Below are 69,016 nucleotides of genomic sequence, written 5' to 3'. Positions count from 1 at the left end.
ACCTGCGATACAGTTTATTTCTTGTATTCTGTAATATGAAGTTATACAGTCAACAAGTTAATCATCACTTGTTTTGGGGTCCAAACTGATGAACCACTAAAAACAGAGAGAGACGGAAGCAGAGCGAGTCTTTGTTGTGAGAAACTGTTGAAATGTTTGGGAAAATGAGCCTGGATGCAACAACAACAACGACACACACACACACACACACACACACACACACACACACACACACACACACACACACACACACACACACACACACACACACACACACACGGATAGAACAGTAGAATGAGGTTTGTGTGTCGGCATTGCCTGGTGAATAATTGCCTCTCTTTTGAAGCAACACAATCACAAACAGACCAGAGTCCTCTTCTATTCTAAAATCACTCCGTTTAAAGAGAGAAACTCACTCTCTCTCTGCATACTAATGCAAACTGTGGAGCAAATTTGCGTTATTGCATTAAATTTGACAGCGCTAATATCTATAAATCTATATTTATATCTATACATCTATCTATATATAAATATATACAGTATATCCATATATATTAAAACAATTAATATATAAATAAATAAATATAAATATATATAAATAAATAATAAATAAATATAAATAAAAATAAATAAATATAAATTCAAATAAAAATAAATAAATAAAAATAAATGAATAAATAGATAAATAAAAATATAAATAAAAACTTTATTTGGAAACTCCATTCTCCATATAAGTGGATTTGTCTTATGCATTTTATATATTTTTGTCTCCATTTTACAAATAACTACTGACTAACTAACTAACTAAAGACTCAAGGAGGAAAGCTTCAACATTTTGATCTCGTTCTGTTTTTCTGTCAAACGTTTCACTTTAACATTAAAATACATCTCAAGTATTTTAAGATTACTGCTAAAGAAAGACAGAAAAGTAAAGTGAAAACTACTGTGTAGAGAGGAAGGAGAAAAAACAAACTGTGAGTTTGTGGAAAGTACCTGAAATCTGAAGACCAGGAAGAAGATTTAACACACATGAAACCGGTAAAAGCTTTAATCAGTTAATCATCTTAGTTTATTATAGGAAGTTGGTCTCGTTTAGTTTGTTTAACAAATAACTTATAGCCATATTTGTGCTTTCAATAGATTTATTTGGCAGTTACATACAAACATTTCCAACAAGATTAAAACAGTTTAAGTATATTTTGGTCCTTTTTTGACTTTTATAATTAAAATAAAACCCTTTAACCCTTTATTTTTGGTCTGTTTGAAATGGACTGCAGACTGATTCAGGGTCAGCGAGCCACTTCTGAGAGGATTTCTTCACATGTTTGTTACGAGCATGAGATCAGTCTGTTGGAGGAAAGTCAGGGGACAAACCAACACTGAATCTGCTGCTGGAAGAATCCCAAAACATTCATTCCCTCACTGGAAAAACCCAAACTCTTCCTCAACAGTTAACTGTAGTTTTGAGGAAGATTGGAGTTAAACTCATTAAACTGGATCATTTCCAATCCGAACGCAGGTGATGTGATGACATTAAAAACATTACAGGTAAATAATGATCTTTTACTTTTTGTCTTACAGTGGTAGAAAAATAAACATTAAAGGGAAAGTGCACGCAATTTAAAAACGCATCATAATGTTTGCTGTGATGTAGAATATGAAATAAAACATTTACAGGAGGAATGCACAGTATATGTGATTATTTCTCTTTTTGTTTTCTAGTAATCACAAAATAATCATTCTTAGCTCAAACCAAACAACTTTTTTCCCAGGGCTTTCAAACACATCTCCTGGTTTTCCTCAACAGATGGAGTTTCCGGAGTGTACACTTAAATATCTAAGAAACCATCCAAGAATCTACCCACAAAGAACCAATATAACTATCTAAGAAAACATCCAGGAATCTACCTTGAAATGAACAAAACTATTCAAGAATCTACCCAGAAACTAAGAAGAAATATCTAAGAAACAAATCAGGAATCTTCCCAGAAATTACCAATAAATATCTAAGAAACCATCCAAGAATCTGCCCAAGAATTACCAATAAATATCTAAAAAAACATCCCAAAATCTTCCCAAAAATTACCAATAAATATCCAACAAACCATCCCAGAAATTATCAATAAATATCTAAGAAACCATCCAAGAATCTGCCCAATAACTATAGAAAACCATCCAAGAATCTACTCACATAGAGCCTGGATCTTGACTTCCATCAATTTATTGGCTTTTTACTTTATTGAGAAAACTTGATCCATTGAGGAAGACGCAGTTGAAAGCTCTGGAAAAAAAAAGCTAGTTGAGATTTCAGTTCAAAATTTAACTTTCTAATTCAAAATCATCATAATGACCTCAAACAATCATCAAAAAAGTTTGTTACAGTATTGTTGTAATCACAAAAAACTTTTTTTTTATCGTCTAAAAATAAAAAATTTAAAACCTAAATGTTGCCAGTTTCCTTTCTAAACAACTGTATAGTCTACAACTAAACCCTGTTGTGTTTACTCTTGATTTAACAACACTGTAAGTTTGAGCTGTTTTCGTCCTCTAACACATCACAGGGACAGTTTTTCATTAGTAAATTGAGTGGAATTTCCCTTTAAGGCGTTACTTAATTCACGTGGGACAGTTCAGTTTTTAGAAGACGAGGAAACAAAGTCATTAGCTGTGTACATATCATTTTTAAGGCAAGGTTTTTGAGGCATTATTGCACAAAAAGTAATTGCATAGTTGTTGTCAGGCCTGAAGTACAGTGACACAAAGAAAAACACATTCATACATGTTAACAAAAGTATCACAGAAATATTTAAGGCAGATTATGCTTCGGATGGAGTGCAAAGAGTGCGATACAATTCGGCAGGTGGACAAAATAACAGCAACATTTTACATTAGAATGCAATTTAATTCAACACCGCCTCAAAATTCGATATAAATTGAAGGTGTTTCTGTTATTTTGTCCACTGAATGTTTATCAGGATGAACAGGAGAGCCTGCAACGTTTTGGTCTCAATCAGAAGATAAAAAACATACAAAGGCAGCACATTGATTCAGTCCTTCCAACTAAACTGAATATAACTGTTACAATCTAGTATTTTAGGGCTAAAATGCTAACATTCGACACAGTTGCATAGTGTATAAAAGGAGTATATTGGTTTTAAACTTTAATGATGGCTAATAATTAGGCTGCTGATGAAGGATGTCGAAGCCTTTTCTCACCAAAAAATAAGAAAATAACGGAATGAGTAATAAGTTGTAGAAATGAAGACACTAGACTGGCCACTTAACTGGTTTATCACTGTGAATCTGTCTGATAAAATAGTTAAAATGAATATTAGCTGTCTATAAACTGGAGTGTAACTGGAGCACATTGGGAAGTACCAACCACTGTGGGCGGTGGACGCAAGTTTAGTTGGAGTGAATCAAAAATGTAATGGAAGTTTTGATTGAGGTTTAAACTTAAATAGTGGCTTAACGACTAATGATATCACAATGTTAGATCAGACAGACAGTAAATATACACGGAAACTTTGGTTACTGATGAAACGTTGCCTGAAAGATTAACTACAACCAACCTGTTTTTAACTAAGAACAAGGCATCATCATCGGCATATAGCAACATTTTTTGGTCCGTCCAAATCTTCACGGTATACACAAGAAATAAACACTAAAACTTTGGTTATGGATGAAACGTTGCCTGAATGATTGGCTACAACCAACCTGTCTTTAACTATGAACAAGGCAACATCATTGACGTATAACAACATCTTTTGGTTTGTAGCAAATTATTACTTACTTAACAGGCAGCTGCGCTTTTTGTCATGTAAACTGGAGGAGGAAATAACCAGCAGCCAACCAGACCAGTGGTGATGAAACTTGATTTGTGGCTGGTAATTTAAGTTAACAGATGGCGATCGATCAACTGTTCAAATCTTCATGGGACAAACGGTAAATAAACACTAAAAATTTGGTTTACGGATGTAACGTTGCCAGAAAGATTGACCACAACCAACCTTTCTACACCAACGGGCAAGGTAACATCGTCGATGTATAGCAACATTTTTTGGTTTGTCGCAACATATTGGTTTCAACAAGCTGCTGAACTTCTTGCGGAGTAAACCAGAGGAGGATCAAATTTGAGTCCTTTATCAAATTAATTTGGGTTCAGGTGATGAGATGTGTACTTTTTGGTGGCTCGAGAAGGCACAGACAAGTAATCTTTGGCCAAGAACAAACACCGGCTTGCAGAGAAGACATTAACCAGAAAACAGAACAAGCTTTTAGCAAACAACGTCTGGCATTAACGTTAATTAGCTACAGCTACATATGATCTGCAAAGTTTGTCTTTTCAACCAGTAAAAGATGGTAAGAACGAGAAAAGACAAAAGATTCAATAAGTGTCCAGATATTTAGGTTATAGGAAGCCAGCTGGTGCAGAGTTGTGGATCATACCAGCCCCTGTGGAAAAGAGAAGCTGTTTTCCAGCAGTGGTGTTGAGGCACTTTTAGTCGCTGTGAGTTTCTGACTGCAGTGGCTGAGGATTTTTAAAGTTCAAAGAAAGGCTTAGTGCCTCACAGAGGATTATGGATTTACTCCCCAACACACTGAGAAAGAGGAAAGAAAACTAGGAGGGCTGTATATGTGTTTGTCTCTGTTAAACAGGTCAGAAGTCACAAGTACTATACGTCTGTGAATCTATGTGTAGTATAGAAAGAGAGAGAATTCTTGTCCTAAATATAATTTCAGACCTAGAAAGTGATGAAATTCCACCTTTTCTAAGCCTTTGCAGACCTGCAGGAGCCCATTCAACATCTAAAATAATTCATTTCCCTCTCAACTATCCAACTCGCTCTGTTTTCCAGAGCTTTCCATCCTAAACCCACAACTTTAATTCTACTCTGGTATAAATAAACTACCCACCTAACTCCCAAAATTCACATTCATCTGAGAATTTCTAGTCCATTAACCCCTAAACATCCTTCCAAACCGAACATCCGTCCACCTGCCGTGTTGTGTCAACTCTCCTCCAGCCAGGAGGGGGCGTCCATGTTGGGGTTGCTGAGGTGTTCGGCGGCCTGACGGATGTTTTGCTCCAGGAAGCTTTGACACGATAAACTGTGAGCAGCGACGGCGCTGTGGAGCAGCCACAACTGGTTATGAAGGACTTTGACCTGCAGACGGAAAGCAAGAAATGAAGGATTTGTCAAGTCCAAACCGTATTTTCATGGATATTAAGTATCAACCCCATTCTGTCATGTGCAATATCGGATTGTTTCAGTCATCTTTCAAGCTAAAAATATCAAATATTATCTGGTTCAAGCTTCTTAAATGTGATAAGTTAAGTTTTTCTTTGTCATATGTGACAGTAAATTGAATATCTTAAAGTTATGGACTGTTAATCGGACAAAAAAATCCTTTTTAATTGTGATTTTAAGTCAAAAACTATCTGATCAAAGAAAAAGTAAAGATTACAGATCAGAGGATCAATACTAGCTATGAAGACATTATGGTATTGATGTGACTCAGGCGTGTAGTATAGCCATACTTTCGACGTTTTCTCCATCAAATACACCGCACTCGACTTCACCTCACCACAGACTGTATGGGTTGTAGCTGCTGCGGTAGTGAGCCAATCACATGGTGCATTAAATTGAAAGCTTTTGGTGTTTGGCTGTGAGCAAAACCAAACAAATATGTAATTTTTTTTCTAGATCTGGGTACAAAAAGGATAAAAACGCAGGAATCGTTTGACTGGAGAAGTTTCGATACTACTTGGTACTGGGTTATTTCGGATACCTTAAAAGGTATCGAGTATCGATACCCAGCCCTAATTGGAACTAGTATTTTTTTTTTTGAAATCCAGCTGTTTATCAGACAACATATTTCCTGTTTGACAGGTTTCAATGCATCTGCTTTTATGCAAATCGTCAATTAGCACACGAGAAAGTGGAAGTGGAAGGAAAAGTGAGATACATACCACATGTAAGGTGCCAGCCACCCAACCACCTCTCTCTCTCTAATCATTTCCTGTCACCTCTCGGCTGTCTACTCTCTAATAATAAAACATATGGAAATATGGATCATAGTCACACCATAACTCACCTTGTTCTCCTGCAGAAGCTTGACTTTGACGGACAGGTCGTGTCTGGTCTTATGGTATCGCTCCTTCTGGCTCTGGAAGTCCTTCTGGGCCAGCTCCAGTTTGGGCAGAGTGATGGCATCCCGGGGTCCCAGGTTCAGCTCTTCCAGGTCCACTCGGTACGCATCGTACTCGATCCTGGAAGGTGGAGAAGATTACATGGTCATCTAGTCTTGTGGTCTGGTAGCAACGGGGTATTTACCAAACAAATAGCCTAAAAAGCTTAATATTTATGATCCAGCTTATATGGGTTTCATGTGGCCTAGCTGCAGATGTTCAGTGTCTCTTTACTGGTCCAACACCCAATGTTTGGGAACCATAGATCCACAGGTAACAACAAATTTAAAGTTCAAGACAGTTTCCTACATTTCCCAGAATGCCTTGCAATGTCATCCCTCATCCTGCATGTCTTCAAGTCATATGGGACAAATGATGGAAATGGGAAACATTCCCATGTTTATGTCGACTTCTACTTCAGCGTGTGATTGGAAACAGGAAGTGTGTTTCGCACCCACCTGGAGGCCTCGTACTTCTTGGCGTTGAGCATGGTGTCCTCGATGGTTTTGTTGACTAGAGTGTTCATGTCGGTTGTGAAGGTGTTAATGGCCGCCGTCAGCGTCTCGCCGCTCTTTGACAGGAACTTCTGAGCCTCTGCGTTCACACCAAACTCCACCTGGCAGAAAGAGGGACGGAAAATATAATCGGACGGACCTCGATTTCAGCGGATTTCCGTCTGCGGAAATATACGTTTGACCGATGAAATCCTTCATTCCAACTGATCGCCGTTATTCTGCATTTCAGAATGACGACTATCCGATACCTCAAGTAGCATTAGCTTCCTTAAATCTCTTGTTTTTTGGTTTTGGAAAGGCTAAAAAAAGAAAGACAATATCCAAACTCTTTATATGTCGTCCCCTAGTTACAGTTGCTAAGCTATGATTGGACATCGCTTATCGGGGGAGGGGTTTAGCGAACAGCAGCGGTACTAGTGAGTAATAGTAATACTTAGTACCGACTGCAGACTCACATGCAGTGTCGGTGTCTTGAGGCTGAGCTCGGCGAAGGCGTCCCCCAGGCTCTTCTGGGTAACCGTGAGCTGAGCGAGCTGATTGGCCAGCGTCTGAGCCAGCTTGGTCACATTGTCGTAGCGTTGGCGGTCGTCTTTGAGCAGCTCGAGGCGCGGCTCCAGATCCAGGTCCACCGTACGAGATCCACGACCGAGCTTCTCTGACAGAGCCTGGCGGGTGCACTGCAGGGGAAAGAGCGATGTTATTAATCAGCAATTTATTGATTATAAATTTTACCAATCAGTTCGATGTCTTTAACTAAGAACAAGGCATCATCATCAGCATATTGTACAATTTTTTGGTTTGTCCAAATCTTACCGGTATAGACAAGAAATAAACACTAAAACTTTGGTTATGGATGAAACGTTGCCTGAAAGATTGGCTTCAACCAACCTGTCTTTAACTACGAACAAGGCATCATCATCGGCATATAGCAACATTTTTTGGTTCGTAGCAAATTATTGGTCTCTACACGTTGTTGAGCATCTTGCCATGTAAACTGGAGGAGGAAATGATTGTTGTCAGAAAGATTGGCTATAACCGACCTTTCTTCTCTAAAGAACAAAGCAACATCATCGACGTATAGCGGCATTTTTTGGTTTGATTATATATATTTTACCAATCAGTTCGATCCCTCTCACCTTGTAGGTGGTGATGCTCCACTTGCGGACTTTTTCCAGCTTCTCAGTGGCTGGGTTCTTGTTGTTGCCTTGAACAACCACAGGTCCTAGTTTCTGTTGTGTCACTGGGAGGTCTGGGGGTCAAAGGTCAACAGAGAGTTACCATGACGACAAAGAGTTTTGATCATTAGCGATTGGTTAGCGGTGGTAATAATTAAAGTATGATCAGACTGAAGCCACAACTCTACTTTCCTTCTACTCCTTTACCTTTGTTCTGCCCCGTTTCCATGGCAACCTCTGGCGTGGCATCAGCTGGACAGGAAGTGACACTGTTGTCGGCGTGGTTGCAGTTACTGTTTGCGTCCTGTAAAAAAAACAAAACATGAAGAATCCTTTGGTACCAACATATGTCATACTAGCTTGTCGTGAAGGAGGTTAAATAACGCTCCAAACTTATGCTAAATTTTGGCGAGGAAAAACTGTCATGGCCATTTTCAAAGGGGTCCCTTGATCTGACCTCCAGATATGTGAATGTAAATGGGTTCTATGGGTACCCACGAGTCTCCCCTTTACAGACATGCCCACTTTATGATAATCACATGCAGTTTGGGTTAAGTCATAGTCAAGTCAGCACACTGACACACTGACAGCTGTTGTTGCCAACATTCAAGCAAACGAGGAGAAAGTTGAGCTGCATTTTAAATGTCCAACTGTATTTGAACGCAGCCTCAGTCCCCTAGAACGGGAGCATCACCAGTAACCGACAGCAGAGAGGTCAAAGGTCGGGAAAAATCAAAGCACCATGACAGCAACTCGGAAGGATCACCGTGGGAACCCGGAGCTTCTCGGGAGGCCAATCAGAACCCAGATCAAAAGGTTGTGAGGTTGCCACGGAGATGATGGCTCCCTGCCGTGACCGGCGGCAGGCAAAGAGGTCAGAGGTCACCGGAACACTCAAGAGTCAGGAAATGGTCACCTGACGCAGATGAGAGGTAATGACACACGCACGCACGCACGCACGCACGCACGCACGCACGCACGCACGCACGCACGCACGCACGCACACACACACACACACACACACACACACGGCGTATACGGCTGTCGTCTACGATTAACAGATTACAAGAAGAGATGTCAACAATGGAAGTCGTCCTCCGTGTTTTCATCTTTTTGTGATGTTGTGCAGGTTTTTAGGAACCACACTTATTGAGAAACACACACTCACACACGCCTGTGGAGGGCTCACCAGGCCGGAGGAATTTGGCTCAAAGTTGTTGTCGCATTGAAGAGACAGCGAGGCATGCAGTGACGCAAAACAAGTCTCACACTCACACAGTTACACACATCTTCTGCTCTTTCTAAAGGTTAGAGAAGCTGCTGTGTGACAGGGAGGCTGCTGGTTTCTTCAATGAGCTCTTAAAGGAACAATCCGCTTTAAAAACACTCAGTTATTTGGCATTAATCAGTCCACGTTCAGTGGATATTTTGAACTCTGCTGCTTCAGATGAAAATCCTAATTTGGGCGTAGGGTTGGGAATCAAGAACCGGTTCCAAATGGTCTGATCCATTGTAATTGTATGCCTCCGAGGTTATCAATTCCTTTTATCGTTGCCGGCATGTTTTTCTGCTTCATGACACAGAGTGTTTACAGACATTACATGTAGCACTGTTGTGATCTTTCTTTGTGAAATGAAGCCACGCTTTGGAGACGGACAAAAACCAAGATGGTGACGGCTAAAAAGAAAGATGGTGACGGCCAAAAACCAAGATGGTGACGACCAAAAACCAAGATGGTGACGGCTAAAAACCAAGATGGTGACGGCCAAAAACCAAGATGGTGACGGCCAAAAACCAAGATGGTGACGGCTAAAAACCAAGATGGTGACGGCCAAAAACCAAGATGGTGACGGCTAAAAACCAAGATTGCGATGGCTAAAAACCAAGATGGTGACGGCTAAAAACCAAGATTGCGATGGCCAAAAACCAAGATGGTGACGGCTAAAAACCAAGATGGTGACGGCCAAAAACCAAGATGGTGACGACTAAAAACCAAGATTGTGATGGCTAAAAACCAAGATGGTGACGGTCAAAAAACCAAGATGGTGACAGCCAAAAACCAAGATGGTGACGGCCAAAAACCAAGATGGTGACAGCCAAAAACCAAGATGGTGACGGCCAAAAACCAAGATGGTGACAGCCAAAAACCAAGAAGGTGACGGCCAAAAACCAAGATTGCGAAGGCTAAAAACCAAGATGGTGACGGCTAAAAACCAAGATTGCGAAGGCTAAAAACCAAGATGGTGATGGCTAAAAACCAAGATGGTGATGGCTAAAAACCAAGATGGTGACGGCTAAAAACCAAGATGGTGACGGCTAAAAACCAAGATTGCGATGGCTAAAAACCAAGATGGTGATGGCTAAAAACCAAGATGATGACGGCTAAAAACCAAGATGGTGACGGCTAAAAACCAAGATTGCGATGGCTAAAAACCAAGATTGCGATGGCTAAAAACCAAGATGGTGATGGCCAAAAACCAAGATGGTGATGGCTAAAAACCAAGATGGTGACGGCTAAAAACCAAGATTGCGATGGCTAAAAACCAAGATGGTGACGGCCAAAAACCAAGATGGCGACGGCCAAAAACCAAGATGGCGACGGCTAAAAACCAAGATGGCGACGCCCAAAAACCAAGATGACGACGCCCAAAAACCAAGATGACGACGGCCAAAAAAACCAAGATGACGATGGCTAAAAAAAACAAGATGACGATGGCTAAAAACCAAGACGGCCGTTAGCGGAACTTGAAAGTTATTTCTTTGTTCAAAAAATACTCAACAAACTGCTCGTAAGAATCTCAACTGATTAACATATAACTCCTCTCTAATGCTGCTCTGCACGCAGGTGAGTCACCTGCTGACATCACAGCAGCAGCTGACTCACCTGTTACCTGCCGTCCCTCCATCTCTATTAACCACAAATGGTCGTCTAATCGGACACACGAACACTCACTGTCATTGTTTATCACGCCGCTGTGCTTTCGTTGTCGTGACAACTCGCTGATAACATTGTGGAAGGTGTTCGCCGGCGCCTGCACGCTGTTCCCCTTTTCCTTTATTTAGCCGGTCGCATAACGTGTGAAGAACATCCGTAAAGAACAAATACATCAACCACATGTCTGTTTTATATTTGTGTAATACGCTGATAACATCAGTCAATGGGAGGAATAATGAGCTTGTAATGTTGACAACCAACAGCTACACTGTGTGAGTACACACTGCTGCATGGATATATACGTACTCCATTACAAGTACAAGTCATTCATTAAATCTTACTGAGGAAAAGTACTTAAGTATTACTGTCAAAATGTACTTAAAAGTATCAAAAGTACTTATGTGAACGCGTCTTTTTTAAAATTAAAAGCCTATTTATTTATTCTTTTATATATTTATTGCCTCATTTATTTATTTCATAGCCATATTTATTTTGGTTGTTTATTTAATAAAGCTTTCCATAGTTTTCCTGCATTTTGCAGATTAAAATAATGGATTAAAATCACCATCTTTATTCTTAAAACACGTCAAATGTGTTGATTTAGTTGGTTTTCCTGCCGTCTCACCGTCGGTGGCGTCTCCTCCTCCTCTGTGACGCCGCCGGACGCCATGTTTACGCCTCCTCTCTGCTCCATCTTCTCACTCCTCCCACTTCTCTTCTTCTACTTCCTCCTGTAGACGATACAGAAAAAAAACATCAATCGCAACGTTGTTTTTTTTCTGAGATAATAGAAAATTTAAATATTTTAAAATGTGCTTCTTTTTTTATTTATCTGTGTATTAGTTCCCTTATTTATTTACTCTTCTGTTTAATTTTCCCTTTTATTTTTTTTAAATGTATTTATTTATTTATTTATGTATTTATTTTTTTATTATCTTTTTAAATGTATTTATTTTTTTGCATTATTTATTTATTTTTGCATTTATTTTCTATTTATTTTTAAATGTATGTATTTATTTATTTATTTATTTATTTCAGCACGATTTTCCCTTTGCCTTTCACCCTCTATTTATTTCCCCAAACTTATTTATTTCTGTATTCTTTTCAAAGGGAAAATAGTGCAGAAATAAAAAATAAAAAGCATAAATACATACATTTAAAAAATAAATAGAAAACAAATGCAAAAATAAATACATTTAAAAATTAATAAAAATAAATACATGAATAAATAAAAGGGGAAATCAAACAGAACAGTAAATGAATAAGGGCAGTCTGACGGCAAGATAAAGTAATACAAATATTACCCACAATATTATCACTGCTGTATATTCTTCAGCTGAGTTTAGTGGGAGTTTAACCCTCAACCCTGTCAGCGTTAGTGCCTTGTCAAGTATTGTGTTAATACACAGAGATTAACTTTAATCTCTTTGTTAAATACATTACAAGTTTAACCAGTTTAGAGGAGTACATTCACTGGACTGGATTTATAATGTCAGTGTGGTTAAAGAGCAACACGGAGTGGTGAAAACACAGAAGCACATCAATCTGACAACACACCAGACAGCAGAAGGTCATCTCATATTAATACTCCTCTAACACCATCTAGTGATCATAAACTGCTTGTTCCTGCAGCACAGATCAACAAAATAAAAGTCCTCACATGCTGCGCTGAATGATTTCATCTCATGTTTTTAGTCTGAATCTGTGAGATAACCACACCCCAACAATAGATGTAGTCCTTAGAAAAGCATCCTTTTCTAAAAAACTAAAAAACTATTTATTTATTTATTGAACTATATTAACTCATTTATATATGTAAATATTTATTGCTTCATTTATTTATTTCAGGATTAATGTCATAGCCATATTTATTTATTTCATAACTGTAATTATTTACTTCATAGTCATATTTATTTATTTATTCATTCATTAATTCATTGAACTATATTGACTCATTTATATATTTACATTTATTTATATATTTATTGCTTCATTTATTTATTTATTAGCCATATTTATTCATTTATTTGTTTGTTTATTTATTTATTCATTCATTTATTTAACTACATTGACTCATTTATATATTTATATTTAAATTTATTTTATATATTTATTGCTTCATTTATTTATTTCAGGATTCATTTCATAGCCATATTTTTTATTTCATAGCTGAAATTATTTATTTCATAGTCATATTTATTTATTTATTTATTTATTCATTCATTCATTCATTTATTGAACTATATTGACTCATTTATATAATTATATTGCTTTATTTATTTCAGGATTAATTTCAAAGCTATATCTATTTATTTGATATCGGTATTTATTTATTTCATACATATATTAATTTATTTATTTAAATTAATATCGACTTTAGAAGAAGGAAACTAAAAGAGGAAAAACAACTTTAACAACATTTATAAGCAACATGAATCACTTCAGAGTCCAAAGCAACGAGACTCGGCCTGCTTTCATGTCGCTTCAGAGTTTTATAGACTTTAAGTTTTTACTGTTGAAATCTCTACAACTTTACCACCTTCCTGTCAAGAGCAATAAAGTAATACAACTTTATTTACAGTGAGTGCAAAGTACAATAACGCCCTCAAAAGTGTATAAAGGGTAATACAGTATAAAAGGGTGAACTTTGACCTCTTACAGTAAATGATACTGATGTCCTGAAAGATCTAAACTAAAAACTAGTTTGATAAAAATGGTAAAAGTTTGATTCCAGGATAAAGAAAAGTTCATTTCTGTACATGACAACATGACAAAACTACTATTACTAAATATTAAAATGTGGTTTTCTCTCTACTGAACTTCTGCTTATCAAGAGGAAGATAAATGTCACTTCCTCACAGAACAAAGTGAGTAAACTGTTAGAACATATTAAAGTACTTAAAGCTACACCTGAACTCTCTCTACCTGCAGGAGAACTTTCAGAGAATTAAAATAATTAGTAATTAAAGTTTTAGTTTCAGGAATGTAATAATACACAACAGAAGAGTCAACTGTTACAATCATCAGCTTTCACTGTTTTACATTAGATTCCACACATATACATACTGTATATATATATCATTAAATTATATATGTATACACATATATATACACACACATATATATCATTAAATTATATATATATATAATTTAATGATATATATACACCTACACATATATCATCAAAAAATTTATACATGTATATATACATAGTATATATATATATATATATATACTATAAATATATACACACACATATATATATATATATATATATATATATACACATATATACATACACATATATATATATACACACACATATATATATACACATATATATGTATATATATACATATATATGTGTATATATATACACATATAAATATACATATATATGTATATATATACATATATATGTGTATATATATACACATATAAATATACACATATATATGTATATATATATACATACACACACACACACACACATATATGTATATATATATATACATACATATATACACACATATATATATATACATATATATATACACATACATATATATACATATATATATATACATATATATATATATATATATATATGTATATATATGTGTGTGTGTGTGTATGTATATATATATATATGTATATGTATATATGTATGTATATATATATAAATGTGTGTATATATATACACACACACATATATATATATATATATATATATACATATATATATATATATATATATGTATATATATATAAATATATGTATGTATATATATATAGTTTTTATGACACTTTTAAAATGTATAACAAAGTATTAGTATCTAATTCTGTCAGATAATAAGTAGTAAAAAGTACAATATATATTTATATAAAAGTAAAGTACAGTACCCCTGTGTATGTGTAAATCCTTCCACTCCTTCAACCTGCAGCCTCTAAATGAGCATAAAGAGCATCATGTCTGGTTGAGTGTTTAATAAACAGTAAACTTTAGAGTGTGTTGTTTAATCTGAAGACATGATGTTCTCTCATCAACCAGGTGAACTCTAACACTAGTTAAACTACTTACACTCATTATACAGTGATTCTACAGGAATAAATCACCACTTTCAGCTCGTTAAAGTCTAAATAAAGTGTGATTAATCACCTTTAATGAGGTGAAACAACAAACAAACAAACAGGTTTTTACCTTCACGGTGTTAAAAACAAACTTCTGCTTCTTTCTTTCTTCTATCCGTCACTTTGTCTTCTTCTCTGTTAAATCCTCATGTTATAACGTGACAAACTGAACCAGACTCAGTTCATAAAGTTACTAGTTAAAGCCTTAAAGAAGGATAAAGCAGGTTAAAGTGAGACAAAGTGAGATAAAGTGAGATAAAGAGAGGAAGAAGAGTCAAACACACCCGGAAGTGTTTTCTAGCCGTTTCTTTCATGGGGGTGTTCGATTTGTGGTCCGATAGCGAGCCGGAGGGGCGGTGATAGATAGATAGATAGATAGATAGATAGATAGATAGATAGTAACTTTATTGATAAAGTTGATTTATTGTACAAAAAGCCTGTATATGCCTGTATATATATACATATATATACACACACATATATATGTAATATATATATATACATATATATATTACATATATATTTATTACATATATATATATATTTTTTGTACATTGTGCTTTGCACTACTAACTTTTTTACTAACATGTTTAGCTTCATTTTATCAATATTTAGGCTACTGTTTGGGTTTTTAAGGTTGTTAGAGAACATTTTTTTTATTTTTTATATTTTTTTTAATGCAGAATGGCTCCTTTCAGAGTGTTACATTAATATAGTATATTATGTTATTCGACACATAAGAGTATTTTAATGCAGTAGTGAATATATTTTTCAAAATATATTTTTAATATTTTAATATATATTATATTCTGTTATGTAAAGCAATTAAAGCTGTCAATCGATGATCGATGATTAAATATTAAAGTATAATAAAAGTATTTAAGAAAACACAGTATTTAGCACTACAAAATATACACACACAGAAAAAATCTTTAATTATTCAATTAATTAAAATCTGTTTTGCAGTGAGAAAAAAAATCACAGAAAAAAAACACATATTTAAAAAGTGATTTGTTTCGTCTCTAAGAATATAATGAGGTGCACTGAACATTAACGCCTCCAGAAGGCGCCAGTGGGACGTCAGACTGTGTTCTTGTTACTTGAATAACTTACATGCATGTTTTCCTCATGCAAGCCTCTATTTTCCTTACTGTCAAGGAATCATTTTATTGGTTTTGAACTATTAAATAACTATTATTATTATTAATATTATAATTATTATTATTATTATTATTATTATTATTATTATTAACAAAAAGCTTTCAAAACGTTTTATCTGTGACTGTGACCTTTGACCTCTTTACTGTTGTTGCTGCTTGAGATGATTCTGATTCTACGTTTTAATGACAAATTATATATGTAATTTTGTAAGTTTTGATTTAATATTAGAAGATAGTATGCAGGAGTTAATTGACATCTTTAAATCTACATATTTCTGTCACCTTTCTCAGTGTGTCCAGGTTAAACGCTGTTAGAATCAGGATGTTGAACGCAGCATGTGTCAACAGTTTACAGACTCACTTCACCACCTAAATGCAGTATAATAGTTCACACATATACGTCCGTTACATAACATGAACAGAGAAGCAGGAACAAAGCAACACCTCAATCTTTGTTCGCCTTCATACAGCAGCTTGAAGTTTCACTGTGAGTTTCCTTCCTGTTAGATGTGAAACGGCGTTTAGCAGAAAACCTGCTGCTCTTTTTACCAGCATGAGAGATAAGATCTCTCTGTGGGGGATGTTTGTTTCCATATAATAATGTTTAACTTTATATTCTGTTATGTACTTACAGAACAATCTATACTGTATTTATACTGTGGTAAAGGTAAAGGAGTTCAAATGCAACACATTAATGCAGCTTAATATTAATCCAGAAACATCAGATAAAATACTAAAACTGGTGTTTTACCTTCTTTTACTGAAGTAAGGTTTGGAATGCAGGACTTCTACAGTGTGGTTTTAGTACTTTTACTGAAGTAAGGTTTGGAATGCAGGACTTCTACAGTGTGGTATTAGTACTTTTACTGCAGTAAAAGATCTGAATACTTCTTCCACCTATGATTACTTAACAGCAACAGTAACTGACTGCTTGATAACCACAAGCAGGCACCTCAAAACGGCTGTTTACTTCCTGTCCTGTGTTCCGCTACCATGGAAACAGTCGGCGCTTCGCCACGGCGCCAGCGACCAGACGCCCAAACGCCACGAGGAGGTTTCAGACTCTATTTATAAACAGCCGAGTAACTAACAAAGAATTGTTTATTTTCCATGTCAGCAAAACTCACACATAGACATCAAAAATATTAAAAACTGAATGACAAAACATAAATATAAAAAACAAATAACAACATCTATAAACAGACAATGTTTAATCCAATGAATTTAAAATAAGAATGGAATTAAACAGGAAAACTTTTGTTTTCTTTCATTCTTTAGCCATCGCCATCCTGGTTTTTGGCCAGCGCCAACTTCGTTTTTGGCCTTCGCCATGTTGGTTGTTTGGCCGTCGCCATGTTGGTTTTTGGCCACCGCCATCTTGGTTTTTGGCCACCGCCATCCTGGTTTTTGGCAGTCGCCAACTTGGTTCATGACCGTCGCCATGTCGGTTTTTGGTCTTCGTCATGTTGGTTTTTGGTCTTTGCCATGTTGGTTTTTGGCCTTCGCCATGTTGGTTTTTGGTCTTCGTCATGTTGGTTTTTGGTCTTCGCCATGTTGGTTCATGACCGTCGCCATGTCGGTTTTTGGTCTTCATCATGTTGGTTTTTGGCCTTTGCCATGTTGGTTTTTGGCGATTACCATTTTGTTTTTTGGCGATTACCATTTTGGTTGTTGGCCCGTCGCCATGTTGGTTTTTGGCCGTAGCCATGTTGGTTGTTGGCCGTCGCCATGTTGGTTTTTGGCCGTTGCCATGTTGGTTCTTGGCCGTCGCCATCTTGGTTTTTGGCCATCACAATCTTGGTTTTAAGTCGTCGCCATGTTGGTTTTTGGCCGTTGCCATGTTGGTTCTTGGCCGTCGCCATCTTGGTTTTTGGCCATCACAATCTTGGTTTTAAGTCGTCGCCATGTTGGTTTTTGGCCGTCACCATGTTGGTTTTTGGCCGTCACCATGTTGGTTTTCGGCCGTCGCCATATTGGTTTTGGGATTTCATGCAGCCATTTCCATTATGACATCATTAGATGTTCGTGTTGCTTTGCTGGTATGCTGCTCTGTAAAACAAAAAAAACAAAAAAACATTCAAAAACAACAGAAAATGGCACTTTCTCGACAAGAAGTTAGACGTTCAGATCGATACTGTACGGTAAATATGAAGCTACAGCTAGGAGCCAATTAGCTTAGCTTAGCATAAAGACTGGAAACAGCTAGCCTGGCTCTGTCCACCTACCAGCACCTCTAAAGGTCACTAATTAATTAAAAATTCTGAGAGGTATTTGGTAGTCGAATGGTTCATCCCGGTCTCACGGGAAGGCATATTTTAGCATGACATTACGAGGACACATTTTAGGCTTTTACTACGGTAACAGTTGCAGTTAGGTTTAGGAAAAAACGTCATGGTTGCCCTTAAATTAAGTACGTAAACTAAGTGAAATACGTACGGAAAGAAACTGTGTTTCTTTAGTGCTGTTCTCACCTCTCGCTCTGTCTCTGTATATGAGTCCCAGTAAGATGGTGGCCAGCAGGTAGGGAGTGCCCACCACCAGGTGACGCACCACGGACAGCATGGTGGAGGATGGAGGTGGAGGTGGAGGTGGAGGATCCCGGCCTGTAGGTGGCGCTGCAGAGAGACACTTAATCTGAGAGACGGTTCTCGACTTTAAAGCCGTTGAAAACTTGGTTTCAAATTTGACAATTTCTCTATAACTGTAAATATCCATGACTAAATTAGCAATTAAAGTTGAAGTTTAAGTAAAAAAAGAGAGATAACACTGAACTTTAAAGCCTCCTCACCTCTGACAGTCAGCCAGCTGTCTGGTGATCCTCCGGCTCCAGAGACTTCACACTTGTAGAGTCCTTCATCCGCTTTAGAAACACTGTGGATGGTCATGTTTCCTGTAGAGCTGATCCTGATGAGGAGGCCATCTTTATAGAAACCAGCCGGGAGGTTGAAGGAAGCCGTCTTGGTTCTGCAGCTCAGAGTCACGTTGTCTCCCTCCATCACAGGAAGGACAGGACTCTCCAGGATCACTGAGCCAGCTGAGAGTAAATACAGTACATCATATATAAGAGGCTGATACTACACTGTTCACCTCTGATATCATCTTTATCACATAGGGCTTGTTAACTCTCATTTTGGTGCGTGATCCCTGAAGATGAAGCAGTGTCAGACTTGTCAGACGGAACACGGTTCATTGTAAACCCATTTTTAAAGCTGGGATGTTGTGATTTCTGAGTTTGCTTAAAACACAGTTTGTTAAACAGAGTTACAGTTACAAAGAGCAAGTAATCATGTCTGATGATTCTCTTAACCATGGTTGGATGGATTAGTGAACGGGCCTAACGGGCACAAGCCCAGGGGCCCAAAGTGTCAGGGGCCTTCCCCTACGAAATGTCCCTCAAAGAGACACGTACCAACCAGGAAGACACTCAAAATGACCTCAAGACAAAAAAAGACCAGAAAGAGGCACAAGCCTGCTACACAAAGACACAAATCAATGACAAAGAGACACAAAACAACCACAAAACAACTAAAGTGACACAAAACAACTACAAAGAGACACAAAATTACCACGAGACACACAAAGACCAGAAAGAGACACAAAACTGCTACAGAGACATCTCTAAAAATTAATCTTTTCATGAGATCAGAAACGTATTATTATTTTCATTATCAATTAATCTGGAGATTCTTTTTTCTATTAATGACTTGATTATTTTTTTGTCTATAAAATGTGAACATGGGAGAACAAGTAGCTGAAGGTAACGTCCAACATGTTCAGTTAAGATAAGATAAAACAGAAAATCTACTCGTTTCAGAAGCTGGAATTTGAGAATATTTAAAAAATTTTTGCTTAAGACAAATAACTTTTGACAATTAACTGATTATTAACATTGTTTTTGTTAAAATTTCTGTCAGAATCCGATCAGTGCTGTTGATATTTACTATATGTAAAGGCCAAGTTATTGATCGTACCAGTGACGGTGATGTTGACGGTGTTACTGGTCGCTCCCGGTCCAGTTTCACACCAGTACTCTCCGCTGTCTGTGGCGGGGAAGGCAGCTGTGATGAAGCAGGAGGACGGACATGGACGCACCTGAAGGGGGACGGACGGAAATACTGTACTTAAGTACACATTTGAGGTATTTGAACTGTACTTTTTTACCCGCTTTATTCACCAATTTGGACATACTAACAAATACAAAGTAGAAAGTATCTGAATACTTTAGCAACATTGTTGATGAATCTGTTTTTCCAGACAAACCTCTCCATCCTCCGTCCTCTTCATCACTCTCCAACCAGCCTCCTCTTCCTCCCTCTGCTCCTCTTCCTCACAGCTCACAGAGAAACGGTCGTATTTAAAGAACTGTGATCTTTTAGGGGAAACTGTCAGAGACACTGGAGGAAAGTCTTTAATGTTAAATCACCATTAAGTTGTTATTGTATTAATATTATTATATATGTAATTATATAATGAGTTGTAATCTTACCTCGAGCAGAACCAGAATCCAGACAGTTCAGCACTAAACCAGACAGGAATAAATATAGTCAACCTTTCTTATTCTTATCTTAAAAAACGTGAAAGACAACAAGATTAACACAGAAAATTAATGTTTACATTCATGCTTTCAGTCCAAAACAAGAATAAAAGAGCAGAATGTTCAGTAAGAAGAGGCACAAATCACACCTGTTATTAATTAAATATAGAAATATAGAATTAAAAATGTATTTACAGTAGAAAACAGGATGATATCTAGTTGAATGTTACTTACACAGAAGCAGAGAGAGAGCTGCCACCTCCATCCTGACCTGCTGCACACTGACAGACAGACAGGCAGACAGACTGACAGAGAGGTGGAGACAGATACTACTGCACTTACATGTAAGTACAATTAGGAGGTACTTGTACTGTACTTGAGTATTTCCATTTTATGCTACTTTATCCTTCGACTCCACTACATCTCAGAGGGAAATATTGTACTTTATACTCCACTATATTTATTTAATAACTTTGCAGATTCAATTCATCAAAACAAAATATAATCAACTTATAAATTATGATGTATTATTATCGATTAAACTACCCATAAATATAAATAAATAAATAATATATATATAAATATATATATATAAATAAAATAATAATAATATATACCTATTAAATGTATTTATTTTTGTTTTTAATTTATTTATTAAATTGTATCTGATATTAAAATATATTATGATGATGTATTATTATAGATTAAACTACCCAGCAGTATATTAAGTAATTAAAACACCTTTACCAGCTGCAACATTAAAGCAATGAACACATTAATGCATCAATAAATATAATAAATATATATAATAATAATAAAAATAATAATATATATACACTTATCAAATTTATTTAATTTAAAAAAAATAATAATATATATATACTTATTACATTTATTTAATTCTTTTTCACTTTAATTTATTTATTAGATTTTATCAAATATTTAAATATATTTTGATGCTAATACTTTTGAGATTTTACTTCTGAGTTTGAATATAGGATATTTTTCTTGTAACAGAGTATTATTATGGTGTCGTATTCATACTTTTACTTAAGTAAAGGATCTGAGTACTTCTGCTACCACTGGAGATATGTAATGCTGTTCATGCATATATATGTGTGTATATATATACACACATATATATGTGTATATGTATATGGCTGCACCATCATGAAAACAAAAAATATAAATGTGTTCCTTTTGCATCAGAGCATCAATCTTTGTTTATTGTGCATATAATTATCTCTATCTACTGGTGACTCACAGTAACTACAGCAACACGGTTTAAAACTAACAGCAGTCTGTTCCAGTCGTTCTCAAACTTTGAAATATTTCAAAGTGGCGAACCAGCGCAAATCCTTTTTGTTAGAAAAAAGATGCGGGATCACAGGGATATAAGTATGTGCTGAGAATCTGATTTATTTATTTATTTATTCATATTTATTGTTCATATTTTGTTTTATTTATTCTTTTTTTATCTACTTATTTTTAAAATTCTTCTAATTAAAGTTTTTGTCTCCTCTCATTTTTAAATATTTTGTTTTTCAGTTTACGGTTACTATTTGTTATTATATCTACAAATTACTTTATTTGTTATGGTTTAGTTAATTTTTTTAGGTTTAGATTGTTATTTTTCTTAAGGAAACAATAAAAAAAAAGAATTAAAAAAAAGAAAAGAAAAGTGTTTTTTTTATCAATGTGGGGGCAGGATCAATATATTTTATTAATTTATTTATTCATATTTCTTTATTATTCAAATTTTACTTAAAACGTACTATATATTTAGCACAATTAAAAAAAAGAAAGAAAAAGAAATATGTTTGTTGAATTAACGTGATCACAGAGATATAAGTAGGCACTGGGAATCTGGTTTGTGACTTTATTTTATTATTTATTTATTTCTATTTATTCACATTTCTTTATTATTAATATTTCATTTTAAATGTATTACATATTTTTTATTAAATTCTTTTGTTTAATTCTTTTATTTACTTATTGTTTTTTAATTCTTATACTTTTTTTTATTATGTATTATTTGTCTTATGTGTGTTGGTCAACCTTGTTGTGTGTACCCACACACACACACACACACACACACACTCTGACATCACAACATTTTATGAAGGTCAGCACACACGCAGGCGGTCACACGGTTTACTGGGTCAAGTTCTGGTGTGTGTGTGTGTGTATGTGTGTGTGTTCAGTGTCACCTTGTGGTCACATGCAGGAAGTTTAGGAATCTCAGAGGTTTCTATATTTACCCGACGACACCTGAACGCCTCATCACACAGATTCCTGTTGGACACCTGAGAGGGAAACCAGCTGATCTTACAGGTAACTTGACACATATCAACTACCTGCTGTACAGTAGTGTTCTGATCCTTTACTGCAGTAAAAGTACTAATACCATCACTGTGCGTTAGTGAATTTGAAGACACAAAATCTGCATAAAGTTGACACAGTTCTGTAGAAAACAGAGAAACAGAGTGAAGTTTAACATGTTGAACTTTATTCGTCCCTGAACAGAGATTCATCTCATCCGTCGCCACAGGGAGGTCAGGGGTCAAAGGTCAGAGGTCTGGAGCCCGGTAGACGATTCAGTGTCTCGTTAAAAAAACACATATAATCCGATAACTGACATAAGAGATGGTCCATTTATAGAGTTTTAGATAAGAGTTTTACTGTGAATACAGAAATCTTAAAATACACAAAATGTTGTTCATATTTTCTCTATTTTTTTATAATCTCAGAAAACATAATTATACAGTATATAATTAATTATAATAAAATATAATTTTTCTCGAATATTTGTGAGTTCTTTCTCACCAATTTTTTTATTTTATAATCCGTTTTTTTCTAATAAATTTGTGATTTGTTTTCTGAATATATATGAATTTATTATCTCAAAGAATATTATGTTTTTTTTCTCGTACATTTTTGTTTTTTTCTCGCAAATTTATGAATTTATGATCTCAGAGAATATTGTTTTTTTTCCTCGTAAATTTGTGTAAATTTATGACTTCATAATCCCAAAGAATATTTGTTTTTTTCTTTCTCGTAAATTTGGGAGTTTTGTCTCGCAAATATAAATATATATATATTTTTTTTCTTGTAAATTTACGACTTTACAATCTGAGAGAATATTCTCTTTTTTCCACTAAACTTGTAAGTATTTTCTTGCAAATTAACGACTTTATAATCAGAGAATATTCAGGGTTTTTTTCCGGACATTTCGGATTTGTTTTCATCTCAGAGAATATTTTTTTTCTGCTCAAATGTTTAATTTTAGAGACTTTTAGAGGCCTGATGAGACAAAAAACTGATTTTAAATATATAATTAGAGAAAATATGAACATAATTTTGTGTAATAGAGATATTTATTTTATTACTTTATACATGGTAGTTTGGCTGAGCAGCTCTATTAACAGCTACACTAAGAAATAAAACACCAGACAGAATCATTACAGAGCAATAAACAAGGTGCAGTTATTGGCAGGTTTTACTTTGGCTTCTACTTCTTCATGTAGTATTTGTCACACATGGTGTCTTCTTTGGTTACTCACGACATAAAACTGGCAATTTTGTAACATAAACATAATTTGTTGTAAATAAACAAACCTGTTTTCAAGTGTTCTTGAAAAAAAACTGAGCACAAAACTCAACTAAAAACGAAACCAATCTGCCGTCAACGTGACAAAAATACAGGAGGATGTTAAATGTTTTGTCTAAACGCAAACGCAAAGCACACAGATTAACAAATTTAACAGACATGCAAACCTCTCTGTATGTACAATATATTAATATATACACTGGTGAGCAGCTAAAGCTAAAGCTAAAGCGTTACTGTGGATTCTCCGATGGGTCGCGACCCGTCGTCAGATGAATTCTGGGTGTCTTACTGATAATTTTGGATTTAAAAAAAAAAGAAAATGTTATGTGTTATGTGTGTATGTGTCGTTTTATGACCATCTCCCACTTGAGGTGAAGTTTCTGCTCATGCTGTAGACGGCAGCGGAGCTCTGATGTTTCCCCCACGCTCCGAAAGGGACGATGATGATGGTGGCGTTGTCCTCCGAGCCGTACTGCAGCGCCTTTAAAAAAAACACACATTATTTGTTGTTTACTTACATTCAGTCTTTGTATTATATCGTTGCTTAACTGTACACATGCAATCTATTAAAATGCACAAAATGATATTCATATTTTCTACATATATTTTTTATAATCTCAGAATATATAAAAAAATGTTCTCTTAAATTTGTGAGTTTATTCTCACAAATTTATGTCTTTATAATCTCAAAGAATATTAATTTTTGTTTCATAAATTTGTGTTTTTTCTTGCAAATTTATGACTTCCCGTTCCGTGTGAAATCAAGTCAACGTTGACATATTTTGCCTTAGTTTTGTTCTGTAATTTTCATACTTTACTAACGCAAGTTACGTAACAAACAGACTTATTTTACGTAAGAAACATATTTATTTTAACCCAAACCACAAACTTTTCCACCAAGTAGTTTTTTTCTAGTAAATTTCTGAGTTATTTCTCGCAAATTTATGATTTTATAATCTCAGAGAATATTTGTTTGTTTTTTTCTCGTAAATTTCAGATTTTTTCCCCAGAAATTTATGTCTTTATAATCTCAGAGAATATTCATCGTTTTCTCGTAAATTTACGACTTTATAATCAGAGGATATTTGTTTTTTTCTCATAAATTTCGGATTATTTTTTACTATAATCTCAGAGAATATTATTTTTTTCGCCATAAATTTGTGTTTTTCTCACAAATGTATGTTTGTTTTCGTTTGGATGAAAAGCTTGACTTGTAACTCAGGTACCTGCTGAGCGATGACGTCAGCAGCCTCTGTGGGGTCTTGGCACTGGTTGATGACATCACAGATCTCCTGGTCGCTCAGCAGGAAGTTGATGCCGTCGGTGGTCAGAGCCAGGAAGGAGTCGCTGCCGTGCTTGACCTGCAGAGAACCTCACATATAATCTTAACCCATCGACGGATATAAAGGTTGAACATCAAGTTTTCATAGATCTGATGATGCTGCACAGCGAGACTCACGGTGACTCGCTGCGTGTCCGGCTCAGCGATGACGCCGCTGGTTTTCAGGTGGAAGTCTCCGATGCTGCGAGTCATGGCGAGCCGCCCGTTAACGTTGGCGATACCGACGCTGTTCCACGTCACGAAGCCGCCGAACCTCTGGATCCTGAACACACATACACACACAGTCAGTGGTGGAAAGTACATTTACTCAAGTACTTAAGTACAACATTTTACTACACTATCAATACTTTTTACATTCTGCTGCTAATATTTACATACTTTAACTTAAAGCTACTACGAAGAACTTTCATTTTGTGTGGATTTTGGCGCCCCCTGTGGACAACAGTGGTAGTGTTTCTGAGCAACAGACTCCCTTTAGAAAACTTCTCGTTTTACTGCAGCAGGGTCTGACAATACATTTTGCTGATTACATACTTTAAGTAAGGTTTTGAATAGGGATGCACCGATACCACTTTTTTTCAGACCGAGTACAAGTACAAGTACTTACATTTGGGTACTCGCTGATACCCAGTACCGATACGAGTAATAGTAGTTATTGTCTGTTGTAGGCTACTACAACCTACCTCCTGATTTTTGGAGCAGGTCCGGCTCCTATGTTTAAATTCTGGTATTTGGCGCGACACGTTTTATGATATTAATATGATTGTACCTTTAAAATAAGTCAGTGACCCCTGGTCTTATGTGTTTATAGTTCACAGACTGAAGGGATCACATGTGTATGGGTGTTACGTAACACCAGCTGAAGGGAAACCCAAACTGGTCCAACATACCGTAGAGTCTATTTATACTCCACAACCTGAACCCTGCTGCTCCACTGGTTTTATTCTGCTCTGTTCACTCTGGACCAGAACTACATTTGGACCTATTTCTTTTACCAAATCCCAAGAATTTTCTGTGTAAACGATTGAAATATATACTACTACTTTATGTATTCAAATCCGAACATTCACATTTTGGTCAAAGTACATATGTTTTAGCACTATTTTCCCTTCAAGTCCTTCTAAAAACTTTTCCCCACGTAACCTATTAGCCGTAGTAACCGTATTAGTACCAGTAGCAGTGTGTACCTGTGTCTCTCGTCCTTACGATCCGGCGTGTGATCTCTGGTGAGCTTGTTGGCTTGTCCCTTCCTGCACAGCATCGCCCGGCTGTCGCCGACGCTACCGACCACCAGCTCCACACCGTCACGTAGCATAGCAACTGTCGCCGTGGTGCCGGCTGACAGGAAGGAGGCTGGGGAGGAAGATGGATGGATGGACGCTCGATGAATATTTAGTAGAGCATTTTTTTACATTCTAGGTTCTTAGTATGTATTTTGTAGTATTACATACTCAGTACTTTGAGGTACGTTTTCAGATATTTGAATGCTCTTTCACAACTTACCAAGCAGTAAACATAAAATGTACTCATAAAATGTACCATCTAGTAAGTAGTACTACTTCTTTACTTGTGTGTTTGTGTGTCTCACCATTGTTGAAGTAGCTGAGATGTGTGTGTAGAGCCTTGTCAACGTCTAAAAATGCTTTCTTTAAAACTTTCTCCAGGTCGTCGTCCTCCTCCAGAGCGTCTCTGCACAAAAAAAAAATCAGTCATTTTTTATAGTTTAATAGTTTATAAGTATTATTAATATAATAATACTAATAATAATATTCAACCTGATGAACTTCTCCATGAAGGTGTAGCAGTAGTCGGCAGCGTGCGGGCCGGCGTGGCCGTCGAACACGGCGAAGTACAGCAGGTTGTCATGGATACGGGCGAAGCGGAGACGGTCCTCGTTCTGCTTCCTGAGACCCAGAATGGACGCGCTGCCGACCCGGGACAGACTGACCTGAAAGGGTTAACTCATCGTATCATTGTCTATTCATACACTTATTCATCCATCTATTCATCCATCCATCTGTCCATCCATCCATCCATCCATCTGTCCATCCATCCATCAGTCCAGGTACCTGTGGAATGGGTTTCCCGTATCTGATACTGGAGGGCAGCAGTATCGGTTCTTCTATCCTGTTGTCCCAGATACCGAATGAGTCCCAGGTGACCGGCCGGCCGCCGCTGTCGAAGCGAGCCGACCCGCTGGCCCGCCGCACGCCCGCCATCCCTAACGAAGCGTTGCCCACCTGCAGGGCGACCAATCAGACAATTAACTATTAATTAATTAATTAAATTAAGGGTATGAGCAATGTTTTGAATGTTCTGAGTATTAAATTCTGGGAATTGAGTGACAACTAAAATTAAATTAGCTAAATTCACAGTGCAGTCTGGTAGGATTGGGTGGTATTATGATATATAAGTATAAGTATATAAGTAGTATTATCAGCAAAATGTACTAAAAGTATTGAATGGTTAAAGTGCTCGTTATGCAGAATGGGTCCTTTCAAGGTGTTATTATCATTTATTATATTATTACACAGCTTTGTTGAATACTTGATTCTGATTGATCAATCATGTCTGTTATTTCTTTATAACAGACCGTTGCTATGTATAACAGACTGTCGCTATGTATAACAGACCATTGCTACGTATAACAGACCGTTGCTACGTATAACAGACCGTCGCTATGTATAACAGACCGTCACTATGTATAACAGAACGTTGCTATGTATAACAGACCGTCACTATGTATAACAGACCGTTGCTATGTATAACAGACTGTTGCTATGTATAACAGACCGTTGCTATGGGCGCAGTTCTGATGTCGGACTCTGGAGGACCGTTTTTGTGTCAAATTATTGATTTCTTCAGTAAGTAGCCGTGTAATAAGCAGGATAATGTACAGCTGGCGGGTCATTGCTGTGAAATAAACCACTGTCGGTACTTGAGTACATGTATATGTAAATGTAGATTGACCTGCCCGGAAGCTGTGGAGGTTTCTGGCGAGGAGCGTACGGCGAGGAAGGTTTGTCTGGCGGCGGTGGAGCGACTGCATCGCAGCAGATTGAGCAGAACTGTAGACGACATGGCTGACTTCTTGTCTTCAACAGCTGTGGAGGAAACACCTGGCCGGGCAGCGGGGTTCTGCAATAATAAGTATAAGTATAGAGATGTTTTATAATATTTCTGGGAAGAAGAAGAAAAGAGGATGGTCAGCTGTTGACAACATTTGGGAATTTAATCCTTGACATTAACATTAAGGATCCTATATCTTATTTCTATCACACCTTCCAATCATCATCTCTGTATGAGTGGGTGTGAGCGTACGCCACAAATAGACCTCCACCATTCAGCAGCACGCCGCCTCGTATCCGTTACAAGTCACCCGCCAGGGCCGAGCTCTAAAAATACTGTGCTCATTTGAAAAGAAACACCTTTTAAAATAATATAAAACCACAACTAGAGCTTTTATTTTGAAAGGATGGGTACTACACTAAGGGGAAAAATTAAAGCATAATTTGAAACAAACACAAAAATGCTGTATTATACACAGTAGTTAAAGAAGTACTCAGATCTTTTACTTAAGCAAAAGTAGCAATATCACAGTGTAGAAATACACTGTTACAAGTATAAAAGTATTAAAGGTGCCAAACGTCAGATATTTTCCACAGAGATAGCCAAAATATTTATTTTGGACTCGACAATTTTTTTTTAAATGATTAATTTTAAAACGCGATACTATTATTCGGCACCTTTTTAAAAGCTCTGTGGATGTATTATTTATTTTAAATATATTTCTAAATATTAATAATAATAATAATATATATTTTTATTTATTTAAAGTGTATATTTCTTATTTAGATATAAATATATATATATATATATATATTTATATCTAAATAAAAAAAATATATCTTTTAAAATAAATGTATATATTATATATATATTTATTTTAAAAATCTTATCAATCAAAATAAACTTAAAGTACCAAAAGTAAAAGTTGTCATTATGAAGTCAGATATTTTCCACAGAGATAAATAAGACATTCATTTTGGACCCGCCAAAATTTAAAAAATGTTTTAAAATTTACAATCAGAATTGTTTTTAGCACATTTCTAAAAGCTCTGTGGATGTATTATTTATTCAAAATTATGACTTAAAAATGTAGGCAAAAAAAATAAACTTAAAGTACCAAAAGTAAAAGTTCTCATTATTCAGAATGGCCCATTTCAGAATAATTGATATCATAATATTATATTATAATTATTGATGCATTAATGTGCTAACTTTAGAATATCTTATTTCATAGTATGTAGTGGATTAGAAGTATAAAGTAGCATAAAATGGAAATACTCAAGTAAAGTACGAGTAAGTAAATGTACTTAGTTACTTTCCCCCAGTGTCACCTTTCCTCCATTTCCCTGTGACGCAGTCTTTACCTTGTGCCACGCTGTCAGACTAAATAAAGCTGTGTTGGTAATCAATACTAACAGAACATTGATCGCTTCACCAGCTGATGAAATATCTGGATTCAACCTCAGCCAAGAAACACACGTCAGAGAGGTTTAACTTCATGTAATCAGTGTGTGATGACCTTTACGTGGCACTCCAGAACAGATTGTACACACTGGAACACATGTGACTGCTTGTTGTTGACAAAACAGAACAATGCACATGAGTGGACCAAAAAGGTTACACATACTGACACTGACACTGAGCCACATACCAATATACAAGTTCAGCATAACAACAAAACATCCGCTTTCTTTTTTTGTATAGATTAGCTTTTTATGGAAATGATTTTAAAATCAAATGAGAGGGAAGTCTATTTTTAGATAATTTTAAATTATTATATATATAAAAATAAAATGCTGCATAAATAAATGAGAAGTCTATTTATATCATTTTAGATTTTAACATTAAATGTATTCTATATATATTATATATATACAATAAAATGATTAAATATTATTATAAATATTATTTTAATATATATATAAATTAAATACTGCAGAAATATGAGAAAAGTCTATTTTATATCATTCAAGATTTTAAAATTGAATTATTTTATATATATATATATATTTACATAAAAATAAAATACTTCAGAAATATATGAGAAAGGTCTATTTTTCAGCGAATTTTAGATTTTAACATTAAATTTATTATATATATATAAATAAAATACTGCAGAAATATATGAGAAAAGTCTATTTTATATCATTTTAGATTTTAAAGTTAAATGTATTATATATAAAAATAAAATACTGCAGAAATATATGAAAGTTTATTTTTTAAATATCATTTTAGTTTTTAAATTCAAATGTATTATATATAAAAAAATAAGATACTGCAGAAACATATGAGAAAAGCATATTTTTTATATTATTTTACATCTTAAAATAAATGTATTATATACATATAAAAATAAAATACTGCAGAAATATATGAGAAAACTCTATTTTATATAATTTTAGATTTTAAAATTAAATTTATTATATATAAAAAAATAAAATACTGCAGAAATATGAGAAAAGTCTATTTTGTTTTATATCATTTTATATTTTGAATTCAAATTTATTATATATATATACATATATATATATATACTGCAGACATATATGAGGAGTCTATTTTATATCATTTTAGATTTTAAAATTACGTGTTATATACACAGTATATATATATAAAAAAATACTGCAGAAATATATGAAGTCTATTTCTTTTATATACCAAGAGTAGTTACAATTTTTGTACATTGTACCTGATATAAATACATTTAATAAATTAGATAGCAGTATTATAGAAGTAAAATAATAAATATACCAGAAAAAAGACACTAACTAGATATAGAAAACTAAATAATAAAGTCACTGAACTGATTTTAAAGCCATTAAAACATTAATGGTTAACAAGAGACTTAAGTCAAAATGGCAGCTACAAAAACTCACCTTCTTCTTCTTTTCTTTTATTGGTAATTTTTCCCGCCGGTGCTGTTTCCGTGGCAACAGGTTGTCCTTCAGCTGCAGCAGCTGCCTGATCGCCCTCCTCGCGCTGTAGCTGTTGAGATCACAGGGGGAGGCTGGGCTCGAGGGCACTGACGCAGCCGTCCAATCAGAACCTGAGCTTGGTCCTGACGTCATCGTGGAGAGGGTGTGTCTGATTTTGGCGCCAAGCCAGAACCGGAAGTAGGATTGTGGAGTCTCTCTCTCTCTCTCTCTCTACCTCTCTCTACCTTTCCCCTCTGTTGTTGTTTAAATAAAACAAACTAGTAAAATAAAATAAATAAATAAATGAATGACTTGATAAATAAATAAATCTTTCATTAAATGCAGCAAAAAAGTAATATTAAAAATAAATGCAGCCATTAATTAATTAATAAAATGTGGCATAAATATAAATATATATGTAAATATATATGTATATATATACATATATACATATATATATATGTATATATATACACATATATATGTACATATGTGTATATATATACATATACATATATATGTATATATATACATATATACATATATATATGTGTGTATATATATACACACATATATGTATATATATATATACATATATGTGTGTATACTACTACTTTAGTTACTAGTGTAAATTTACAAATAATTATTTTTTACATGCAAAACATGAAAATGTAGAATTAGAGCTGAAACAATTGATTAATTAGGCGAAAAACTGAGTGAATTTTTTTTTTAATTAATAATTTTGAATTACCGACCTTTGTTTTTTAAGAATACTAAAGCCCCGTATGTGTGACCTCAGAGTATCTGAAGCACAGACTGAATAAAACATGGCGGAGAGACTCGGTTGTTAACATGAGCGTGACTTTAATGTTTCTGAATAATTCAGAGAAGCAACCCGGCGCTCCGTCAACAACATGACTCCACTGCAGTGATAATGGAGGGAAAGTGAGATGAGGAAGAGGAGGAAACGGGTACAAATCGAGGAGGAAGTAGGAGAGGAAACGGGACTAAAAGTAAACCAAGCAACATGAATAGTACAATAATAAAGCAGAAAAACTGTACAAAAACCAGTACAATCCTGCTACTGCATCAATTAATGTCTATGATGAAGAGTGCAGTGACCCGAGAGAAAAAGAAAGACTGGGAAGAAAAGAGAAAGAAAGAGAGGGAAAGAGGGAAAAGGAAAAAAAAGAAGAATGAAACATGACATGAAAGGAGAGGAAACAACTGGAAAGGAAGAGATGGGAAAGGAAAATAAATGAAAAAACTAACAGGAAAGAACAAGAAAGAAAAGGAAAAGGTGGAAAAGAAAGAAAGGAAAGAAAGAAAAGGAGAGGGAAAGAAAAGGAGAGGGAAAGAGAGAGGGGAACACATGAAAGGACAGGGAAGTAAAAGACAAGAACAGGAGAGGGAAAGACGGAAAAGGAAAAAGAAAGAAAGGAAATAAATTGTGAAAGGGGAAGACGTGAATGAACAGGAAAAGAAAGAAAGAAAGAAAAGAAAAAAAAGGGAAAAACAGAAAAGGACAAAGAAAAAAAGGGAAAGACGGAAAATTAAAAAGAAAGAAATGGAAAGAGAAACACATGAAAGGAAAAGAAAAGACATGAAAGAAAAGGAAAACAAAGGAAAAGAAAGAAAGGGGGAGGGAAAGACCGAAAAGGAAAAAGAGAAAGGAAAATAAATGGGAAAAAGGACAAGAAAGAAAAGCAAAAAGAAAGAAAAGGAGAGGGAAATACCGAAAAGGAAAGGAAAGAGAGAGGTGAAGACATGAAAGGAAAGGGAAGTAAAGACAAGAACAGGAGAGGGAAAGACGGAAAAGGAAAAAAAGAAAGGAAAATCAATGTAAAAAAGGACAAGAAAGAAAAGCAAAAAGAAAGAAAGGGAGAGAGGAAGGAAGGAAAAGGAAATGAGAGGAAGGAAAAGTGGAAGAATAGAGGATAGAGGAAGTGAAGTGCTCCCATCAGAGAATTTTGCACACGTCTTTCTTCCCGAGTGCTTGAGTGGTTTGTGCAGCGTTTGGTTAAAAAGGAAGTGGATGAAATATTTACCACCATTAGAGAGCTGCTGTTCTCTCCGCTCCACTTCAATAACAGGAAGTACTATGAAACTTTTATGAAAAATAGTGACATGTATGTTATTAGTGACAACCTTGCTGACATCATGTGTTTTATATGCTGTTATTACACGGCTGTGTTGAATACTCGATTCTGATTGGTCAATCCCGGCGTTCTGCGGTCTGTTATTTCTTTATAACAGACCGCTGTTATGTATAACAGACCGTTGCTATGTATAACAGGCTGTTGCTATGTATAACAGACCGTCGCTATGTATAACAGAACGTTGCTACGTATAACAGACCGTTGCTACGTATAACAGACCGTTGCTATGGGCGCAGCTCTGATATCTGACCGTTTTTGTGTCAAACTATTGATTTCTTCAGTAAGTAGCCGTGTAATAAGCGGGATAATGGACAGCTAGCGGGTCATTGTTGTGAAATAAACCCCTTCAGGGCGATGAGAAAAGACAATCGAGCTAAAAACAAAGCACCATGAAACTTGTATGAATGTTATTTTCACTCGTGTGTTTTGTGATCACTGCTCTATCTGAAGTAATCAATATTGCAGAAATGCATGCAGGCAGACATAATGTGAAGAGGTTAAGTGCTGTTAGATGTGAACACTTGTGTTTTAAAGTCTAGTATACGAAGGATTTTAACTTTCTGGACTAGTCTCAGTCCGCCACAGCGGGCGCCTTCCTGCAGCACCCCAGAATCCCTCCTCTCCTCTTCTTCATCTTCTTCATCCTATACGCTCTGAGGCTGCTGTCGGAGCAGACGGACTTCCTCAGAGTGTGGATGTGTTTCTCCTGCTCCCGGATCTTTGACTCCAGGTGGGACTGGATGGCCGTGCCCAGGGACTCCAGGTCCACCGAGGCGCCGTACACCTCCCACGTCCTCCCCTGTTTGTCCCACGCCACCTCCTGGGGCTTCGCCGTCTCCTCCTTTTCCTCTTCGTCCCCTTCCTCTTTGCTTTGCTCCCTTAAAACTTTCTCCTCTTCCTCCTCATCCTCCCAGATGCTCTCACCACTTACGTCTTGGTTTTGTCCGAGTCGTAGCTCCGACATGAGGGCGGGGCTCTGCTGGAAGCTGTACGTACGCAGACAGGCGGGGAGGGAACTAGCCCGGTTGGTGGCGACCGAAGGAAGCACCGATTGGCTGTGCAGCTCGATGTCTATCTTGCAGACGTGCTGGAAAGGCGGCTGCCCGGCGGGGACGCAGCACAGCGACGGAGCGAGCGTCGGCGAGGTCAAACTACCTGACTGACAGCTGGGAGAGCCAATCAGGGAGGAGGAGGAGGGAGCTAACCTCTGCAGGCTGGAGCTGGTGGAAGCCGAGCGTTCCTCCACTTGGACACCCACCTCTCTCCGCTCCCCTCCACAAAGAGGGAGCCTCTCACTGGGGTCGGTCATGGTCGCCGTCTCCCTTACTGTCTTGGAGGTTTCTGGATGAGTGGAAAGCTGATGATGGACAGGAGATGACGGAGAGAGAGAAGAACCCCCTCGAACATCTTTCTGTTTACCCCTCTCCTGCTTCTTCGTCTCTTCTTTCTTACTCTCCACACCCGTTGCCCTTGACGATGGGATGTTGCTACCAGCGGTGATGGCATTTGCGTCTCCCAGGTGACTTGGTTTCAGCGGGATGCCGATTATCCTCTTATCTCCTGGCGACCACCCCGTGTTGTCAGTCACATCCACCCCTTGCACGGCCCCCTGGGACACCACCGGTCCTTCTACAGCTGTCACTTTGGTCTCTGGCGGTTTCAAATGTTCCTCCTCGTCGGCACCGCCCGTTTTCGCCGACGTCTTGGCGATAGAGTCAAAGGTGAGACCCCGAGTAAGACCGCTGCTGGTGTTCGTTTCCACAGCGACAAATGCAACCGCTGCAGGCTCTGGTGTGGATCCTCTCATCATTGTCAAGGCAACGGTGGTTCTGTTTTTTGGGGTGGAGGTTCCCAGAGGAGCCATACGGCCTGAAATCAGACCAGAACCTGCAAGCAGGAAAACATGTTAGAGAACAGACTGACTGGCATTTTCAAAGTTTCATATTTCTTAAGAAGGTAGGATTTGGCGGCATCTTGTGGTGTGGTTGTAGATTGTGTTTGGTTTGTCCGTTCTGGGCTACCGTAGAACATGGTGGAGCAACATGACGGACTCCGTGAAGAGGACCCGCTCCCTATGTAGATATGAAGGACTCATTCTAAGCTAACGAAAACACAACAATTCTTATAAAGGATCCCCCAAAGAATGTTACACTCAATGAATGTAATTACCTGGAGCAGAACCGGGACTCTTCAGGACCTCCCTGTTTGGTCCAGATGGACTAGAACCAAGAGTTTTGCCAGGACCAGACCCAGGACTCCTACTTGCTGGACTTGGTATAGGTGAGAGCGTCAAGGACTGAGACAAATCTGCCAGAGCTGACTTTGAGCTAGACCGAACTGGTCCAGGTTTAGAAGAATATGAACCAGCTTTAGGATCTGGACTGAGTTCAGCACTGGAGCTTGCAGCCTTGAGGCTGTTGTCTTTGGACCCAGACAGACCAGTTCTAGAAGACAACGGGGAAACAACAAGGTCCATCTTGGAGCCAGAGGCCGCCAGAGAAGGTTTAGAAGTTGAACGGGTCGGACCGGGTTTAGAACTGGAGAGAACACCAGAATTAGAGCTGTGATTCAACTCAGAGCCCATCTTAAAACTTGAACTGGTTTTGAGAGTTTTAAGATCTAGGTTGTCTTTTGACCCCATGCCAGATTTAGAACCAACAACCGTCTTGGAATCTGGACTGGTTTTGCTTGCGTTGATTTCAGTTGCAGTCTTAGAATCAAGGCTATCTTTTGAACCCATCCCGGACCTGCAACTGGGACTGGCTTTGGAATTGGATCCAGTTTTGGAGTCCAAGCTGTCCTTTGACCCCCAACTGGTTTTGGAAGCAGAACCGCTTTTAGAATCCAGGCTATCTTTGGACCCCATTGCTGTTTTGGAGTTGGGACTGGCTTTGGAATTTGAGCCAGTTTTAGGATTCAGACTGTCCGTGACTTTAGAGTTTGAACTGGATTTGGAACTGGTTTTGGATCCAGAACCAACACTTGAATCTTTACAATCAAGATTCTCCTTGGACCCTGATGCGTCGCGGGTTCTGATCCCAGAAGCTTTCCCCTGCGTGGATGGTTTGGGACTTAGGGAACTCGATCGAGGAGTCTTGGCAGAGAGCAGCGCCATTTCAGCTCTCTGATTTTGCGATTTTGGTCCTACAGGCGGCGTCTCGGAGCTGTGAGATCTTGAGTCGTGTGTGGTGCTTTCTGGGTCTAGTTTTGGGGTTTTGGTTGTCATTGTTGGGGTTTGATTGGCAAGTTTAGGACTGTTTGAATCCCCTTTCTGATTGTGGACGTTCAGGCTTACAGGAAGCGTTTTTGGCGACTCTGTCTCAAGACTAACTTCTTTTCCTTGTGTTTGCATTTTTGGGGTAACTGTTATCTTGTTCGTTGTCTTTGTCGTCGGTCCAGTTGTCAGAAGTGGTTTGGGGTTTGTTACGCTTGCAGGTTCAGTTCTCTGTACTTCTGTTTTGAGTCTTTCGGTTGTTCTGGGGCTGCTAGCGATGGTTGTTTGTTCCACTTGGTAGGGTTTTGGACTTGCCGCCATGAGTGTGGGAGTACGTTTGGGGTTTGGGGATTTCAGCCTTTGCGGCGCCTCGGTTGTTGGTGAGCGAGCTGGAATTTTGCTTTTTTGTCGCGGCGGATCATCTCCTTCCCCTGGTGACATCACAGGGCTCGCCAGGGTGCTCGCCGACTTGCCGGTTTCTGTAGCAACCGCTCCTTTTGCCCCGCCTCCTTTATTCCCATCATCCTTTTTGTTCCCTCCGTGCAGCTTCGAGGTCTCGGCGGCTGGGCGAGGATTAGTTGGCGAAGTCAGAGTGAGGTTGAGGTTGAAGTTAGGCTCCGCCCCATAGTTGGCGTTGGGATCGGTGTTGATGAGGGCATGTGCAAGCCCCGCCTCCTCTGGAATCGGGCCTTCTGATTGGACGACGGCCTTCTTGCTTTTAGAAATATTTGGGGAGGTTTCCATGGTATCAGAATTTTGTTTGTAGAATTTGGCAAATCGAAGATCAGCACCTGATTAGACAAACAAAACAAGTCAAATATAATTCCTAATACCATATACCATTCATCAAACCAGTAGAAAATGTGCTTATTATCCATCTGTCATGGTACCAACAGTAAAGATATACTATTCTGTGAAGCCATCTTATATTACTATGAATGAAATCATGAAAGAAAGGAAGATTTTAAATCTAAATATCAACTCATTAAACGGTGATTCTGTTGTTTCCGACAGCTATTTTCCGTCACAGAGACGAATCCTCGCGGGATCTGATTTTCCTGCTGTGACTGACACGTCCACATTCATGACTAGATATGTTAAATATCAGTAACATAATACATGTTCTTCCTTCTATGAATCAAAAGGTGTAAAGATGAATGATGACTCTATTAGGCCTTTAAGACAAACTTGTGATTTTGGAACACAATTTTATTCTGATTTGACTGAACGCACACATCAATTTATCAAAATGCATACAACTTTGTGGTTATAAGGCTACTACACATCATCATCTATACTTCATTACAAGTAAAAGTCCTGAATTCCAAATATCAATTAAGTAAAAGTACAAAAGTAATACCAGCAAAATGTACCATAATTTAAAAAGGGTAAATTCATAATTAGTTAATAGTTATCTTACTGATAACAAAAAGCAAAATGATAATTAATAATGGTTAACAATTATTAGTAATGCTATAATTGATGTTATTTTAACAATTTATTGTTGCACACATTATAACATTTTATATATCTGTTAATGATTAAGATATTATTTGTAAACATCTATAAACATTACATAGATAAATATTTGTTTAACATATTGTTAATGGTTAATAATTAGTTTGTAAACCATCTATAAACATTATTTGGATGGCTATTATAAAGTTATAACTTATGATTATAATACCTTGTTAAATGGTTAATAAACACATCTATAAACATTGTTTAGATGGATAGTTAATACTTAATCAATAGTTAATATTTGGTTTCAGATCCATCTATCTACAGTGTAGTAGATAATGTTTTACAAATGATTTCTTAAAGCTTTATAAATAATTTGGTAATGATTAACAAACACTTAATTTAGTTTATTAAATATAATATACAGAAGAGAAAAAAAATGACACTATTATAGGATTAATAGGAATATAATAATAAAAATAACAACTCATTTACGGTAAATACTACAAATCAGAATTAACTCATTGTAATCTCACTACAGGGTTTTAAAGACAACTCTACACTAAAGTAATATTATAGTTCATTTAATCTCTCTACATACCTATTCAGGGTCCAAAGACAACAGAATGGAAATCCCATCATGGTGTCCGACTACCGCCTGCCAAGTAACGCTCCTTCGCTCTCCTCTTCGGCGCTTTACCAGAGGATGAATTTATGAATAAATAACAGGAGGAGGGAGAAAGGGAGGAGATCATCATCATCATCATCATCATCATCATGTTTTCTCTCCTCCTCTTCTGTCTTCCTCTTAGGTTGTTTCTTCTTCTGATTCCTTAAACCTTCTCTTCCATCCTCCTCTTTATCTTCATCTTCCTACCTCTCCCTCTTTGTTTAATTTGCACCATATTGTTTATCTTTATTGTTTATTTGAACCCTTTGTCTTTGCACTCTTTCCCACTTTGTTTACACGCTGTAATGTTTAAAACACCTTTATTTTCCTCATACTGTCAGTCTGAATATACCTGTATTTACCCTCTGTCTGAAACGCTCTGTTTTAGTGCATTTCAACGGAATTGCAACGGAATCGCGTTGCTAGGCAACAGTTTGGGTCCATATTTACTTCCTGTCAGCTGATGTCATTCACATACACTGCAACAGGAAATAGACTGGGACACATTTAGAATGTTTATGTTTAAAACTGTGTAATGGTCTAAATATTGTATATTTGTGACATCACAAATGGACAGAAATCCTAACAGCTTGTTTCAAACGCACAATTTCTGAATACGGGCTGTGTGTATTTCTCTGTATATTGAGCGTTTTGATACTTTAACAGTATTTATATAGCACTTAAACCTGCTTTATAATATAAAAGACATGAAAATCTCACTTTTTACAATATGGGACCTTTAAAAAAGGGCTGTGTTCAGGCCGCTATAGAGTGCTGCAGGGATGACGTATTTTTGTAGGCCAAACAGGAAGTTAGCATCGCCCTGGTTGCCTAAAAAAAAAGCCAATACGATTGTTCCATTGGGTTTTTGGATTATTGCAGAAAATAAGCTCTGTGGCGAACAAACCTTTATGATACTTACAAGTTTTGTTCAGCAAGATAATCTCCACAAATTAACACCACTGTTATGATTTTTGTAGTGTGAATGAAATCGCCAGAAGTAAAAAGCTAACGTTAGGCTATAAACGAACTAAACCGCGGTCACATGAGCGCAAGTATAAACACAACGAGGCTGACAAAGGTTTGTGGGGACACATTTTCACACCCACTTCAGCTGTCTCAGCCAATAGGACGCTGCGACAGCGATGCTACCTGACATCAACAGCTGACGAGGTATTGTCCTATAGTGTCAGTGTGTTTGTTTGTTCTCACACCAGCAGTCAGTTGAGTTATTTGGTCGATGGATGAGCGACACGGCGGACAGGAAGCTGATTATTAAAGGAAAACCTGCCGACACCAGACTGAAGAACGTCTTCCTGCTGAGACGCAGCATGTGGGAGGAGAGCTTCGACACAGAGCAGTAGGTCACCGCTACATAACTCTTATAATAATAATAATATAGTAATGGTATATTATTGCTAAAAGCATACAGTTTGTGTAGGTAGTATATACAGTGTGTTGTGTTTCTGTGTGTCTACATGTCGACCAGTGAGGTTGGCGGTAAGCTGGACTACTCGCCGGTGTCCTGGCGGGAGTATTTTGACCAGCTGGAGGACGTGAGCGTTGGGCCGGCCGACAGCAGGGACGTCTTCAGGATTTATAAAGCAGGAAACGATGGACCGCTGCTGGTCCTGCTGCACGGGGGAGGACACTCGGCCCTGTCCTGGGCCGTCTTCACCGTGAGTATCTGAACATGTCGGCCGGTCGATCGAATGATGGCGACTAGATACCGAACCCCAAGATGGCGCTTATTCATTCCAATGAGAATTGCCCGCAAAAACGTTTTCTAGCTTTCTAGTTTACTTCTTAATCTGCGCAGTAGTGTTTCTCCCGCTGGCCCCGACCGCAAGTTCCTGCTCGGCCCGTAGACTTCACATTGTGATGATGTCACAGATCTTAAAAATCGCGTTTCTTGGCTCGAGGAAAGTTTTGCAATCGCTGCAATACCGCAAGTGGCCATTGGAAAAAAATTGGAGGCAAGGCTGAGCGGTGGCGCCGTGTCCACTTCTTAATATACGTACATCCATGGTCTTGGTGTTTTTCTGTGTTGCAGACAGCCATCGCCAGCAGAGTGACCTGCAGGGTACTAGCCATGGACCTCAGGGGTCACGGTGAGGCAGTACAAAGAAATAAAAATGGTCTTGGTTATATCTTGAGACAACTACAGACACAATAACGTCTTACGTTTTTCTTGTAATATTACAAATTTTTTCTCGTAATATTACGACACATCTTGGAAATCATCAAGAGTCATAACATTTTGGAATATTAAGCGCCTATTTGGTGGCCATTTTTTGTTTTTCAAAATGGCTGTCACGGCCCCCAGGGGCCAAATTGGCAGCGCCCCGATATCTATATCTTTTCATAACATATAAACCTACATCTGTGCCAAATTTGTTGCCATTTTCGCAAAATGCACAATTGTTATGAATATTTTAGCGTCGATGCCCCACTATAACATAATTAATTTAAAATCAGTGATGAATCCAAGTTTTAGGAGGGTCTTCCTGCTTTAACGTTAAATTATTGTTATATATTTGTCTGGTTTTAGTGGTTCCGTGTTGAGTTTTAGTGTGGAAAAGTTTGCGTTATTGTGAGTATTTTTTTAATCTCTACTAAGGTGACACCCTGGTCCGCCAATCAGACGACTTCTCAACTCAAACCATGTCCAGGTAAAAGCACACGACACACAAACTTCCACTAATCCTTTTACCTCAAATTAACAACAATACCCGGCAAGCCAAAGAGTTCTCCAGTGACCAGTGCTGTTACTATATCCAACTCAGCGATGTCGCCAATGTGATCGGAGCCTGCTACGGTCAGACTCCTCCCCCTATCGTTCTGATTGGCCACGGCGTTGGCGGGGCGATTGCAGTGCATACAGTCGGCAACATGCTGCTACCGTCCATCGTGGGCCTGGTGGCTATAGACGTCGTGGAAGGTACGAGTGCGTTTTCCTTTTCTTTTTTTAAAAATTGCGATATTTTTTTTTATACTACAAATATCTACCTCACCGGTCTTCTTAGGCAGTGCAACCGAGGCACTCCACAGCATACAGAACTTCCTGAAGGGAAGACCCAAGTCCTTCAAGTCCATAGACCACGCTATAGAGTGGAGGTGAGCACATAAGGTCACATTTACTCAATAAAATACAGATGATACACTTACCCACATACATGCATCTCCGTCAGATCACAAATCTGACTGCAAGCCGTGTTCAGGGTCGGAGGTCAATGCCTACCCTTAACTGCTTGAGGTCAATGCTTAACCTTAACCGTTCGAGGTCAATGCCTAACCTCAACTATTCAAGGTCAATGCCTAACCTTAACTGTTTGAGGTCAAATCTTAACCTCAACTATTCAACGTCATTGCCTAACCTTAACTAAGATAAGATAAGATAAGATGAACCTTTATTAATCCCCAGAGGGAAATTCAGGTGTCAAAGCAGCAACATCAGCAAACAGAGTGAATCACAGGAGAGGTACAGGTATACAAAAATTACAAAGACAATAATAGAGATATAAAAGATAAAGAGTGAATGGGTGAACATAGTGTGTACTGTTCGAGGTTAATGCCTAACCTTAACCGTTCAAGGTTAATGCCTACCCTTAACCATTTGAGGTCAAATCCTAACCTTAACCATCTTGAGTTTCGCAACTTGTGGGTTACCTTCTAGACGCGACTGTAATCTAACACAAATGCATGGATGAGTTGCGTCTCAGTCGACAGGAAGAACAACGGCTAATTTCAGTGTAGCGTTAGCTGCCGTTATCACCTTTCCTAGAGATGGATGCATTTACACCTTTTCAACTTCTAGAAAACAAAGTCTTTTTTTGTCCTCCTTTCAGCGTGAAGAGCGGGCAAATCAGGAACCTGGAGTCTGCCAGGGTCTCAATGGTTGGTCAGATCAAAAGGTAGGTTGGCTCTGATCGGCCAGTTAGAGGTGGAACCTCAATATTGATTGGCTTATGCCTCATCCTGTCTTTCCAATTTAACGTAGATTACAAATGTTGAAACTACCGTATTTTCTCAAATAAAAGTCCCAAATACAGACCGGGAGGGAAAGAAACTCCAGGTGGCTGTTTTATAATAATTTCCTCACTCCCCTCACTTCCTGTTCTTTTAAGATGCGAGGTGGAGGAGGCCGTCACTCTGGAGCAGGTCGGCCCGATGACCGACGTGGTCGTTGAGCGTAACGAAGAGTTCTACGATCAGAGCTACGTCAACGACAAAGAAAACGCTGCCTCCGAGGTGAACCTCAGCGAAGGACAGGTATGAAGACAGACAGCAGACAAGTATGACTTGATTGACTTGAGTTTTCTTGTATTATTATGAAGATAATTAATCACCCACTCTGTGTATCGATGTGTCAGAGTGTGTACGTGTGGCGTGTAGACCTCTCCAAGTCAGAAAAGTACTGGGACGGCTGGTTTAGAGGAACCTCCAACCTCTTCCTGGCCTGCAACTTCCCCAAACTGCTGCTGTTGGCCGGTAGGTATATCAAAACGTCCTTTTAGGGTAAAAAGTACTACCTTTTTGTATAATAGCACTCTGAAGCTGCTTCCGTTTCCAGGAATCCACCGGCTGGATAGAGATCTGACTATCGGCCAAATGCAAGGTGAGACATTGACTCAACACATGCAGTAGTCGCCATGGTAACCCTTCAGTTTTTTTTTTTTTTTTCAAAAAGCTGTTACGCAAAAAAATGGCGTTTCTCAAACAGCCATTGGGTTTTGATGCTGCCATTGTTGGGCTCTACTGTCGCTTTTCACACGTCAGCGGGCTAATTTACCCCGAAGAAACATGGACTTAGTTCCTGTCACCTATAGTACCTGGACCATAAGAAGTGGACGTAGTTACCGTGACGTCACCCGTTCTATTTTGGACTGCTGTTTTTAAGCCGTCGCCATGTTGGGTTTCGTCCGTCGCCATCTTGGTTTTTGGCTGTCGCCATCTAAGTTTTTGGCCGTCGCTATCTTGGTTTTTGGCTTTCGCCGTCTTGGTATTTGGCTGTCGCCATGTCGGTTTTTGGTTGTCGCCATGTTGGTTTTTGGCTGTCGCCATCTTGGTTTTTGGCTTTCGCCATCTTGGTTTTTGGCCGTCGCCATGTCGGTTTTTGGTTGTCGCCATGTTGGTATTTGGCCGCGCCATCTTAGTTTTTGGCTGTCGCCATGTTGGTTTTTAGACGTCGCCATCTTGGTTTTTGGCCGTCGCCATGTCGGTTTTTGGCCGTCGCCATGTCGGTTTTTGGTTGTCGCCATGTTGGTATTTGGCCGCGCCATCTTAGTTTTTGGCCGTCGCCATGTTGGTTTTTAGACGTCGCCATCTTGGTTTTTGGCCGTCGCCACGTTGGTTTTTAGCTAAGTACAACTGAACGCTGAATAAGACATTTTTATGCAAACAAAATGGTATAATTAACTGTGATGAACTGAAAACACGCTGTGAAAGGGTTAAAATTAAAGTAATATTTATTCAAAAACATCAGATATAACACAGCTGACACATTAATACTTTTAAGTACTTTAAGTACATTTAGCTGATAATACTTGAATAATTTGAATGCAGGACTTTTACTCGTAGTGGAGTATTTTCAGAGTGCGGTATTAGTACTTGTACTTCCACCACTGACCATCAGTACAAAACAAAACAAAGACTTTCTGGCAACAGAAGGGCTGATGGGAAATGTAGGCTTTGAGAAACAAAACGCCACATGTAGAGAAACACTGTGATATTGGGAATAGTTGACATTCTGCTCACGCTGTGTTTCTCCACCAACTGTGAGGGAAAAGGTGAAGGGCGTCTTCACACACACACACACACACACACACACACACACACACACACACACACACACACACACACACACACGCACACACACACACACACACACACAAACACACTCAGATGTACACAGATACACACACCTGGAGGCGGCAGATCCTCTCCAGAGACAGCTGCTTCTGTCAGTCAACGACCACACTGGAAGTGACAGCGCAGTCAGAGTGTGTGTGTGATGAAATAGCATCAGAGAGATGTGTGTGTGTGTGTGTGTGAGAGAGACAGTTCACAGTGTGTGTGTGTGTGTGTGTGTGTGTTACCTGTCTCACTGTTTGTCTCCAGGTAGATTCATGATGCAGGTGCTGCCTCCCTGTGGACACGCAGTGCAAGAAGACAAACCAGACAGAGTAAGAAAACCAGTCCTCAAGTACTGTACTTAAATACCATTCTGAGGTATTTGTACTTTGATTATTTACATTTTATGCTTCTTTATACTTCTACTCCGCAACATCTAATCTAATAAAGGAATATCTTATCTTGTCTCAGAGAGAAATATTACACTTTTTACTCAACTACAGCTTCAGTCACTTTGCAGACGTAACCAGCTGCAACATTAAAGTGATGAACACATTTATGCATTAATAATTACAATCCAGCGATATAATATAAGTATTTTGCATAATGAATACTTTTGGTACTTTAAGTATATTTTGATGCCAATACTGGGGCAGGGGGGGGGATGGGATAACATCATGACCTGTAATAAAATAGAAATAAAGGAGTATGTAACATGTAAATTATGTACGTAATGCTACAATATAAACAAAATATATATGACGAAATATAAGTAATTACTAAAATTAAGAATAAGAAAATGAGATTATATGAAATATGAACACATATTTGCATTAAGACGTGCAAATATATAACAAATAACCACAGTGCTTATAAGTAAATACAAGACGCTGACAAGTGCGATCTATCAAGTATTAAATATAAATGCCAGAATGGTATAAATAAGAATTAAATAAGAATATTTCTTGAAATATATATATATATATATATACTGTATACATATATAATATATATATATAAAAATAAATAATATATATATATAATATATATAAATAATATATAATGTATATAAATAAATAATATATATATATATTATTATATATATATTTATGAGTACTTTTGGCACTTTAAGTTTAAGTATTTTGATTAAGCTTAATAAGATTTTGAAGGACTTTTACTTGGTGATATTTAGTGGTTTAAAGATATTAATCTTAGATTTCTGCTGCCTATCTTCACCTAATACATGAATATATTGTTTTGTTTGTGCAGGTGGCTGACGCTGTGGCCTCCTTCCTGTTGAGACACAAGTTCGCTGAAGCCAGAAGAGAAACCAGCAGGTAAAATAATCAGATAACTGACAAAACGTATTTATTTTACAAAACCTAAAACTAAAGAAAATGTTCTCCGTTCTCTCTCCAGCTCCAACTCGTTCACCGAATGAGCTCTGCAGAAGAAGTTAAAGCCTCTTTTTTTGGGAGAAACTGTCTCAACAACTAAAGTTTTATTCCATCTACAACAACTAAAATTCTGCTCGCATATCTGTACTTGTTTTTCCTTCCTTCATTTTAAAGTGTTATTTACATCTTAAATGGATTTCATGACTGCTGGATGCTTCTTTAGGCTAAATCCCTCCTTGAATAATACATTTAAAAAAATAAAACACAAGCATCAACGATGAATCAATCATTTTCTTCATTTGGGATTTTTAGTAAATAAATGTTTGTTTTCACCATCAAAATCCAGATGGTTAAGGCACGGTCACACATACGCAAATACCAATGCGATGTTCTTCTGAAACTTCACAAAAGTTTAACACAAAAGATTCTAGTTTGATACGCCACCGTAAGCAAAAGTTTTTATGCCCTTTTGCTCGCATAGTACGACGGAGTATTAGGGGCCATATTGAGGGGAAAAATAGGAGATTTCGAGAATAAAGTCGTAACTTTACGAGAAAAATAGTCGTAATATTACGAGAATAAAGTCATAATATTACGAGAAAAAAGTCTTAATATTAAGAGAATAAAGTCGTAAATTTATGAGAAAAAAGTCTTAATATTACAAGAATAAGGTCATAACTATACGAGAAAAAAAAGTCGTAATATTACAAGAATAAGGTCATAACTATACGAGAAAAAAAAGTCGTAATATTACAAGAATAAGGTCAGAACTATACGAGAAAAAAAAGTCGTAATATTACAAGAAAAACTTCGGACTTTATTCTCATATTACGACTTTTTTTCTCTAAATCTCAGATTTATTTTTTCTCCTCAATATGGCCCTAATACTCTGTCGTAGCATATAATGGGAGTGAACGGGAATGGAATGTTAATTTCTCGCATTGGTGACCGTGCCTTTATATGTAGACTGTTTAACTACATAATAAATTGGGAAAAACAAGCAAAAATATTCCAAAAAATCTCCCTTTTTTTTAAAGACAACACACAAACACCAGGCTGGAATATAAACAAAAACTTGCATTAAAATTTTATTTAAATTCTGTCCTGAATCAGAACACGTGCAACAACTTAAAACACAGAAACAACATGGCGTCACGCCGCCTTGTATTTACACGTGTGTATGTAGGTAACGGTTTGTGTTTGCGTGCACAGGACAACCACACAAACGGACGCTCTGTTAAACAGTTAATATCGTAGAAACACACAACACCACTTCACGCCCTGTTGTCACAGTAGCAGAGGGGTTAAACACGGCTACAGACGCATCGGATCGCCTCGACTTTCACCGTCTCTCTGGAAGGATCTGAAATACTGGTTTCGCTTTTTATTTGCTTCAGATTAAACACTGCCAAAGCTTTCATGACCAGCTGGCAGAAATTTATAAGGTTAAAATGTATAATCCCAGCGGGATTACGTGGCTCAGGATTCACCTGCTTCAGGAGAGAAATCAGAAACTACAAAACAAATTACAATATATGGCAAAATATATGGCAGTCTACAAATACATTGTAGTTTCATATGATCCTTTCTCAATCCAATTCACCAAATTTTATCGCACAAAACAATCCCATACATTTCCAAAACTTGGAAAGACTAAAATAAAATTTAAAAAAATTTTAAAAAGCAATAAACAAGAGACGGAGTCAAAAGGAAAAACAGAAAAGTCAAAACCTAAAGAGATTTTTTCCAGAACCTTCCAGAGAAACAGAATTAAAGTGCATCAACAAAAAGAGGCCGAGCAACCAATCAGAACACAGCATCCAGGGGAAACAGCCAATGGGCTGCGAGGAGGGGCGGGAACAGGAATAACACAGAACCAATCAGACGTCATTACTGGCAGTGACACGACGGTCTCCTTTTTAACACTTTAGTGTTGTGAAAAATTATATTTTGGAAGGGATTTAAAAAAAATAATATAGAAAAGACCTTATATCTTCTAATTATGATTTCCAAATATATTTATGAGAAATTAGTTTTGGTGCAGTTTTGCTTTAAAAAATATAACTTTTTCTACAAAACTTTTAAATAAAATATTGGCAAAACTTTCAAATCAATCAAAGGAATAAGTACACAAATCCCAAATATTAAAAATTTCAATACGTGTTGCTATGGAGCGGACACATTTTGAGCATTAAAGGGGGACCAACATGCCACCGCAGCCTCAGTCTCGACTAGAAGAACAAGAGAAATGGATCGATTCACTTTGACTCCTGCGGCAGCAGAAGTGCAGTCACATTAAAAAACAAAGTAAGAGAATGAAACAGTGCAAATGTGAAAATAAAACATGATACTCAGATAAAGAAAAAAAAAACTTGAAAATAAAGCTTACGCCACAAAGGAAGAAACTTTAATTAAAACATTATTCACTGATTCAAGACAAGGCAGAAAAATCCATCATCTTTATATATTACAGCAAATTCATTCTCCACCAGTCTACTAGTGTTTAAATGAACTAGTGTTTGTTTACTTGGTAACTGACTGAACTGAGAGTGAACTGTGAGGACAGAATATGAAGCAAAGTAGGAAGAAACTATACTTAAAGTCGTCCAGGCTTCTGAGAGAGAAGAGTTTTGAAATGGGGTTGTATGAGTATTACCTACAGTAGACGGCAGTCGGCATGCCATACCAGTTTAAGTGGACGCTATATTAATAATATTTTTGCCTGTTTACCTCGCTGTGAGACGCTGTGTAGCGTTACAGTCTATGTTTACGACGGGGAACTGAAGACATTATCTTTGCTTTTGCAAAAACAACCTCACAGAACACGGGAGTTGCTGGTCTATTACTGCCTTGATCGGTTAGTTTGTTTGTGTTATTGTGTGACTTTAGTGTTTTAAAGGGTTAATTCGGATTCACAGAAGTCACATAACACTAATTAATTAACTAACTGATCAAAGCAGCGGTAGACCAGAAACTCACGTGTTTTTCGAGGTAAAATTAAAAAATTTTCCCAATGGAGTCTGGTTGCTTTGGCGAGAGCATAGTACTAGTTATAGTTGAATGATAACTACAAATCCAATCATGTCGTCTGATGTTTTTTTATATGTTAACAACGCTATGCTCTTGGCAAATCCACCAGACTCCATTAAAAAAAACTGTAATTTTACCTCGCAGAGCACAGGAGTTGCTGGTCTACCGCTGCCTCGATCAGGTAGTTTGTTTGTGTTATTGTGTGACTTTGGTGAATCCGAATTAACCCTTTAAAACACCAAAGTCACAATACCACACAAAGACTAACCAATGAAGGCAGTGGTGGAACAGCAACTTCTGAGTTCTGCGAGGTAAAATTGCAGGTTTTTTTTCCAATGGAGTCTGGTGGCTTTGACAAGAACATAGATGGATACAACAGCTTCTGTTCCCCATCAGAAAGGGCCGTCTGACGACAAGATAAAGCGATGAAAATATTCTAAATGTAGTGTACACGTAAGCTCCTCCTGTCTATGGATAAGTACCTCATATAACCCCACTTCAAAACACCAAAACTATCCCTTTAAGGTATTGGTTTGACTGGAAACACCAACACAAGTACTGCTTCTTACTCTTGAAATTTGGTACCAATTTGAATTCTCCATTTTTCTAATAATTCTTCCTACTTACAGGTGAACGGTAAATACAAATCCCATCATGCTGTCTGATGGTTTTCTCTTATTTTGGAGGCTTGTTGCACGATTGGCTTTGCTTTTGCTTAAATTTTACTGCAAGTCTTGAATACAATTCATTGGTTCTCCAGGTTTTTTACTCCTGTTCAGTCATCAACAATCACATCCCGAATGTTTACAGACACAATAGTTTAGAGTCATTTCATCAAGGTCCTTTGCGCACTGTTCGTATGTACAATTACACAAATAATCAACACTTAAATCTGCCTGATCAATACTCAATCACATTGAGGATCACCAGGCCGTGGGGTGACGAGGGGAAATCAGTCTTTGCTGCTGGGTGTCTTCGTTACAAAAATAAACGTCTCCTCTGGTATCAAAATAGACGACAATCTATCTCTCTTGGCGGCGGCGGCGGCACCACGACGCGACCACAGCCCCTACGCAGTCTGAACACCAGTTTGGCAAACCGACAGCGATGGTCGTAGTGAACGAGTGGAATATACATTTTTATATTTACATGCTCAGCGTCTACTCAGCTCTGAATGTGTTACCGTCTTTCTGTCGTCTTTCACAGCTTGTTTAAATTTAAACTCTGGAAATGGTTAATGGCAGCTAACACCTGGTTGTTGGCGTGACAGACGGAGGGTTTGAAAAAGCACCTCTTAGGTTTGCTGAAGTTCAGAGAAAAAGATCCCCGGACTAGCAAGGGAAAGAGATTGTCTTGATTGTCAGGGTTAAAGGTAAAAGGTGTTTTTTAAAAAGGCAGCGTGAGGCCGTGGTAATGGACACGTGTGGTCAGGCAGACGGACGGACGGACGGACGGACAGTAAAACAAAACTATAGACAGGGTTCCAACATGGCATTTCAACGCTTACCGAACGTTACGACTCAGGACAGACGGCCACGGAAGTCTTTCCATCCTCTACCTTCAGCCAGGCAGACTCTGTACGGATTAAACCCCAAATTGGTCACCCCAGACTCGCAGAATTGGGGTGACCAATTGTAAGAGTTGGGGTGACCAATTGTATGAGTTGGGGTGACCAATTGTAAGAGTTGGAGTGACCAATTGTACGAGTTGGGGTGACCAATTGTACGAGTTGGGGTGACCAATTGTAAGAATTGGGGTGACCAATTGTACGAGTTGGGATGACCAATTGTAAGAATTGGGGTGACCAATTGTAAGAGTTGGGGTGACCAATTGTAAGAGTTGGGGTGACCAATTGTACGAGTTGGGGTGACCAATTTTAAGAGTTGGGGTGACCAATTGTAACAGTTGGGGTGACCAATTGTGCGAGTTGGGGTGACCAATTGTACGAGTTGGGCTGACCAATTGTAAGAGTTGGGCTGACCAATTGTAAGAGTTGGAGTGACCAATTGTAACAGTTGGGGTGACCAATTGTACGAGTTGGGGTGACCAATTGTAAGAGTTGGGGTGACCAATTGTAAGAGTTGGAGTGACCAATTGTACGAGTTGGCGTGACCAATTGTAAGAGTTGGGGTGACCAATTTGGGGTAAAATTGGTCAACCCAACTCGTAGAATTGGATCGAAGTTCCACCAGATTACGACGCCCGATTAGTTGTCTGAACTGTTAACGATCTGGCTGTCAGACGTTCGGATGAAGTTCTGGTATGTCCAAAATGATGGTTGGTTCTACGGTCCGATATTTTAAATATTACTGAAGTAGTGTTTCACATGCTGTGGCTCAAACTGTTGTCTTGACTGAAACTGCGGTGACATAAAACTGCACTTTGTTGCCGGGCAGAGCAGCTTATTACTTTCCGTTCATAGTCGAATCAGACAAGTAGAGGCCTTTACACACCGGGGGGCTTTTCTTGTGGCCGTCAATATATTTCTCCAACTGTTTTAGTCACGAGTACTTTCACACGGAACCTGAATATTGCATACATTAAAAGTTGTTTTTGGAATGAGAAACAGTACGTCGATTTTTCGCACCGCAAATAATGGCATCAACCAATCACGGACGTATTCAATACGTACACAAAAGCGTACAGTCTGAACCAAGATGGCTAACTTTATTACTCCTTTCAACCTTGACAAAAGCAGCGCAGCCCAGAGACACTTCTTCTGTTCTTACCTTTCACAATAAAAGCCCTAGACATATACACTAAATAACTTCTTTACCAGAGGCAAATTCGCTCGGAGCATTTCGCTTAAAGGAAAATAGCTTACAGTAGTTTAGGCTACACAACAGTTTACCTCAGACAGACTGCCAGACGCTGCTCTGGCTCGATAGGGAATGGAAATCATTCTGGAGGGTAGCATACGGAGCTACGGTATCGTTATCTGTCATCATCAGAAATGTATAAAGTATGTGCGAAAGACAAATGCCCATATAAAAAGAGAAGCTGACAGAGACAAAGGGGCAAGTTAGCTATCAATCTTTGGAGGCCCATGATCAACTTACAAACGGGTGGGTATATGACATTAAGATCTACGAGCCAAATGCCAACTACACAATCGTCCGGACAAAGATAAGCTAGCTAATGTTATGCTAACTAACGAATACTAAGAAAACGTTGGCTAATACGGCATAATCAATCTACCGGTATCTTGCAAAATGAAACCCGTAACGTTAGCCTACCTTTGTGTCTGACTGTAGTTCTTTTGACACTTGCCGTAAACCACAATCGGATGGCGTTCTCAACTTTTACCCCCCAAGAATGGCCGAATTGCTGTCGGTGAGGTCACATTCCCATTCCCCATAGGATCCTATAGGTAGTCGGTCCTCTGCCTACGCAAATCTATTTGAACCCTTTATTGAAAAAGTGTTGCAAAGTTGCATCGCTGCTGGTAAATTTGTCGTTTATTGGTCCCCCAGTGTGTAAAGGCCTTGACGCTGCCTTTCTCTGTTTTTGTCAACATTGTTGAGGACATGATCGTCAATGGACAAAACCCAACGGGGAGTTTCAATCACCTCCAGTGTGAGCTCCGCGTCGAGGCCGGTCGATTGTTATAAAAGAAAGGCCGATTAAAAGTGTGAATTAACAAAATGTACAAAATCAATAAAAACATGAAGCGTCTGCCCCGGACGCTTTTTAAAATGGTGTGAATAGAGAAACTATTGAGAACAGATGGTGGGGCAGCTGAAAACTCTCCTCCATCATCCAACGTTCGAAGATTCATACCTTTTACCTATTTCCATCTGTGCTTTACAAATACCATTTCATCAACCTTTCTCACACCTTTATATTCTGTACAACCCTGCAAACAAACAGTCACCCAGACGCCCATAGGAACCCTGTTTGGAACCACAGCCGAAGACAGAAACCAAATACTGCCAGTACTACTGGACTGTAAAGATAAAAGGAGCCTTGAATTATACTGACAGGCAAAAAGAAGAAAATAAAAAATACTGTGTTGTTGCTGCTCAATACTGCAGACAAACTGTAGCTGTAATACTGCCACGACACGAGAGAAAGAAACACGAAGCCACCGCCCAGAGTAGCTGGTGTGTCCTCTCAAAAATAAAAGAGTTCCTTTCCAAAAAATTTAAATCGGTCACCGCAGACGCATCGAGAAACCTGGCGTGTCGGCAGGCCAATCAAAAGGGATTCAATCTTCCGAGACCCGGACAGGAAGTGAGCAGTTCCATCAGGTTTTGTTTCGTTTTCTTACCTGGAAAAACCACGTAGCAGAATATTCCACAAAGAGTACTACTTACTGAAGTACAACAGGTAGAAGTACGCAGGTAAATCTAGATCAGATGTGTTTGGAGATCCTTCAGATTTGCTGACGACCTTCCAATCGTCTTTTGGCAGCCGACTTTCTCAGTTTCTACGTCGTGGAGTTTGAATCCCATCCGACCTTTCGAAGGTCCGTGAAGTCAGGAGACGAATGTGGCGACGAGGTCCACAATATTTGAAATGAAGGACTGGATTTGAACTTCCTGTCGACGTGGATTAATGACAGATGGGTAGGACCAGAAAATGGGTCGATTAAGACGTGGCGACGACAGGCAGGTAGACCGAGTTATATCCCAGTTTAACGTTGGATGAACACCTGGTTGAACCGAGGAGAACCGAGGGGGAAGATCCAGGTAACCACGCTGGTTTACACCCATGTTAGACCAGGTTAGGTCCAGCCTTGCCAAGAGTCCAGGAGGAGACTAACAATGAAGCCAAACCAGGTCCGTTGGGTCCAGATCAAAACCAACACACTCACACGTTTATCCAACTAAACCCGTCAGAGTCTAGACCTGCTTCTAGCTCGGCTCCAGTCCACCTGGAGTCCAGACAAGTTGGTTTGGTTTACGTTCTGTATCACACAGGTCCAAAGAGAAAAAAAAAACCTGGTTCTGGGTTTTAGCTTCCATCCAAATTGGAGCCAGTCAAAACCAGAACCAGGTCCCGGGGTCGCTCTCAGTCTAGTGCAGTCAGGTTCTGGTTTCAGTCAGGTCGTTCTCTCGTTAAAAAATCGGAACCTGATTTGAGTCCGTTGTGGCTTCGGCTCGTCTCAGGACTTGTCCACCAGCTGAGACTGGTCCACGGACCCCTCCTCGTCTGAGAGACCCGTTTCCACGGTGATGACCAAGGACGCCACCGAGGCGCTGCTCGCCATCGGCTGGAGCTCACCTGGAAGATGGAAGACGGGGTTAGACTTTAGACTTTCATCCCAAACAAGACTTCTGGTTTTTTTGGCTTAATCAGTTACAACCTAACAGCTTACTTCTAGCTCTTTTCTCCAAGCAAAACATTAAAACTGTAAATTCTGTATATTAATACTACATTAAACGTTTGGAAAAAATTGAAAAACCAATTTCTAAATGAACCCATCAATAACTATTAAAAACGCCCAACTTCACTGGAAGACGTGGATAAACTGTGGAAATCAGAAATGATTGGATATTATAAACCGGAATTCAGTACTTTCATTTCAGGAACTAAAGAATAAATATAAACTAAAATACAGATTTCTTTTTTATAGAATAAATAGGTAAATAGAAAATGTGGAAATATAAAAATTTAAAATAAAAAATAAATAAATGTGGAAATATAAAAAAAATAAATAAAAGAATAAATAAATGTGGAAATAGAAATAAATAAAAGAATAAATAAGTAAATAAAAAAATGTGGAAATATAAAGAGAAATAAAAGAACAAATAAATGTGGAAATATAAAAATTAAAAATAAAATAAATAAGGAAATATAAAGAGAAATAAATAATAGAATAACTAAGTAAATAGAAAATGTGGAAATATAAAGAGAAACAAATAAGTAAATGAAAATAAGGAAATATATAAATAAAAATAAAAGAACGAATACATATGGAAATATAGGGAGAAATAAATAAAACAAAAAGTAAATAAATGTAGAAATATAAAGACAAATAGCAAAATATAAGAGAATAATAAGCAATTTCATTTATTTTCAAATTTATTTGTTCATTTATTTCTGTATATATTCAAAATATATATTCATTTTTTTGCATATAAATTACTCTAAATTAAAATATTGTATTGTTTTTTTTTTAAATAATTAATTATTTCCTCTGTTATTTATTTGTCTTAACATTTCAACTTATTTATTTTCTTTATATTTCCACATTTATTTACTTTATTATAATTTCTTTATTATTTTACAGATTTATTCTCTTGTGCTCCTACATGTATGACTCCATACTTTCCTTCATTCCTACCTGCCTCAACCCAAAAAACCTGTTTCAGCAGGAAAAACATGCTTCACACGAAGGAAGCAAGAAACAAGTTATTTAACTGCAAGAGCAGAAACAGTGTTGTGTAGCAGCAGCACCACCGGGTGTCAGTATAATACCACTTATACATACAGTGAGAGTGTGTGTTACCTGTGTGTGTGTCGGTGGTGGCCGTCACAGGGCTGTCTCTCAGGGTGTCGGGGTCCTGGTAGTCCTGAGGGAGTCCCACCCGTCTCACGCCGGGGTCCAGCACCACCGGGGAGCCGCCCTCGCTCAGCGTGCCGTCGCTGGACGCCCCGGACACCACGGCCTCCAGGGCCAGGGCCCCGACACCACCCACTCCCACGCCGCCCAGGGCCAGGTCGTAGTCCAGCGGCAGGTCGTCCAGGCAGTCGGCGTTCAGCTGCAGGGGAGAGAGTATTATCTTGATGCTAAAGCACTCGGACTACGTTCATTCTGTCTACATGTTTGAGTTAATTGCACGAGTTGGAACTATAAATACATCCTCAGTTTTCCTGCATAAATACAAGTTAAAAAACAAATCCAGTGGATCTTGTTGAAGCCTGTCGGACTCACAGCGATGCCCAGGGCTTTGAGGATGTTCATCTTGCACATGGGACACGTGCGATGATCCAGCAGCCACGGATCCACGCAGCTCTTATGGAACAAATGTCTGCAAAGAAGAACAACACAGTTATTTCTGCGGTTTATCTGCAACACGTTAGAAGAACCTGCTGCAGGAGAATCGGGTTCACAGCTGCTTTCGTTTTGTGCCGTTACACAACGCAATGGATGCTTTTTTATAATTTTATAATCTCATAAAAAATCATAACACGCCTCGTCATTGTGGTCTCAAACCTAAAATATTTTTCTCTGAAACAGTTTGTCCTAAGTTTAACTCTGAACAGCTTCTTCCTTATGGAGTTATAGGAATGTCATAAAAAAGAATAAATCTGTAAAAAATATGAAAAAAATGTGGATATATGCAAAGGAATAAATAAAAGAATAACTAAGTAAATAAAAAAGGTGTAAATGTAAAGAGAAATAAATCAAATAAATCATGTGAAAATAAAAATAAAAATAAATAAAATAATAAGTAAACAAAAAATTGGAAATATAAAGAGATATAAATAAATTATTAAGTAAATACAAATGTGGAAATATAAAAATAAAAAAATAAAAGAAACAATAAATGTGAAACTATAAAGCCAAACAACAAAATATAAAAGAATAATTATAAGCATTTTCATTTACTTTCACTTTATTTTTTTGTTAATATATTTCTGTATATATTTATATATTATAAATGTAAATTAAGTTTACTAACTTACTTTATATTTCAATATTTTTTTTAAAAATTATTTTACAGATTTATTCTTTTTTATGGCACTCCTATGACTCCATACTTTGTGATGACATGACAACAAAGGAAAACAAGATAGTTTCTGTAGTAGTATTGTTTTAAATAACTATTATTAAATTAGGGAATCTTTACTTTGAAGCCCATTTTAGAGTCAAGTAAAAAAAAAACATCACCTGGTAATAAACTCCTTTTTGTTTGGAAACCATCAGAAAGTACTTGTAGGGATTTTTAACACCTATCTTCAAAAGGTTCCTGTGGTGGAAACTCTCTTTCCATGTCCGTGTGTGTGTTTACCTGCAGGGCAGTATGCGGACCACGTCGTTGGGCTTGTAGCCCTCGATGCAGACGGCACAGTTGTCGAAGTCGGCCTCCGTCTCCTGGTCGCCCTTCCTGATGGTGCGAACTTGCAGCTTACTGATGGCCTTCTTTGCCGCGTCGCCAAGACGACGCTGTGGGAGAGAGAGAGAGAGAGAGGTGGAGGTGGAGATGAACAAGGCTACATCCACAATAAAGCTAATCGAAAACAATCTCTGTACGCACAACTGTATTAGCACCGTTTTAGAAATACTACTACTGGAGAGCAGCAGTTAAGCTCACAGTTTCAATGTGAACATCACAATAGTTGTGCGAAAAAAAATAAGCATAAATAACAAAAGGAAAGTCCGTTTTTATGGAGGACAGAATCTGCCAAAATAAAAAATAAATGAATAAATAAATTACTCGCTAAATAAATAAATAAAATATTAAATAAATGTAGTCATTAATTAATTTATAAAATATGACAAATTGATATTTCTGTTTTAAGTTGCTTTTATATTTATGTATCTTTGTATTAATTACCTTATTTATTTACTCTCCTGTTTAATTTATTTATGTATTCATTTTTATGAATTTTTAAATATATGTATTTATTTTTGCTTTTATTTTCATTTATGCATTCATTTTGTATTTATGCATTCATTTTGTATTTATTTATTTATTTTGTATTTATTTATTTTTGCATTTATTTATTTTTAAATGTATGTATTTATTTATGTATTTAAGCATTTATTTGTTAATTTATTTATGCATGATGTTTATTTCCTATTTATTTTCCCAAACTTATTTATCTCTGTATTCTTTTCTTTACACATTTATTCATATATATATATATATATATATATATATATATATATATATATAATTTTTTTCATGCATTTCTGCTTCATTAAGCAAATGAGGGGACGTTGTTTTCATGTTGTGTCATGCTTTCAGTCAAAGCAATCAAACGTAGAAATCCGATCAGTGACGTTTCCAGCTCCACGTTAACGGATTCTTTCTAAAACATTGTGACTGTTGTGTGATTTAACTTCACATAAATGTGTTTTTATCCGACCCCAAAACAAAAGCAGCTTCCTAAAGGGAGTGTTCCTTCAGCTTTCTGCTGATTCTCCTGATTTAAAACCACCATTACTAAATATTTTCTGTGCAAAAAAAACCTTTCCACATAGTTGTGAAATGATTATGTCAGTGAGAGCAGCTGTGATTAATTATGACAAACACATAAAAGCTCTTGAATTGAATTTCACAAGCTGTTTGTTATTGTGACTGTTTCTAATCACCTCAGCTGTTTTGGGAACATTCAGTTTGTTTATGTGCAGATAAATAACCCACAATTCATCCTTTCAGCACATTTCCATCCACGGCTGTTATGCAGATATAAGGAGATAAACAGTAGGTGGCGCTAAATGTCATGTAAATTCACTGGTATTGGTATCGACTACTAGATTTCCAGTCGGAGAAGGCTCAACGAGATGATGTAATTAAAAGCGTTGGCGTTTACCTGGTTCCTGTCCCTCGCGTTGGCGTATCTGAACCTCTGGATGTAGTAGAAGACGAGCCAGGCGAGGGAGATGATCATCAGCACGATGAAGGAGATGGACACGAACACCACCGATGTCCTGCTCACGTACTTCTGCAGGTTCCGCGTCCCGATGGTGATCGTCATGGTGACCGTCACGTTGCGCTCCAGTAGCAACGCGACCTCGCGGCCTTTGGGCTCTGGGATCATGATGGCGACCACCTCACCTGTACCTGGAGAGGGAAGAGGGAGGAGATAACACGCTGTACGTTAGTCTGACTGATGATTTTAAGAGTTAAATGTGGTTCATTAGTCGGGATGTCACGAGAACCGATGTACCGAACGCTGCCTGTAATGGTCATTTGGTACTGAAGCGGAGGTACTGGAGATGCGATTCTTCCTGATCTAATGGGGGCAGTATACGCTTACAAGTGTTCTCATCTGCCGTGAAATGAAGGAAGAAGAAGAACGCCGTAACAGCACGGATAAAAACAACAACAGCTACAGCGCTACCTCCGCTCTGCTAGATTTCCGGTACTGTGACGTCTGTATTCATTAGTTTACATGATGCATTTGGGGAAAAGAGTGTTACCCAGATTTACTATACACTCACCGGCCACTTTATTAGGCACACCTGTTCAATTGCTTGTTAACACAAATAGCTAATCAGCCAATCACATGGCAGCAACTCAATGCATTACGTCATCTAGACGTGGTGAAGACGACTTGCTGAAGTTCAAACCGAGCATCAGAATGGGGAAGAAAGGGGATTTAAGTGACTTTGAACGTGGCATGGTTGTTGGTGCCAGACGGGCTGGTCTGAGTATTAAACTGCTGATCTACTGGGATTTTCACGCACAACCATCTCTAGGGTTTACAGAGAATGGTCCCAACAAGAGAACAGATCCAGTGAGCGGGGGTTGTGTGGACGGAAATGCCTTGTTGATGTCAGAGGTCAGAGGAGAATGGGCAGAGTGGTTGGAGATGATAGAAAGGCAACAGTAATTCAAATAACCACTCGTTACAACCAAGGTATGCAGAATACTCTGAACGCACAACACGTCCAACCTTGAAGCAGATGAAGACCACCCGGTACTAGCAAGGTGTACCTAATAAAGTGGCTGGTGGGTGTATATCTATAATGTAGTGTGACGGCGGTCAGGTGTGAAGGAGTCAAATCATTTCTGAGAAATCTGGTTTATTTCTGGAAGCAGAAAGCAGAAGTCTCAGTTTCATTTCCATGTTTAATATTTAACATGAAAACTGGTTTCTCAGCGTCTTTCCTCGAGGGTGTAAGTTTAGATACTAAAACAGGAATGTAGGAGATTGTGACGCCGTGTCGACACAAGTTTACAACTAATTAGTCGGATGAAATACAAGAGAAGCTGACGGGAGACATTTTTTCACAATGAGTAACACTAAGCGAAGTGGACAGATTGTGATTCAGGCTCCTAATGAGTCTGCTGACGTCCCAAAATAAAGCTTGCAATTGGCATTTCAGGTGGTCAAATAGTTTCAGGAACACTATGAATGTCCTCCAGGAGAGACTGTCCTCATATTAAGAAGGACATTGCGTCTCCTCCCTCTCTAGGACTGCCAGCTTTTCACTCAGCCTTCGTACAAACCACTTCTTTTCTAGTCTTAAACTGTATTCAAAACTGCCTACTACGTACTACTGAGGAACACAGTGTGCGTACTACATACTAGTAGTAGTATGCAGTATGGAACAGTAGAAGAGTTGTATTTTGCAGTATGCTAGGCCAGGCTTTAGCCTTTAAACAAGCTCTTAAAACACTGGACAATAAGTCGAAATAAACCCTTAATTCACAGAGTTAGATGTGAAAAGAAACAGACGTTATATGCTCTCATCAAAGCCACCAGACTCCATTTACAAAAACAGTAATTTTACCTCGCTTGATCATCGTAAAAAACACTTCATTCAAACAAAATAAATCTCATTCAAACTGTCTTTATTCTAACAATCGCCAACTCTGGTTTGGTCGAAGTAAATCCTTAACTCACCATGTTAAATGTTAAAAGAAACAGACGTTATATGCGCTCATCAAAGCCACCAGACTCCATTGACAAAAACAGTAATTTTAACTTGCTCATTGTCGTAAATGACACTTAATTTCAACAAAATAAATCTCATCCAAACTGTCTTTATTCCAACAATCACCAACTCTGGTTTGGTCAAAATAAATCCTTAATTCACAGAGTTAGATGTGAAAAGAAACCGCAGTAATATGCTCTCCTCAAAGCCACCAGACTCCATTGACAGAAAGTTATTTTACCTCGCTGATAATCGAAACACACGTCATTCAGACTCTTATCAAAACCGTCTTTGTTAGTGTTTCCACTGTTCCAACAATCACCAACTCCAAGTAACAGATATAAAAAAAAGTCGTAACCACCGTAACATCTTCACCGTTTACTAACCCTGTTTCTGGTGCCGGCCGGCACGTCCGTGACGTCGAGGAGTCTATCGCCTATTTTGAGCGGGTTTTCCTGTATATACGCACTACGTTTGGTGGGAAAAGGGTATTTCTGAAGCCCACTGATCAGCTCTCACCTCCTCCGAGTCTGGCAGTAAGTAAGTATGATATTAACTCGTGACGTGAGCCTTCAGATAACCCCCTCTCTTTCAACCAATCAATCAAATACTAGCGTGCTAGGTCGTCTTGGGGACGCAGCCTCTGGTAATAATGATGATAAGAACGAGTTTGCTCAAACATTGGTCGGAACATATGCAAACCTAAACCCTTGAATTTTAGGTATGGAACAACAAATAAACAGACGTATTGATATCAGTATTCTGAGGAAACTAAGAGGTAACTTGTTTGTGTTTTTGTTCAGAGGTTGGTGAACTCGCTCCGTCTGTCTTTGTGTGTTCAGTTTGTCCAGCCACAAGTTGGATAAATTCCCCCCCGAGGCCGACACTGAACTCACATTAACCCCAACAAACACACCAACAGCAACAAAATCAATTAGTCTCTGCCTAAAAATAAACACTGGGATCAATATCTCTCTCCCACACAGTCGTACTTCCATCCCCTCTTTAACCTTTAAACATTAAACCAACTATAAACCCTCAAACAGCCTTTTAAAGAAGTGAGAACTCTTTCAAAACAACGTCTAAAACTTGATCCTCATAAAGATAAACGATCGTGTTTCTCTGTACAGACTGAAGACCACTTCCTGTTTTGATGGTGTGAAACAACCCGACCAATCAGATACAACGTTCTGTCTCTATATTCTAAATGTTATATAAACATCCTGCATGTCATTACTCTAGAAAACACTTCTGTGGTGGCAGAAAACCAGTGATGGAGGAAGTATTCAGATACTTTGCTGCAGTTAAAGTACTAATACCACACTGCAAAAAATAGGGATGTTAATAATTAACCAACATTAAGAATTCAAAACTCAGAGGAGCGGCTCGTCACTTAAAGGAGAATAGCTGGTCCACCTTAACAGTCCACCTTAAGTGGCAAGACTCAAGTACCTCAAACGTGTACTTTAGTGGAGTACTTTAGTGAATGTACTTAGTTACATTCCACCACTGTGTGAAAACAAACTAGCTCGTTGTTGTGAGCAGCTTTAAACTAATCAGTGGGATGAAGTGAGGAATGATGAAACCAGCTGATTCCAGGTGGATTAACGGCTGAAAGGTCCGACTGAAACTGGGATGAACCCGTCAGACGACACCGTACCCGTCTGGTCTCTTTTAACACTTTTAAAGTTTCTCTCCACTCAGAAATCAGTTTTTCAGTTTCACGTTCACTTTGAATCTCAGTTTAACATGTTCAATGTTCACCAACGAGCACCATTCAAGTACAGTTTTGGGGTACATGTACTTTAGTTAAGGATTTCCATTTTCTGCTAATTTACTTCTATTCCACCACTTTTTACTGCAAGAAAACGATTTTATTATTAATATTTTTCACTATTTTCTGACTTTTATAGAAATGAAATCAAGAAAGCAACCATCAGATTAATTGATAAAATAATATAACGTATATTTTTAACTATTTTCTGACTTTTAAAGACAATGAACCGAGAAAACACCCAGAAGGTTAATGGCTAAAACTAAATAACATTTAGACTTATAACTTTTTTCTTCTTTTTTTTTTTACAATTTTCTGAATTTTATAAACAATTAACTGAGAAAGCAGCTATCAGATTAATTGCTAAAATAATATAACGTAATTTTTTTTTACAATTTTCTGATTTTCAATCGGGAAAGGAACCAGCAGATTAATTGATAATGACAATAATCATTAGTTGCAGACCTAGACAAGTATAAAAACCAGCATTTAATAATAATCGTATCAGAATCAGATAAAATCCACGGCACAAGTTGGATTTTGAGCCCGACACAGATGCTGTTTCTTGGGGAAGTCTATGTAAAGATTCCCAGGAAGGCAGAGGGAACTCTTTCCTAGAATATGAACTCCAGCTCACGTCAGAAAATGACCCAGACAATAAAACAGCCTCATGAGAAAGTAGATTTAAAGCAAACACACACTCTGCTGTTGGTTATTTCTGGGTCTGGGGACCTCCGGGGAACCCTGAAGGAGTTTCCAGCTGACGGAGGAACAGCTGTGAGTCTGTTACTTCACTGACGGAGTGAATAAAAACAACAGTTCTCCGTCTGATACGACAGCACGGTCCGTCTGCTGTAACTCAACTCTTCAACATCAGAACTGATGAGTTTCTCAGATCTAATCAGAGGAGCATGTTTTCTATCACCAGTTGACACAGAGTCTGTATTCTAACTATTATTATGCATCAAATAATACAATATACTATACTATAAACTACTGTTACGACACAGTAGTTCACTGGTCCAGCTGATTACCAGTTCAGACAGACTGGGATCTAGAGCGCCAACGATTAATTGATTATTTTGATAGTCGTTCAATCAGTTTGAGTACTTTTCTAAGAAATAAAGTATCTACATTCTCTGTTTCCAGCTTCTTAAATGTGAATATGTTCTGGTTTCTTTACTGCTCTATGACAGTAAACTGAATATCTTTGAGTTGTGGACAAAACAAGACATTTGAGGACGTCGTCTTGAGCTTTGGGAAACACTGATCAACATTTTCTGACATTTTATAGACCAAACAATTAATCGATTAATTAAGAAAATAGTCAACAGATTAATGGACAATGATAATAAACGTTAGTTGCAGCCCGACTGGGTCACTTTTCTCAACTAAAGCTGCAAGAATAAAGGATTATTTTCTTGATTGATCAAACAAATAAAATCCAGGGAACTTGTAAAATTAAATATATTTTTTATAAATAGTTTATACAAATTGACTTGACTTTTGCAGTGCTTGCTTTTTATTTTTTATTTTCTCTCACCGTTTTTATTCTTATGCACCAAAACACCAAAGTAAATATTTGTTGCATGTATAAAAATAAAGCCGATTCGGACTGTTGGGTCGATATAAAGGTCACATTAGTGAAAAGTGCAACTCAAAGAAATTCAGTTCACCACGGTACAAAAACCCAAAGATAAGCAGCAAACTCTAACATTACCTCAGCAGGAAATGTTTCAAGATAAAATAAGATAAGATAAGAGGAGGATTGTTGTGCAACATTTGCAGTAGGAAGGAGTGCAAATATAAAAAGAGTGCAAGTATTAAAATAGAAATAAACAAAATATAAACCAGGTTAACGGAGAAGATCATAAATTGTTTATATCTTAAGTTGCATATAGATATGTTATGTATAAATCTCATGTACTGGTTAGTGTTATTTCAGCTCTATTTGCAACAAAACTTCAAAATGCACTCATGTAGATAGAAGTCACATCCATCAGATACATATCTATATGCAACTCACCAATAAGCAACTTAAGATATGAACAATTTATGATCCTCACCGTTAACCTGGTTTATATTTTTTGTTTATTGGTATTTTTATACTTGCACTCTTTATATTTGCACTCCTTCCTACTGCAAATGTTGCACAACTGTTTTCCTCTTATCTTATTTTATCTTGAAACATTTCCTGGTGATAAAATGTTAGAATTTGCTGCTTACAGTATCTCTGTTTTTTTTGTACCTTGGTAAACTGAATTTCTTTGAGTTGCATTTTTCAGTCAGAATCAGTCAGAAAAGTTTGTTTATCAATTGTTCTGCACCTGCATATCTTACCTACTGTCACCATATTCACATGTATAATATAATTTATATTTCAGTGAAAATATTAACATAAATCCCTCTGATTCTTGATTTTAAGAGAACATTGTTTAGTCATATTTATAATAATATAAGGAGTGCATACCTGGATGAGGCATGGTGATGGTTTCATTAGGATTCTTGATTTTAAGAGAACATTGTTTAGTCAAATAAACAATGCATGCATGCATTGTTTAGTCAGATGCATAATAAAATAAGGAGTGTACTTCAATTGAAATTACAGTTTAACATGAAGTCTCGTTTTGTTTTTTTTGTGTTTTCTCTGTGAAATTTTGTGTAAAAACAAAGAGACAGCTGTAAAATTAAAATACAGTAGGAAAGAATGTGATGATGATTGTATAAATTGCTGAAACTGCACTAAAAACTAAGTTCTTGATATTAATAGAACATTGTTTAGTCAGATGCATGCATGTATGCATCTGACTAAAACATTCATGCATACTAAACAATGCATGTATGCATGCATTGTTTAGTATGCATGCATAATACAATATAAGGAGTGTTACCTGGATGAGGCATGGTGATGGTCTCGTTGGGATTATAAGAGAACATACAGTATGTATAGTAGTATAAGGAGTTTATACCTGGATGATGCATGGTGATGGTCTCGTTGGGGTTATTGATATTAAGAGATGTATAGTAGTATAAGGAGTTTATACCTGCATGATGCATGGTGATGGTCTCGTTGGGATTAGGATTATAAAAGAACATATATATAGTAATATAAACAGTATACCTGGATGATGCATGGTGATGGTCTCGTTGGGATTAGGATTATAAAAGAACAGATGTATAGTAATATAAACAGTATACCTGGATGATGCATGGTGATGGTCTCGTTGGGGTTATTCGCCCCCACATTGAAGATGACCACGGCGGAGGCGTTGTGGGCTGCAGCGTGGCGGATCTTCTCCCTGCAGGTGCAGTTCCCCTGGGCGATCAGAGCCACCCAGGACCCGGTACCAGTCCCAGCCTGGGCGGGCAGCAGGAACCGGGTGTTGGGGTCGCAGGCCTGCCGGTCGTGGCTCGCTGCCGGTAGCACCACCACCCCCTTGGCGTCCCTCTTCGGACTGTGCTCTCCGTAGCGGCCGCACTCCGTCTTCTCGGTGCGCAGCTCCGAGGTGGCCGGATCCACGTAGGTGATGTTCACGAAGGCGGTGTACCACTCCTCCCGCTCGGCCACCGTGAAGTCCAGGCACAGCAGGTGCACGAAGCAGAAGGACAGCAGCCAGGTGGAGAGAGCCAGGCTGCGGCAGGCCGCCACCAGAGAGCCCGGGGCCATGGTGGAGCTTCACCCGGCAGAGAGGAGCCTTCAGCCGGGGAGAGATGATGAGATCCTCCGGTCCGCTGGAGGTCTGACTACTCCACCATGCTACCGACTAAAACACCCACAACACGCACAGATAAAGACACTGTTACCCGGTTAAACGACGGGATTCAACCGGTACCGAGTCACAACACCGGGAGGTGAATTTACCAAAGTTAACAGTTAACATTTAGTTAAACATTCAGAGCTGAACGCAGCAGGCCAGATGAGATGCATTGTTTTGACTGGGCCTGAGCGGACCACTGTTAAGGTAGCACCACTAATGAGATACAGGATTTCCGGTTATGTGCTTCAAAATAAAAGTCGTGACATTTCTGTTTGAAAAGCTTGTATTGCTAAAGTAAAGCTTTAATCACTCGCAATGTTATAAAATTATATCATGCTTTGAGAAAGAAATTGTTGACAGATATAATTCCATTTATTTCATAAATACAAAGAAATAAGGCTTTTTTTGGGTAAATTTACACTTGTGAATGTGGAACTTCGCGAGAATTAAAATGAAATTATTAAGAAAAAAATGCATTACTGTCTTTGTCACTGTAACCATCTGAGAAAATGTTAACAAGTATAAAATTATTGACATCTTTCCATAATTCACATGTAAATTTACAGGACCAGAATAAATGAGAGCAAATTTCAGGATGTGATTCACAGAAGGAACAATTTACATCTATATGTCACTCTTTAACTTCTGTAAGAAATCTTTCACTGGATAAAATCTGTCAACAATTTCTTCCTCACAAAACAAAAAAGCAATGAAAACACTGAATGTATGCAATATCTTTAAAGTTTTTAAGAGAAATTATTGTCTCGCGTGGTCTTTTTTTTATTATTATGTATTTATTTATTTATTTTTATTGTTTTTTTAAATTATTTTATGTTGGTTTTGTTTCATTTCTGTTGTCCTTTTATGTTTGGCACAGCTCTTTGTTAATTTGTTTTCTTTTTTATGTAAATGTTTTTAATGTTTTCTACTGTTACTATGGATACTCTAATTTTGAAATAAAAAAAATTAAAAAATGTTTTTTTAAAAAAAACTTTTAGTTTGAAGTACATAGAAGTTTGATTTCCGTTATGAAGGCGTCCAATATGACTGGGCCTGAGCGGACCATTGTTAAGGTAGCACTACTAATGAGATACAGGATTTCCGGTTGCTTCATATAAAATAAAAGCCGTGACATTTCTGTTTGAAGGCTTGTATTGCTAAATTAAAAATGTTATCACTCACAATGTTATAAAATCATTACATGCTTTATTAAATCTTTCTTATTTCAGACGTGTTGATGAATTGAACCCCACAAGTAAAAGTGTTTCCTTTTATTTTGAAGGACAGAGCAGTTTGATTCCTCCACCATGCTGCAAACAAAAACACCCACAACAGACTCAACAACACAGACAGCTAAAGACACTATTACCCGGTAAAACGACGGGATTTAACCGGTACCGAGTCACAACACCGGGAGGTGAATTTACCAAAGTTAAAAGTTAATATTTAGTTGAATATTTAGAGCTGAACGCAGCAGGCCAGATAAGATGCTTTGTTTTGACTGGGCCTGAGCGGACCACTGTTAAGGTAGCACCACTAATGGGATACAGGATTTCCAGTTGCTTCATATAAAATAAAAGCCCTGACATTTCTGTTTGAAGGCTTGTATTGCTAAATTAAAGCTTTTATCACTCACAATGTAATAAAATCACAACATGCTTTATTAAATCTTTCTTATTTCAGACGTGTTGATGAGTTAAACGCCACAAGTAAAAGCGTTTCCTTTTATTTTGAAGGACAGAGCAGTTTGATTTCCGTTATGAATACGTCGTATTTGACGCAGCTGTGATGTCAGCAGCACCACCTGGCGGCCTGGCAGAGAAACTGCAGCTGTGCAACCAAAACAATACAAATCAATCAGTGGTGGAAGAAGTACTCAGATATTTTACTTAATAAGTAAAAGTAGAAATAAAAATATTCCATTACAAATAAAAGTCCTGCATTCAAAATGTTAATAAAAGTACACAGGTGTTATCAGATAAATGTACTTAGTATCAAAAGTAAAAGTACTCACTATGCGGAAGTGTTTTATTGTTATATAATATTATATGATTAACATTATATATGAAAAAATACAATTAAAAAAAAAAAATATATATATATATATAAAATAGTAATTTATATTCAATAAATAAACAAATATATATTTCTAATATATAATTATATACTGAAATAAATAAACAAATAGATGTAAAAATAAATTAAAATTATTATTCCATATATTATTTGTCTTTATAATCCCATTTATTTTTTATTTTTATATTTCCACATTTTTATTCACTCAATTATTCTTTTATTTATCTCTTAATATTTCCACATTTATTATATACTTATTTATTCCTTTATTATATTTCCACATTTATTATATACTTATTTTTTATTTTATTTTTGATTATATTTTATTTATTTCTCTTTATATTTCCACATTTTTATTTACTCATTTATTCTTTTATTTAATTCTCTTTATATTTCCACATTTATTTTCTTATTCTTTTAAAGATTTATTCTTTTTTATGGCACTCCTATGACTCCATAGTAGATTAACTGTCCAAATCAGACTT

General features: G+C 37.5%; 6 protein-coding genes and 1 long non-coding RNA gene across 10 annotated transcripts; 1 reads left to right on the top strand and 6 right to left on the bottom strand.

Annotated features, from left to right (window-relative positions):
* Positions 1-3,720: 3,720 nt before the first annotated feature.
* On the bottom strand, positions 3,721-15,263 carry LOC141760359 (arfaptin-1-like). 2 transcript variants are annotated; one of them, XM_074623069.1, is made up of 8 exons: positions 15,020-15,263; positions 11,444-11,549; positions 8,091-8,187; positions 7,845-7,957; positions 7,164-7,385; positions 6,652-6,809; positions 6,100-6,274; positions 3,721-5,168 (listed from the first exon to the last, which is right to left on the bottom strand). In XM_074623069.1, exons 2-8 carry the CDS (start codon positions 11,510-11,512, stop codon positions 5,013-5,015), a joined length of 990 nt encoding a protein of 329 aa, XP_074479170.1. In that variant the 5' UTR covers positions 11,513-11,549; positions 15,020-15,263; the 3' UTR covers positions 3,721-5,012. The 2 variants fall into 2 exon arrangements, with proteins under 2 accessions (XP_074479170.1, XP_074479171.1); XM_074623070.1 differs by lacking the exons at positions 11,444-11,549; positions 15,020-15,263 and adding an exon at positions 9,056-9,133 and having other exon boundaries at positions 4,319-5,168.
* Positions 15,264-17,303: 2,040 nt separating this feature from the next.
* LOC141760604 (low affinity immunoglobulin gamma Fc region receptor II-a-like) lies at positions 17,304-21,186 on the bottom strand. 3 transcript variants are annotated; one of them, XM_074623522.1, is made up of 7 exons: positions 20,878-21,182; positions 20,596-20,628; positions 20,370-20,503; positions 20,081-20,201; positions 18,898-19,143; positions 18,581-18,724; positions 17,304-18,158 (listed from the first exon to the last, which is right to left on the bottom strand). In XM_074623522.1, the coding sequence occupies exons 1-7, from the start codon at positions 20,906-20,908 to the stop codon at positions 18,097-18,099; spliced, it is 771 nt and encodes a 256-aa protein (XP_074479623.1). In that variant the 5' UTR covers positions 20,909-21,182; the 3' UTR covers positions 17,304-18,096. The 3 variants fall into 3 exon arrangements, with proteins under 3 accessions (XP_074479623.1, XP_074479624.1, XP_074479622.1); XM_074623523.1 differs by lacking the exon at positions 17,304-18,158 and having other exon boundaries at positions 18,188-18,724; positions 20,874-21,186; XM_074623521.1 differs by lacking the exon at positions 17,304-18,158 and having other exon boundaries at positions 18,188-18,724; positions 20,878-21,185.
* A 2,815-nt stretch (positions 21,187-24,001) lies between these two features.
* ppm1ka (protein phosphatase, Mg2+/Mn2+ dependent 1Ka) lies at positions 24,002-31,677 on the bottom strand. The gene is made up of 9 exons (XM_074623520.1): positions 31,541-31,677; positions 28,566-28,733; positions 27,665-27,835; positions 27,371-27,543; positions 27,184-27,284; positions 26,783-26,948; positions 25,713-25,857; positions 25,480-25,614; positions 24,002-24,734 (listed from the first exon to the last, which is right to left on the bottom strand). The coding sequence occupies exons 2-9, from the start codon at positions 28,674-28,676 to the stop codon at positions 24,603-24,605; spliced, it is 1,134 nt and encodes a 377-aa protein (XP_074479621.1). The 5' UTR covers positions 28,677-28,733; positions 31,541-31,677; the 3' UTR covers positions 24,002-24,602.
* A 766-nt stretch (positions 31,678-32,443) lies between these two features.
* gprin3a (GPRIN family member 3a) lies at positions 32,444-39,167 on the bottom strand. Its single transcript, XM_074624672.1, has 3 exons — positions 39,015-39,167; positions 35,908-37,743; positions 32,444-35,625 (listed from the first exon to the last, which is right to left on the bottom strand). The coding sequence occupies exons 2-3, from the start codon at positions 37,694-37,696 to the stop codon at positions 34,310-34,312; spliced, it is 3,105 nt and encodes a 1,034-aa protein (XP_074480773.1). The 5' UTR covers positions 37,697-37,743; positions 39,015-39,167; the 3' UTR covers positions 32,444-34,309.
* A 1,145-nt stretch (positions 39,168-40,312) lies between these two features.
* On the top strand, positions 40,313-46,609 carry LOC141760505 (protein phosphatase methylesterase 1-like). The gene is made up of 13 exons (XM_074623359.1): positions 40,313-40,443; positions 40,573-40,762; positions 41,137-41,194; positions 41,704-41,755; positions 41,870-42,024; positions 42,110-42,200; positions 42,932-42,997; positions 43,211-43,355; positions 43,457-43,574; positions 43,657-43,701; positions 45,204-45,268; positions 46,206-46,273; positions 46,356-46,609. The coding sequence occupies exons 1-13, from the start codon at positions 40,328-40,330 to the stop codon at positions 46,375-46,377; spliced, it is 1,191 nt and encodes a 396-aa protein (XP_074479460.1). The 5' UTR covers positions 40,313-40,327; the 3' UTR covers positions 46,378-46,609.
* Positions 46,610-47,390: 781 nt separating this feature from the next.
* Positions 47,391-53,539, bottom strand: LOC141761364 (uncharacterized). Its single transcript, XR_012592554.1, has 2 exons — positions 49,501-53,539; positions 47,391-49,147 (listed from the first exon to the last, which is right to left on the bottom strand). It is a non-coding gene; the product is annotated as an uncharacterized LOC141761364 (long non-coding RNA).
* A 68-nt stretch (positions 53,540-53,607) lies between these two features.
* Positions 53,608-66,716, bottom strand: rnf150b (ring finger protein 150b). Its single transcript, XM_074624711.1, has 6 exons — positions 65,896-66,716; positions 58,853-59,103; positions 57,325-57,479; positions 56,244-56,340; positions 55,818-56,070; positions 53,608-54,589 (listed from the first exon to the last, which is right to left on the bottom strand). The coding sequence occupies exons 1-6, from the start codon at positions 66,362-66,364 to the stop codon at positions 54,471-54,473; spliced, it is 1,344 nt and encodes a 447-aa protein (XP_074480812.1). The 5' UTR covers positions 66,365-66,716; the 3' UTR covers positions 53,608-54,470.
* Positions 66,717-69,016: the final 2,300 nt, after the last annotated feature.

Source organism: Sebastes fasciatus, chromosome 22, assembly GCF_043250625.1.
Source record: "Sebastes fasciatus isolate fSebFas1 chromosome 22, fSebFas1.pri, whole genome shotgun sequence".
NCBI lineage: Eukaryota > Metazoa > Chordata > Actinopteri > Perciformes > Sebastidae > Sebastes > Sebastes fasciatus.
The sequence above is the reverse complement of the archived record's forward strand: the minus strand, read 5'-3'. Positions and strand labels throughout refer to the sequence as shown.

Bases quoted from the DNA above. Each gene is read 5' to 3' on its own strand.
- LOC141760359 (XM_074623069.1), bottom strand. From the start codon at position 11,512: ATGGAGCAGAGAGGAGGCGTAAACATGGCGTCCGGCGGCGTCACAGAG. The intron at 8,188-11,443 runs GTGAGACGGCAG...TTTTTTTTACAG, and splicing joins AGGAGGAGACGCCACCGACG to GACGCAAACAGTAACTGCAA. The intron at 6,810-7,163 runs GTGAGTCTGCAG...TCTTTCTGCCAG, and splicing joins TCAAGACACCGACACTGCAT to GTGGAGTTTGGTGTGAACGC.
- LOC141760604 (XM_074623521.1), bottom strand. From the start codon at position 20,908: ATGGAGGTGGCAGCTCTCTCTCTGCTTCTGT. The intron at 20,504-20,595 runs GTAAGATTACAA...ACTTTCCTCCAG, and splicing joins GGATTCTGGTTCTGCTCGAG to TGTCTCTGACAGTTTCCCCT. The intron at 18,725-18,897 runs GTGAGGAGGCTT...GTCTCTCTGCAG, and splicing joins CAGCTGGCTGACTGTCAGAG to CGCCACCTACAGGCCGGGAT.
- ppm1ka (XM_074623520.1), bottom strand. From the start codon at position 28,676: ATGTCGTCTACAGTTCTGCTCAATCTGCTGCGATGCAGTCGCTCCACC. The intron at 27,544-27,664 runs GTACCTGGACTG...TAACCCTTTCAG, and splicing joins ACGGGAAACCCATTCCACAG to GTCAGTCTGTCCCGGGTCGG. The intron at 27,285-27,370 runs GTTGAATATTAT...TTTTTTGTGCAG, and splicing joins TTCATGGAGAAGTTCATCAG to AGACGCTCTGGAGGAGGACG.
- gprin3a (XM_074624672.1), bottom strand. From the start codon at position 37,696: ATGGAAACCTCCCCAAATATTTCTAAAAGCAAGAAGGCCGTCGTCCAA. The intron at 35,626-35,907 runs GTAATTACATTC...TCCTGCTTGCAG, and splicing joins GAGTCCCGGTTCTGCTCCAG to GTTCTGGTCTGATTTCAGGC.
- LOC141760505 (XM_074623359.1), top strand. From the start codon at position 40,328: ATGAGCGACACGGCGGACAGGAAGCTGATTATTAAAGGAAAACCTGCC. The intron at 41,756-41,869 runs GTAAAAGCACAC...TATCCAACTCAG, and splicing joins TCAACTCAAACCATGTCCAG to CGATGTCGCCAATGTGATCG. The intron at 45,269-46,205 runs GTAAGAAAACCA...TTGTTTGTGCAG, and splicing joins AAGAAGACAAACCAGACAGA to GTGGCTGACGCTGTGGCCTC.
- rnf150b (XM_074624711.1), bottom strand. From the start codon at position 66,364: ATGGCCCCGGGCTCTCTGGTGGCGGCCTGCCGCAGCCTGGCTCTCTCC. The intron at 56,341-57,324 runs GTAAACACACAC...TCTTCTTTGCAG, and splicing joins GTCCGCATACTGCCCTGCAG to ACATTTGTTCCATAAGAGCT. The intron at 56,071-56,243 runs GTGAGTCCGACA...TCTCCCCTGCAG, and splicing joins TCAAAGCCCTGGGCATCGCT to CTGAACGCCGACTGCCTGGA.